This window comes from Lepisma saccharinum, chromosome 4 (genome assembly GCF_977018435.1).
Source record: "Lepisma saccharinum chromosome 4, izLepSacc3.1, whole genome shotgun sequence".
In the NCBI taxonomy this organism is placed as follows: Eukaryota; Metazoa; Arthropoda; class Insecta; order Zygentoma; family Lepismatidae; genus Lepisma; species Lepisma saccharinum.
In genome coordinates, this window is record NC_139232.1 from 74,609,282 (window position 1) to 74,681,370 (window position 72,089).

Genomic DNA, 72,089 nt, shown 5'->3' on the forward strand with positions numbered 1-72,089 from the left:
TTTTCTAAATATTCGATCTTCTGCTGAACCGTGCTCAACGTGTCTTGTATGCTCGTCAACGCACTTGCTTCAGCGTGAATATTTTTAATTTCTTCGTTGATCAACTCCAGAGACGCCTGAAGCGTAGCGATGGTGGTTTGAATGTGTTCGAAATCTTGATAAGCCTCCAATTGAATTTTTATGTTCGCGACGCTTTTGCCGATGACCTGCAGTTCGTCTGACGATGGTAGGTTCGTCATGGTATCTTCCAAAGTCTGTAACTTGGATTTAATTTCTTCCAACGTGCCGGCGAATTCTTCTTGTAATTTGGAAACAACAACATGCAAGCGTTCTACATCAATATCCTTCACGACGGTTTGAAGTTCAGAGAAATTCTTTTCGATTGCCGAAGTTCGTTCTTCGATTTCGAGTTTCAATTTTTCCAAATCTTCATTTTTCGATTGAAATTGCTGCAATTTGGCCAAATCATTTTGAAGCTTATCCACGCTCAACTGTATATTTTGAACGTTGTCGTAAGAAGGTACGTCGACATAATTTTTTATGAGCGTTTTCAGTTCGGAATCGATTTTCAGAATGGGGTCGAGACATTGCGTTTGGAGCGTAGCGATCTCCGACTCTAAACTTTTGTTTAAGGTCTCCTGCAAAGCGATCAAATCGCTCCTCAACTTTTTAATTCGGACGTCCAACATGAGAATCTCTTCTGCATGGTCTACACGCTTAGTGTTGCCGAAAATATCGTTAGGCATTTTGGTTAACGGTTATTTATAATAGGATAGACGATTCGTAATTCTACGAAGAGAGGAATGAGTTTGTCGTAATCTCCTAGGAGTTCCACGTATAAACAATCTCCTTCAGAAACATCGTACGTAATGTTAGAAAGCATCTTGTCGTGCTTGATTCGAAAAATGTTCTTGCCGGTAGATATTTTGATTTCACCTACGTTTTCCGGATTCACGGTGATTTGAAGTTTTCCATCGATCGGAATTTTGTAAAAATGTAAATTGTTGTTGAAGACGTAAAACATCTTGCCCACATCGTCATCCAATTTCGTCCAAATGCTGTTAAGGTGAACAATCAGTAGACCATTGAGTTTAGTTAACATGGAAGGTAGAAATTCATGATCTGTCGTCGCGCGGTGTACAGTCTCCATGTTGGTTTGTTTTCGGAAACCAAAAAGATTCATAGGTATGCTGGTTATTTAAAATACGGTCAAAGTTTTTTTTGTAATGACAGTCAGTGTTTTTTTTTTTTTTGTAATGACTAACAAAATGATTTTTTTTGTTTTTTTGTTTTGTTTTATGAATCTTCTGTTGAAGATGGGCATATGTTGCAGGTTTTGCTTTCTGCTAAGCGATAGTGCCCCCACGGCAGTGTGTGGATTCCACATTGGAGAACGCACCTCTTGTCGTCGTTGGGATCCAGGGCAATCTTCCTCACTTTGTTGGTGGTCAACACATGGTCGACGCTCTGGATGCGCTGTTCTGCTCTTAGAACCGACGACCTGGTCTTGAGGCAATCGACAAAGTTCTCGAATGTAAGATGCTCCCGAACCACCTGTCTGCCGACACCCTTGGCCTTCTTGGTAACGCTGCCCTCGGCTTTGATGGTATAGGCCTTGGCGCGAAGACCTGCAAACTCGAGAATCACGTCTCCGTCCTTCTCGTCTTTGAGTTTGCCAGGCACTTTCTTGTTGCGGGCCAGGATATCGTATCGGTTCGGCTGGGGATAGCCCGAGGTGTCGAAGAGTTTAACCAAAGATGGAATTGTGGCTATATCCCCGTATGCGTCAGCTGAGCGAACGTGGTACACCAAGCTGTCCGTGTCCGTGTAGAGAAGCGAGATGTTGTGACCGTAGTGTGGACGTAATATGTCGTAGTACGTCTCGAACATGTGGAGCTTGCTCAGATCCAGAACCGTGGCTCCGACGTAGATGGGTTTGTCGAGCCTCACCACACCTTGCTTCATGTGAATCAGAGCCAGCTGCTCGTTGTAGATTGTTCGAGACTTGAACAATGGACTCGCGACAAGCTGACGACATCGCTCTTTCCTCGTCACCAATTTTATGTCCACGCGATTCCGTACATTCTCCATGGTCTTGCCAAACACCGCATTATTCATGAGCTTGAAGAAATCCTTATCAAGCTCGGACGTGGCTGCGGTGCGGTGTTTGGTGTTGAGCTCGATGTATGGATGCAACCATGGAGAATGCTCGAACTTGAGGATGCGGTGAACTGCGTGGACTGTGACCCTTTGCTGCATCAACCACCGGAGATTCTGGTAGTGAAGGACGTAATTCTTCTTGGGTTCGAAATCCATGACGAGCTTCGTCTGGTTGGAATCGGGTGGACACTTGAACTCGGGTGCAGGGGGAAGATCGCAGAACAAATCCTGTAGCTTCTCGGAGAACTCAAGGTCCACCTCGGCGAAGAACCCATGTTTCGAATCGTTGAAGCTTTCGATGTCGAATTTGGTAGGATCAGCCCACTCGAACCCTCTAAAGGGGAGTGGCTCCATCATGGAGTGCCCGTACAAGTTATTCACATCCGTGTGCATGATGTAGCTCGACGGTTGGGTGGAGTCGTAGCCAGTAGCCATGTGATGGTTGTTGGCGCGCGCGTGCCGTTGCGACACCTGGACCATTCCACCCCGCACGGCACGTTCTACAAACAGCATCATGTCCACGTCCGAAAGAAGCTCCAGCTCGATTTTCGTCACCAGAAACATGGCTGACCACGCCAGTCCGGGGAGACTATAGAAGTAGGCGGGATCCAGGTGGTAGATCTTCATTGCGGTCGCCCGGAACGTCTGGAACACGTCGGCGAGGAGTGTCACATCAAGTTTGAGGTAGGCGTCGTGGTAGTCTCCGAGAGTTCGACAACCTAGCTCGTGCCACATGGACTGGGCATGGTGATATTCTTCGTCGGTGATGTTCGAGCCTCGTAGCTGACTGTAGAACTTTGCCTGGGGAGGTAGCGACGTCTCCGCAAACTTGGTAGAGTCGGTGACGTATTCGTAGGGGTAGACCCCCTTACGCCTGAAGAGACCGGCGTCCAAGTTTGGAAAATTCGCAGAGGTAATGAGCATTTGCTCGTTGCTGAGTTTTTTCGCCAGGGCATCGAGGCTGGCCGGGAGGAACCTCAGGGAGTCGAGGAAGCGAAGCTCGACGGTAGAGTCTGCTCCCGGGATTCGAACCCATTTGCTCACACTGATGTAACGCTCCTCGTTTTGTGCCAGGACGTTGATTTGCATGTTGTCGTACCCAAGATGTTTGATCAGGTGGTGAAAGTCGTACCCCGAGCCGTTGTGAAAAAACACAGGGATGAAGCGCGGGTCCCGGGCCCTGCGGTTGCAATCGTTGCACCAAGGACCAACGTACCTACCATTAAAGTGATCGTGGTGACGGACTTTATGATTGTTGGCGGTGTACTCCTTGACGCAGACAGGGCAAGCGATGGCCTCGTCGTGTCTGAGTTGATCGTCGGGGGACAGTGGGAGCATAGGCTTGGGGGTCAACAATACCTTCCCTATCTCGATGACCTCGACAACCATCCTCTCGAGGAAGTGTTTGGCTGCGTCGGGACCGCGGTACACATAGGGCTCGGGGGCGATGTGCTGGTCCCGACGCACCACAACGTATGCGAAACTGGATGCCTCGTGGAGTTGGTAAGGGGTGGTGGAAGAAACTGCGGGATCGGGATCGCAAGTGGACAAGGGTTTGAGGAAGGCCTCGAAATCCGCGATGATGATAGCAGGGTGCTCCACCATGGCACCGTGCATGTGGAAACGCTCCACAGTGCCAGGTTCGGGCAAGTCTGCCACCCCCGGTTCGTTGGCATTGCAGTAGAGCTTGTGGTTAGCGAGCTTCTCGGCAGCGATGTTGTGACCTCTAACGCGTTGATAATCCTGCTGTTCTCGATTACGAAATATAGACAAGCAGCTGCGACACACCTCGATGTGGTGACTATCACTGCTCCGTTGGCTCGAAACAAGCCGAGAGAGGGAACGGATGAGGGTGTAGTGATGGCGAGTTTCATCCTTGATGAGCAGAAGGTGAATTTCCTGCGCACCGTTGTCGTCTACGTCGCTCACCCGGATGGGGTACACCACATTTTCGTCAGTGAGGCCATAAACGTTGATGGCCAACCGAGGGTTGTGTGTACGGGCCTCGAACTTGCAAATGTCCGAGACCTCCACCGGGTAGTCAATCCCAGCAATGGCATCTTCCAGCTCTGGCTCGTAGGGTAGGTAGTGGTTAACTCGGTGTGGTTGTTTTTTCCTGTGAACAGGGTGCAACGCTGCAAGCACACACCATATGAAGCACTTGGCGTCACTGTTCTCAATGTTCAGGACGGCCATCTTTGCCGCGATGGCAGATGGTAAGGGGACGTAGCTGGAGGCGGAGAGAGGCACAAACTTGGAAAGTTTGACGCGTAGTTCGTGAGGCTTCCCACACAGCGAACCCCCCGAGCCCTTAGCTTCATGTTCTTCTTGCTTTGCCAGCAGCTCTTCGACAAACTTGATGTAAATATCCTCGAGGTTGTCGACATCCGCCAGATGCAGCGTCTTCGCCTTGGTGTTGTGGCAGAAGCTGTAAATTTCCTGCGCACCGTTGTCGTCTACGTCGCTCACCCGGATGGGGTACACCACATTTTCGTCAGTGAGGCCATAAACGTTGATGGCCAACCGAGGGTTGTGTGTACGGGCCTCGAACTTGCAAATGTCCGAGACCTCCACCGGGTAGTCAATCCCAGCAATGGCATCTTCCAGCTCTGGCTCGTAGGGTAGGTAGTGGTTAACTCGGTGTGGTTGTTTTTTCCTGTGAACAGGGTGCAACGCTGCAAGCACACACCATATGAAGCACTTGGCGTCACTGTTCTGAATGTTCAGGACGGCCATCTTTGCCGCGATGGCAGATGGTAAGGGGACGTAGCTGGAGGCGGAGAGAGGCACAAACTTGGAAAGTTTGACGCGTAGTTCGTGAGGCTTCCCACACAGCGAACCCCCCGAGCCCTTAGCTTCATGTTCTTCTTGCTTTGCCAGCAGCTCTTCGACAAACTTGATGTAAATATCCTCGAGGTTGTCGACATCCGCCAGATGCAGCGTCTTCGCCTTGGTGTTGTGGCAGAAGCTGTAAATTTCACCAGACGGCTTCTTGTACCAGCAACATAGCGAAGCGTAGAATTTAGTGGAGGAGTGCGTAGCCAGTGCATTACTAAGAATAGAAACTATCTCTGCTCGCTTCTCCTCTAAAAAGCTACAAACATCGCAAGAGCTATCCGACAATTGAACGTAATCTCCTAATATTCCACCGAAAGCAGACCGGTCTGCTTTCGGAGGCTTGACGCGTTTAGCAGGTGGCGTATTGATGGAGGTTGCTTCTGCCTTCCTTTTGGTGGAGGTCGAAGGCTGGGCCCCAGATGTATTTTTGCTTAGACAAGTAAGCTTATGCTTTTTGGCATACGCAATTGTAATGTGTTTATTGCATCCGGAACACAGTTCGGTGGCAGCCAAATGCTTGCCTGGCACGCAGGTGCGACAATGTCTTGCAAAATGTTTGCTTGATATAGTTTTTTTGCACACAGGGCAACTTTTCATGGAGCGCATTTTTTCGGGGTATGTTTATTTATATATGGGTAGTGTTGTTTTTCTCAAATATGTGTTTTAATCAACCCTATAAAAAAATTAAAAAAATATATAAGAAAAATATGATTGTAGATAGAAAAAAAAACACAATAAATATTGTATGCATGTGTAATTCTATTTAGCTTATTTTTGCTAGACACAAATCTTCTTCAGATTTTATTGCCCACTAATATATTTTTCTACCAATCTAATAGAGGTGTGAAACTATGAAAATATTCTTGTTTATATATATTTTTTTGTTTTGGCTGATATAATAGCAAATATATATATATAGTTATTTTGAAATTCTAAAATTTTCAGGTATACTTATTTTTTACATGCAAACATACATCATAAAAAATTACACAATCGTATTTTTTTTTCCATATACATATTTTTTTTAATTTTCAGAAAACAAAATTATTTTCGATCTCCATTTTTTTAAAAAATTTATTTGTGTTTATAGTATTTGTCGGGCAATAGCAGATAAAACAAGAATAGGTTTTCTACGACCCATACTTTACGAGTTACAAAACAACTTAGAAATTACATCTTGAAATTTTAATTTAAAATAACTCAAAAACAGTAAGCACTAATCATTATGTTTCCAATAGGTTCTAGAGTACCTTCAATTTTTTATCAAATATCATTAAAATTTTCGAATTAGAGTAAAAACTAAGCCGGCAAATCAAGTTTCTCAAAAAATAAAAAAATTGTCTGTATTTCCAAAACTTGAGGAGGTGGAATCGATTTTATTTGCTAGTCGAATAGTTTTCGTCGAATCCTATCCAACAAACCTAAAATCATCATCCTAGCTCAATTAGGAGCCGAGAAAATCAATGTCTTGGAAAACATCTTAAGATTTTTGTCTTAAGAAAATTTTCTTGACAGACCGGAAGTAACATCTTGAGATACCGGAAGTCGACTTTCTTAAAGATTAAGATATTTGTCTTAAGACATTTTCCAAGACATTGATTTTCTCGGCTCCTATGGGGCCTAGAACCATGTAACTTTGGTCTATGTATATACCAGTACTTGCCCGACCCTGTAGCCGAGTGGTTAGCACATCACGCTACGACGCCAAGGGTCCCGGGTTCAAATCCCGGTCAGGTATGGTTGTTTGTGAATATCCATTTTCATCAATTTCATCACTCATCCCCATCTTCGCAAATTAGCCAAGAGGCACAAAACACGAAGTTAAAATAAACTAAATCAATCAATCAATCAATCATTAAGTTCCGTGTTGCAATCATAAAATTAAATTTTAATTAACTTTTTTTTCTATCCATCTCTTAAATCTATATAGCCTGTTTATATTTGGCATGTCGACCATTTTGTTTACGTAGCAAAAAAAATCTCAAGCCATTTTTTGTGAATGTTCGTTGTAGCCATAAGTATATTTGGATATAATTGCCGGATTTTATTTAACTTTAGGTTTAAAAATCAATAAGCATACATAAAAAAAAACTAAATATTTTAAATAAATAAGATTCGAATAACTATGTACTTCCACTAGCCTTTGCGATAGCGCAACGGTAGCATTGTAATCAAAAAATCTCGGGTTCGATACCCGCACAAGTAGTTCTTGAAACTATAGGCCCAGTCCCGATTAGCCTTATTGTGCATAAAATAGACTTAAAACATCAAATCAATCAGTACTTCCACTAGCCTCTGCGATGGCACAGCAATAACCTTGTAATTAAAAGTTCGATACCCGCACAAATAGTTCTTGAAACTGTAGGTCCAGTCCCAATTAACCTTACTGTGCATTAAGTATACTTAAAACATCAAATCAATCAGTACTTCCACCAGCTTCTGTGATAGCACAGCAATAGCTTTGTAATTAAAGGTTCGATACCCGCACAAGTGGTTCTTGAAACTGTAGGTCCAGTCCCAATTAGCCTTACTGTGCATAAAATAAACTTAAAACATCAAATCAATCAGTACTTCCACCAGCTTCTGTGATGGCACAGCAATAGCTTTGTAATTAAAGGTTCGATGCCCGCACAAGTGGTTCTTGAAACTGTAGGTCCAGTCCCAATTAACCTTACTGTCCATTAAGTATACTTAAAACATCAAATCAATCAGTACTTCCACCAGCTTCTGTGATAGCACAGCAATAGCTTTGTAATTAAAAGTTCGATACCCGGCGAAGGTACAAGTGGTTCTTGAAACTGTAGGTCCAGTCCCAATTAACCTTACTGTGCATAAAATAAACTTAAAACATCAAATCAATCAGTACTTCCACTAGATAACAAAAACACACAACTCTCCTTCATTTTTTCTTGCCTTCCTCTAGCAATTTAACACATTTATTTTTTGAAGTATGTCCCGCACACATATTTCCTACCTACCAACAACGGTACACGGAAGAAAAAAAAAATATTCCAGCTACCAAGATGCATGCTTCAAATATACTTATAAACCAAAGCCAACTCATGCAAGCTAAAAAACAAAGTTACTTACTTTTGGAAAAATACTGCAGAAATACTCTTCACTAACTTTCAAAATAAAACAGAACTTTTTACACTAGTGCTTTAAATTTTATACAGTTTTCTAATGAGGTCAAAAGTGAAATGTTAGCCAACGCAACGTGGACCAATAGAAATCCGAGACAATCTTCTCTAGAACATTTTTTCCCCAGAGCTAATGTTAACAACCTGTTGTAACCTAAGCATCATGTGTATTGTATCCGGCGGAGCCACGTTAACGCCCAAGCAGCCTGCTATTATGTACCTGTACGCTCCGAATATGCTGTCAATCTTCCACCCCAGCTCGCTATTGTGTGCCTGTACGCTCCAGATATCTAATAATCTTCGGGGGCATCTCGCTCGCTCTGAAAAAAAATATAAACAAAACAAATTGTATACGCCCAAGCAGCCCGCTATTATGTACTTGCACGCTCTGTCAATTGTTGAGAAATAGTGACGTCAGTAGAGCAGGAAGTTAACTCCCATCGTCCCAAGGCCTATGTATTGTTGAATTTGTGTCATTGCACCAACATTGATAACCCACACAGAGAGGAGAGGGAACAAAATTGTAGTTTTTCTAGATGTGTTTGCGTTACAAAACAGAAATAAAGAGAAGTACATACGTATATATACATGTGCAGCACTTCGTTCTCGCAAGAGAGGTTTACAAAGGTCCCGATATACATTGGCGCCCGAGACTTGGAAATAATGCATATTCGCTCACCACTGTTGCCAGCTCTAGGTCTCTCTCTTCATCTTACAGCAATATTGGTTTCTCTATTTTTTTAGTTGCAGATGGGTTGCCAACACACTCTAGTTAATAATGCTACATATTATACACACACGCACACACATACTATATTACCATCCATCCATCCATCTCTCTCTCTTTTACGGCAGTATATATTTGTTACCGGCACTCCTTGCTAAATTGGCTAAACTCTTGCCAAGTAAAAAAAAGCTGTAGGTAGGTGTTGGCAGCATTGTCGGTTGTTTAACTCTTCTCTCTCTCTCTTTTTTTTTTTTTTTTTTTGTAAAAAGCTATGGCAAAAGTACCAGTAGGTTGGCAAATTGCTTTATGCAATTAATTAAGGCAAGCCTCAAGCAGTGTTGCCAGCTCCTTGCTTTAGGTTAGGTTAGACCAAAATAAAAAACCTTGGTAACTTTTCGAGTAAAATGTTGGCAATACTGCAAGACAAACCTCAAGCAGTGTTGCCAGCTCCTTGCTTTAGGTTAGGTTAGACCCAAAAATAAAAACCTTGGTGATTTTATCGAGTAAGATGTTGCCAACGCTGCAAGACAAGCCTCAAGCAGTATTGCCAGCTCCTTGCTTTAGGTTAGGTTAGACCAAATAAAAACCTTGGTGATTTTTCGAGTAAGATGTTGGCAATACTGCAGAACAAGCCTCAAGCAGTATTGCCAGCTCCTTGCTTTAGGTTAGGTTAGACCCAAAAATAAAAACCTTGGTGATTTTATCGAGTAAGATGTTGGCCACGCTGCAAGGCAGACCTCAAGCAGTGTTGCCAACTTCTTGCTTTAGGTTAGGTTATACCCAAAAACAAAAACCTTGGTGATTTTTTCGAGTGAGGAGTTGGCAACACTGCAAGAAAATAAGACTCATGCCTTACAAGAGCAAACCATTAAAACAAGCCTCAAGCAGTGTTGCCAGCTTCTTGCTTGAGGTTAGGTTATACCCAAAAACAAAAACCTTGGTGATTTTTTCGAGTGAGGAGTTGGCAACACTGCAAGAAAATAAGACTCATGCCTTACAAGAGCAAACCATTAAAACAAGCCTCAAGCAGTGTTGCCAGCTTCTTGCTTGAGGTTAGGTTATACCCAAAAACAAAAACCTTGGTGATTTTTTCGAGTGAGGAGTTGGCAACACTGCTTGAGGTCTGCCTTGCAGCGTTGCCAGCTTCTTGCTTGAGGTTAGGTTATACCCAAAAACAAAAACCTTAGTGATTTTTTCGGGTGAGGAGTTGGCAACACTGTGAGCCCCACGGAGCCCCATTTTCGGTTGCCGAACCGGGCCACCTGGAGAGGAAGACCCCTCTACGTACACACGACTGTGCTGAGTCTGGAGTTGATCTTTTTTTCATACCGCTTGTATCGTATCTACAGATTTCTATGTCATTCGGAAATCTATGGGAATAGAATGATACCTGACTCAATAAATTTGTTCCCGATAGAACTGTGCAGTGTGCAACCACAGATTACATGTGCCACAGCTGGCCCATCAGCGTAACCGGATGTTCGAGGAGAATCAGACGAGTGGCCATGCACTGATATAGCAACACTCTCAGGCAGTGTTTCTTTCAGGCACCTTTCCGGGGATGCGTCCCCGGACAAAATTGTAAAAAAAAACAAAGTATAAAACTTTTCCGCTGCCGTTGTTTCCCTCGCATCGGACCGCATTACTTTGTGTGGCGAATATTTTTGCCTTTATATTTCCCTCCTTAAATAACAACGCCCACACTTGTCCAATCTTACAGAAGAAGCAGAATAAAACTGGCAACCGCACTAATCTTGTCTCCTCTCTCCCATCTCGAATGTGCAGTAGTGCTTTCCACACCAAAAGCGCCGACTCGTTGTCATCAGAGTCGACGCGTATTTTCTTTGTAATTGATACAAAACAGTATATTTGTAATCGATAAGAAAATTGATTGTTTAATTAAAGGTGGACTGACTGAAAAGTGTTAAGTTACGTTGTAAAAATGAACCTTCTTGTTGACCTCAAGTCCTACAAATTTTTTGTCAAGTCGATCCTTGATAATGGAATACATACAGAAGCTGGCAATCCATTGTTGATAATCTTAGAAGCTGACTTGGGATATTGCGAGTTCAAAAAACTCTGTGAAGTTCTCCTTCTACCCATTCCCGTAACGACAGCCGGCGTAGAAAGGTCTTTCAGTGCTATGAATAGGATCAGTGACGTGCACTGAGGAGTAGCTAGTCTAGCAGAGATAGATCAATCAATCTCAAATCTCTAATTATTTTCAAATCACAATATTTATTGTTTTGTTGAAGCCACAGTTCATATGCAACACTTTTTTTTTCACTCGCTTCTCGTCCCTCGGTGCGTTCAGCGGCCTAGCTCGCTCTTTCTCCGCCTCACAGTTCCAGGTAGAAACGGGTTTTCGAAGGGAAAGGGACGATTTCTGCCTCTAACTCCCTTGCCCCCTCGGCCCCGCTCCAATGGTTGAAAGCCCGTGCTTTCAGGTCCTCCAGTCTATCTCCTATAGGACAGATAGGGGATTGGATTCCCTTCGCTTCCTAAAGAACTAAGGGGACATTTTTCTGCAGTACTTCTGTTCTCTGTATTTACAGTACTTTTTACACGTTGTACAATATGTATGTATAATATGGGATGTACTTTTATTATTTATGCAATTGGAACGTCTTATGTGCAGACAAAAATGTTAGGCTATGCTTTTTTAAAAATATGGAATATATAATGATTAATTAACAAATATTAGCTCACGCTCTCTCTTGTTCCCGTTTTAGTAGTGTTTAATTTAAATATACTAATCTCTTGGCCTCCAATAAAAAATTGGATAAGCTAAACAATCATAAATACGGATGTACTTATTTGGGCAAGTGAACGCGCGTTCTAATTCTTGTTGTTGGTTTGGTTTATTTTACTTCGCTTTTCTGCCACATTTGGTTATCGCGAAAATAAGGATGAGTGATGATATGATGAAACTGATGAACGGACCTCACAAAAAACAATTCAGGCCGGAATTCGTGACGAGCGTGCATTCTTGTTCTTATGTGTTGTACTCTGTCTGCAGTGAATATTGAAAAAATTAGAAATGAAAAATGTATCCCAGAACTCAAAAAGCCAAATGAATATCATTGAAGAAAGTAGAAAAAAGGTTTGTTTAAAGGTGTGATTTGTTACCCATCCCTTTTTTTGGCTGTATAGATTTAATCGGAATAAGTATCTAAGAGCTTGGAAAGTCGTGAGGGACAATCATAAACAGAGAATTCTAGGCTCCTGATTTCACAGTGCCCTGCAGATGCACTGGGAAGAAATTATTTGTATTTTCTTCTCTCATCCATCGCTTTACCTAATTTGTGCCATGACGATGAACGTTGATTAAATTAAACTGGTGAAGATTGGTTGCAAAGAAACACTCATGCACAGGCCAGGGCTTGAGCCCGGATCCTTCAGTAACGAGATCGTGAGATGGGGAAATTAGGGAAATCAAGCAATGCAAAATTTTTGAAAAAAAAAACGTTAATCATATATAAAGATGGTAGTTCAAAAATTCAATTGAAAATTACTACTCAGTAAAAATGCAGTTTGCTTTACCGATACCCACGTATCCGAATGGTTAGCGCCTTCCTCACATGTTTGTTGTCGGCCGACCTCCGTGGGGGAGTGCAAGTCGTCCCGGTTCTGTACCCGATGGAGGTATATAGTGGTTCGGATCCCACATTAAACTATAGGTCTAGTCCCGATTAGTCTTTCTGTGTATAAAATGGACTTAAAACGTAAAATCAACCAACCGGGGGGATGGGGGGGGGGGGGTGGAGGGATTACCACAACGCGCTACAACACCAGGAGTTCCGGGTTCGAACCCCTACCTGGACATGGGTGTTCTTTGTGTTTGTCTCTTCATTAATTTTATCGTATCATCTTCGCGATTAACCAAATGTGTCAAAAAAGCGAATCAAATCAAATCATTCATTGATTGATTGTTTGATTTGGTTTATTTTACTTCGCTTTCCGCCATTTTTGGCTAATCGCGAAGACGATACGATAGAATTGATGAAGGGACACACAAAGATCACCCAGTGCCAAGCCGAGATTCAAATCCGGCATCTCTGGCTCAGTAGTCAAATCAAATCGTGGGTGGAAGTTATGTGTACAACGTTTTTGTACTCATTCCTAACTTTGCAATTTTTCCTGTATTTGACGTTCTTCTTTGAGGAATACTGGGCCCTAAAAGGGGGGGCGTTATGACCCGTTGGGCACGCCACTCGTTGCTACCCCAAGTGTCGACGTCACCGCACGTCACTGAATAGGATACTAACTAGGACAAGAAGTAGAATGCTACCAGGAACTTCAATGCATTGCATGATAATAAGCATTAAGGGACCTAAGATTACAACTGATGATTTTCTGGAGAAAACAGTAGATTTATATGCCACGAAGAAAGTTTAATAATTGTAATATTTTTCCTTGTTCACCATCTAGGAATTTGTTCTGGATGATAAAATGTAAAAGTAGGTGATGTTTTGTAGTTTACTATTTACTACTGTAATGCTAATTGCTCAAAATAATATTTGTAAACGTTATACAACAGACTAATAAAAAGAAACAGACAAATATGAAGAAAAATCTATGTCTTTCCACATTGAATTACTAAGTATACTTAAGTCTCCGCGTCCTACTTTATTTTTGTTACTGTACGTCATTTCCCATCTGTAACGCTCAGCGTCAAGTTCCTTGACGAACCACGAACGACCACTGGTAATTCTCAATGTTAAACGCACATATGTTGTATTTCGCAGATGAGATTCACAACGCCCTCCCGGTTCTCTGGAATGCCCCCCGGAGCAAATTTTCTGAAAGAAACACTTCTCTCAGGTAGCAGGGCAGTAGCTTCACACTGTTGCTTCACCTTTAACACCACACCGTCAAAGAGAGAGAGAGAGAGAGAGCTTACATTTTCTTGCCATGAATCGGGTGGTAAATATTTTGCCTCGATGCATCGTAGAGTAGACACATGGAAAGCAGTGGCGTCGCCAAAATTTTTTCTTAGGGTGGGTTCAAGAGAAGATAAAATATTTTTAGATGAGCTTCGGTGGTCATGGCCAGGGCCGGCGCTAGGAATTCTTCAAGGTGAAGCGACGTTTCATCAACGTTGTGCTGTACTGGAGCATTCTTGTTCATGGTTCAAATTCATACTTATAATGAAACTATTATAAAAAAAAATTGTATGCAATTTTTATTAGTGTTAAAAATTTGGCACACAAATTTCCTGTATTTTGTAAAAAAGAAATGCATATAAAAATAAAGCGAAATAAGCTTTTATCGGTTAAAGAAAAGCTTCTCTAGGCTTTTACAAGATAAACGAAGTTTGTAACCGTTATAATGGAAAAATTATATTCAACTGATAACAGGTCCCGGGTTTGAATCCTGGCCTGTGGATGGATGTTTGTGAGTGTCCATTAATCAATTTCATCATATCATCCAAATCTTCGCAAATCAATCAAACATTCCAAAAATATTTAATTTACCAAGACTCACAGTTATCGGAATAGTAAAAAGAATTCTAGAATAATAATTTTGATCAAATTTATTCAATAATTGTCCCCTGTTTTTGACGGGTTACACATTGTTTTTGCATGTGTTAAAAGTTTAATTTGACCATTTTGGCGCACGTAATCATTTCTCGCACATTAATGAAAGGAAACCAGCCTACTGAAGAATCTTTGCGTTATCTAAATAATATATATAATGTATTCATTTTATTTTAGTGGGCAGACGGGTTGGCTGAGAGTATTTTAAGGTGGGATAGAGCCCACCTTCGCCCACACAGAGGCGACGCCCATGATCGAAAGAGTCGTTCTTACTGAAGTAGGAAAAGAAGAAAGATAGAAGGCATTATCCACTTTTGCGAGTCCACCGTCACCTTCGATTACCGTGAAGCGCTGGAAAAATGAGCGACGTGGAAGGGAAGAGATTTAGCACGTGAAGAAATCGTAAATACTTCTTTAATTCAGAAAGTAGGTCTTGTTATAAATTATGTAAAGCAATTAAACCATTTTTTTATCAGGTATGTTTTCATACATAAAAGAGTACTCAGAAAAAGATGTCTGACACTGTACGAATGTGTGTATACATCTTTGGATACAACATTATATAAGATAAAGTTCTAGTCATAATTATATAATGCAGCTTTCAAAATCTTCAGCATACAACAATTATTCCGTTTAGAACGTAAGGTGACATCAGCATTTAAGCTAGAAATGTGTAGTCCTATTTTCGAATTTCGTAAGGTAATTATTTGAGCTTAATGTACCAGCTGTACTTTTTCCTATGTTTCTATAGCCTAACGTATATTCCTAATCCGTACATGATGCAGATTTCTGGTTGGGCCTAACAAATAATGACATTTACATCTAAAATGAGGGGAAAAAGAGAGACCAACTCAAATGCATAGCAAAGCTACTTATTTTAAGCATGACGAATTTCAGAAGTAAGTGATCCTTACGAAAATGCCCTTTTCCACCCACAGAATTTCGGAATGAATTATGCGAAAATATAATGAAGACGTAGTACCTGTTTTGAACAACTTATACTGGATGAAGTCCTGGGTAACATTATCGTATGAGGGAAACGGATTCCTTCAAATTTACAGGAGAAAGTACTTACGGAAATCATTTTCTTTAGTGTTGTGGAAGTTCCTGAATGTAGATTTGATCCATTTTAATGTAAATGCGTGTTGTTTTCTGCGAACATCTCTGTCCGTCACGCTGTTTCTGCTCCCGCCATTTGCTTTCTGCACGAGAGTGCAATGTTCCGTGTGTTAAGATGATGCAACCCTGTAGCCAGTGTTTCAGAGTCACCGTGTTTTCACTAGAACATGACGTGTCTAGTATTTTTAATTTTTTTTTAACTATGCTTGCCTAACCTAACTTAATCTAACCTAACCTTACGGAAAATGGGGTAAATATGTGATATCGCCCGGACGGATTTCTTGAAATTTACAGGAGAAAGTACTTACTGAAATGAGTTTCTTTAGCATTCTGGACGTTCTTGGAGGTATTTTCTTTCACGGAAAGTAAAAACATCGTAGTTTAATGCTGCCGAACAAGAATTAATAACTTTTTACGTAAGAAATTGGCATTGCCTGCCACATTATGCCGTTGTTTCCATTGTGAGCGTGCAGATGGCGAGAGCGTTATGCGATCTCTGCAGTGTTTCCAAACGGGCCTTCTTTTTACGAAAATTTCTATTTTTAACTATGTTCGCCGCACTTTATTTTTTTCGATGAATTTAGGGGTGAAATGAGTGATAATGGAACCTAACCTAACAGGCCTAACCTAACCTTGTGTGAATGGTTTGTGGGGCTATCCGTGGATGGTTTTTGGGGCTAACGTCAATGGTTTCTGGGGCTAATGTGCATGGTTTGTGGAGGTAAACATGAAAAAAAAAATCGAAATAGTAAGTGATTTTCCGTCATGAAGGTTTGAAACACTTCTTGCACACTCAAAACCGACAAAACACAAGCTGGCGCGTCATGACGCGCGATGATCCATTACGAGTGCACGCCATATTGTCTATTACAGAAGCTGAACAAGTAAGACAAATAATCAATCGTAAAATGAAAAGTTGACAGTATTTTATGGAAAAAGGCATAACTTCACCTTAAAGAATGTTCCGCAAGGCACAATAGGTAAGTACCAGTGGTAAAATTAAGGAAATAAATGAGTGAAAGGTGTCCAGGCATTATCGCATATTTACCGAAAATGGTTTTTGGGGCTAACGTGAATGGTTTGTGGGGCTAACGTCAATGGTTTGTGAGGCTAACATCAATGGTTTGCGACGTATTAGCATAATTTCAAATCCGGGCACGAAAGTAGATATTTTCCGGTGAACGAGGTTGCAACACTGCATAAATCGGCAAAACACACTTAGAATGCCCCCTAAACCAGTACTATATCACGGCCATAATGTGTTACAGATTCGAAACAACAAGTAACAGTAAGTACTTGTAAATAGAAGAAATAGACATTATCTTAGTTAGAAATGCATTATTTCACCTTAAGAAATGTTCCACATTCGAAAATAACACGTTAGCAATGTAAAGATGTCCGAAATATATGATTCGTAGGTGTTTCCCTCATACGATAATAGTACCAAGTCCTGTTTGCAGGTGGTAGAATTTCTATCAAAAACCTAATATTTATACCAAGCATGATGTGCTGGTATTACTGCAGTAATTACTTTTGGTGATCAGTAGTGCTATAGCAGGTAAAGCTGAAGACTTGAACACATTGCCAGTTCGGCATCTTTGACACAACCCCAGAGGAAGCCGACCGGACCTGTACCTGGCTTCAAGCCACACCTGTTTTTCTGTAAAGCGATGTCACTTTTGCCTGCAGTGTTTATACATCCATTCATTCACTGTGACGTTATACACCCAAGGTATCCATATTGTATAAAAAAAATAGCACAACACAATAACACAACCTTGCAAAGATAAAGAACTGCAACCTCGCGTTCAGAAATCTCTAAAGAAACCAAATTAGCAACATCTCATTAACTCCATGTGGAGCTGACCAGAGCTGTCATTTCTTGGGCCAACTCTTGGTGGGAAAGGTTTCAGGGGATGATGTATTGGACTCCAGGTGGATCTGACAAGTGGTTGTTGGGGGGAAAACTGATTTTTCGGAACTTTCTTTGATATAAAGTGGTCATCCAAAGAGAACCAGGACTTTACAGCCTAGTTAAAAAATATGGGTACTCAAATTCTCCATCATATACGCCTATTCTTAATATTTTGTGCAATGTGAAGTTCTAAAATTGAAACAAAACTCTCAACAAGGCAGAGGCTACCCTCTACACCAGTGTTCCGCAACCTTTTTTTTACTCACGGCACACCCCAGACGGGCCTAGACTCAACACGGCACACCAAAATGTCGGTCCCCCCCAAAATCATATGAATCTTAATATAATTACGAAATATTACGGCGTTATGTAATCAATTATTATTATTATCATTGTTGTTGTTAATATTATTATTATAAAACATTAATAAAATTATGCATTTATTAAAAATTTATTAACTTTAATTCACTGTAGAAAATACACATTTCTAACACGAATTTTAAAGTAAATAACTCTACTCATACCTTCAATGTGATACTTGAGCCTGCTTAGCTGCACACAGACGGCTGATTCGTGGCGGAATCGTTGACAAAGCAAGCTTCATTTCTTCATCGATGAATTTGAGTCTCTCTGTCTTTGATGTTTTAATTGCAGTCAACGTCGAGAAGCCCAGTTCACACAAATAAGTAATTGAAAATGGTAATAACACATTAACTGCCATCTCGGAGATAGCCGGGTATTCACTGCTTATTGACAACCAAAATGTATCCAAAGGCACTTAAAAAATTTTATTTTCAATGTTCTGTCTGCTTTCAAATCTGCCAGTTCCTCTTGTTAGCGTAATTTTTTTGGAAGATATTTCGAATCCATACTGAATGGATCCAGTCAAAATCTTCAATGCGCTCTCCAAAATATTTTTTGAAAGTCTGCTGCAAGAGTACTAAATGTTCTTTAATTAAGTCCATCAACAGCTTGTTATCGTCAGCAAGGGGCCATACAGTTTGGAAAATCTCACACGGTCCATTTTTAATTGTCTGTATCCACAAGTTCAACTTATGGTAAATGTTTACTATCCTTCGGACACCTATAACTTCTGAGTTTCGTCAATTTTTGACATTTGTACTTAACCTATCTGCTTCGTGGATCATTTTTTAACGTGTATTCACGTTTATTTGATCATTTTTTTTTAAAAAAAAAGTGTTTTTGTAACTGAAGAACGTACGTTTCTGCAAATGGTTTGTGGGGCTGTGTGTCAATGGTTGGTGGGGCTATGCGAGAATGGTGTGTGGGGTTACGCATATTTTTTTCGAAACCAATTTTTAGCTATTGGAACCTATTGTGACCCTACCTAACCTAACCTTACCGGAAGTGGTTCGTGGGGCTATGCGTCAATGGTTGAATTTCCACTATGAAACATTCCCACATCACACAAAACACCTTCCAGATGTTACACAATACTACAGGAACTTATTACGGTAAGTAGTTTCTTCTGTAGAAATGAAGAAATCTGTCCGAAGGATAGTAAACTAGTACCTTTAGTTCATTCAAGTGAACGAAAATATCTGAAAGATATGCCAACTTAGATACCCATTCATCATCTGCAAATAAATCCGCATACTCATGCCCCTCAATAGTCAAAAATGAAAGTACATCCTCTTTAAGTTCAAACATTCGCGTTAACACTTTACCTCGAGATAACCATCGTACTTCTGTATGTAGCAGAAGTGTAGTGTGCTCTGATCCCATTTCATGACACAAAACGTTAAAAAGCCGCATATTTAGGGGCCGCGATTTGATGAAGTTCACGACCTTTACTACTTCAAAAATTTCAGAGGAGATGGCAAAGACTTAGCAGCAATGGCTTCGCGCTGAATGAGACAATGGTCGGTTCGTAAGTTAGGATTTACTTCGCATACTTTACCCACAAATCCTTTCACTCAGCCTGTCATAGAAGTGGCTCCGTCTGTACAAACACTAACGCAGTCCTCCCATGTTAATTCATTACGGACCACATATTCATTAGTCGTACGAAATATTTCTTCACCGGTTGCTCGCTCGGGTAGTTCTTTGCAAAAAAAATAAATTACTTTCAATTACATCCCCATCAATATACCTTATGTAGGAAAGAAGTTGTGTGTGACCGCCAATATCGGTGGACTCGTCGATCTGAAGTGAGAACTTTTGACTGCTCTTTATTTTCTCCTTCATAATGTCTTCGATGTCACTGGACATGTCACTAACTCGGCGGCTGATTGTGTCAGCAGAGAGAGGAATTTTTGAAATTTTAGTAGCAGCTTCTGAACCCAGGACTATTTTTACCATTTCTTTACACGCGGTCATTAATAACGTTTCTGCTATTGTGTGTGGTTTTTTGCCTGTACGATAAGTTCGGCTACCTTCCTGTACTTTTTGCGAAACACGTACCGACGTAGTCATGCGCGTCACTTGTTTTTTATTTTGTTCCCAACAACCGACGAAAATGATTCACATCTTTACTTAACAGAGAGGAATGTTTTGTTGACAAATGTCGTTTTAATTTACTGGGAACCATAGCAGCATTACTGAGTTTTTCACCACACACAACACACTCAGGGATTGGGCATGTTTTGTCACCACACCAAAAAAACCCGTAAGATAAATAGTTATCACTATATTGCCGGTGAACTACTTTCTGTTTCTTTTTTTCGGGCTCGATGGTTTCACAACTTGCACAGACCACTCCGTACAAGGAACTTATCCACATCGAAAAAAGAAAATAGTAAGACTGGTGTAGCAATCCGATATTCGCAGTACTACAGAGCTGTGATAGAACAGAACTGAAATACTGTAATTGTTATCTGACAATGTGTGGGTTCTTCAGTGAAGGAAAAGAGCAATAAAGTTTAAGAAGGGCCGACAAACAGGCACAAAACAGCCAGCCGTACACAAAAGATGCAGTGTTACAAACAAAGAACTTGCTTGAATAGCTCTATTGTATGATTGGTTCGGGCCACTAAAAGGCTTGCTAAAAGTCTTACGTGGCTTTCTTTGTGGTGAACACAAAGCTTGCCGCCTGTAACCCACCAAACCGGCCCAATATTACAAGCGAGAATACATATAAGATGAGCAAACTATAACAATATTGAGTAAATAAATTACATTTAATTTCTATGAAAATATAACAGTTATCAGCAAGAATAAACAAGCACCTTCTTACTTAAAATCGACAATTAATTTCTTACAATATTACAATAGTAGGTAAAAGTTCGCGTCACACCTTTTACCTTGTGACGGCACACTAGTGTGCCACGGCACACCGGTTGCGGAACACTGCTCTACACCACCAGTATAAATCCACCCTGTGTAAATGCATAGGATTTAAAATTAGCCCTGTCTAGTTCCCTGCATTTTTTGACACTTTGTGTAGTGCAGGTGTATTCCAGTGTCGGGGTGGTGCAAGGAAATGATGTTCAACCAAGTAGACTGAAAGTAATGTTCAAGTTCAGAAGATTCAATAAATGCCTGCCTGCTGCTTTAGACGGTCATTTGATTAGTTAGCACTCGCCACATGACCATACACCGCTCCGGAACATAGTGCAAACGATGCAGACACTAAATACATTACTTGACTCCAAATCAACGAACTAGACGACTCAGTGTTGCACTGTGTAACCAACTAGACGCTTCGGTGCAAAGAGAGTCAAGAAGTGCAGTGAATTAGATGGGGCTATTAAATTGATTGCAAATAGGGATGGACCATCAATGTCCATGTATCTCAAACATGAACACAAATGCTTTGTAATTAGTTGATTTTCTCTGATCTTAATTTGAGCCTAGTGGCAATCAATTTTTTAGCACTCGCTGGGGTCCTGCATGGGACGACTTTCGTTGGCTCATAATCATTTTAGCCCCTCCCCTGACCATGGGCTGCTCATAGTCGAATGATTGGCAGGTGTTGTTGCCATGAGCAAGGCTGTCCCTTATTACAGAGCCTAATAAGCAGCACTGCCAACCTAAAATCAAATCAATACATGGAACGAAACTACTACTTGCAATTACAATTCTAAATAATAAGTCTGTACATTATTATATAAGACCGAAATACGATATTGACCTGTTCAACATCATGTACATTATGATCTAATGAACGGAAAATAAATGAATGAATGAATTAATATTTATTAGAGTATGAAATATCTACAGTCAAGACATGAAATGGAACCACTGAATGCAGGTGCTGAGCAATGCACAGTGCAACAAAACCTGTACATCATTGTTGACAATGGAAAAGGATAATTGTATTCTGTGAAATTATAAGGTACAGCAATAACATAAAATCAAACATCATTTTAATGTGACAATAATCGTAGATACACATGCATAAATAAAATATCCACCTAGGTAGTTTCATCCCACAATCATCTATTTTATTTCCATACCACTGTGCATTAGTGAGATAGACTAAACTACATTTTAACATGGAGGTGAGTATGTTTGCTTACGTTTCTCTTTCACTGTGTTTTTTGCTTCACAAACCATATTTAAGGGTACATTACCACAGATAATGACATTTGTATGTGGTACTACCTGGCTTCGAGCGTATGGTGCTCGTTTTGCCTGGTATGCCGTGGTGAGTGAAGAGCTCTCAGTGTATTTGTGTCATCCATGTGAACTATTGAACACTCAAGTGAAATCCTTTTGCTGTAGCAATCTAGTTCATATTTCTGGTGAATAATGTCCTCATGATACATGCATGTTATCTACATGAATGGAATTCTGTGCATGTTTATAAGCACATAGTACTGACTTGGTTTTACTTATTACTTACTTTGTTTTTCTGCTGAACGATTTTTTTCCCAAGCTCCTCCTATATGCTTACATGAGTAGGTATGGTAAGTTGGGTTTGATGCCTCTAACATTATGCTTCTACTTGCTTATGGTGTCACTATTTGCATGTTTTTTTTTGTTTTGTTTTTTGTTTGATTGGCATAGTATTTCTGTACCTTTTTTATCTTGCGATTGAGGTTTGGTGAAACCATCTCATACATTTGTAGGTGCAGAAAGTGTTAATTTGACGAATTATGCTGTGAATTGTAGACTGTACAATGAGTCTTCTCTGTAATGTCACAGTTGTCTGATGCAAATTTTTCATGTGGTAATAAAATCTAACAACAAGGTTGCTACTCACCAGGAATTATACGTGCATTCTGCATGAATTTTTCTCCGTAGACGTGAAAAATTGCAAGTTTTATTAATCCAAATCCCATTGAATTTATATTCCTTTATAAATGCCCTGTGGCAAATTTTTACGTTTTAGCTTTAATTTTTATCTAGAAAGGAAAAGAAAGCTGCATGGAAAATAAACCAGAATTCTCTCAACCTCTTTACTTTGTTAGTGTCCTTTGCAGAACATAATCTATCTGACAGACGGAAGATTATTGCAAGATAAGATATCACGAAGTTGATTAGGTAAATTTGAGTTTGAAATTCTTATATCATTAAATTTTTCGTAGATTAGTATATCCCATTACATTTGTGACTTGCATTTTTAGACGTATTTCTAGTCTGTGAAATAGCATATGTAAACTCCACACCTTAAAATGAATAAATTAAATAAATATACAGTTTTTTTAAAAAATTGAATTAAAATTTTTGAATACATTGCAATCACATGTGGGTGTGAGAGACAGTAATACGTAAGGTTGAAATAGAGAAAACATCTGCGTGTACCCTTGAATTTTTAGAAAGTTCACCTCGAAAACAGGAATTATACTTGAATGTAATCATGAAGAACCATAAACCACTCAAAGGATATAAATATTACTATTTATGGAGGAGAGTAAGTATAATGCTCAGAGCATCAAAGCTGCTAACCTTATCCTACACAGTAAGTAATCAGAAAACCTTCAATAAGTGCTTAGAAGAATGCATAGAATTGATTCATGTGGAAAATGCATGATTATATCGGAATGAAAAAGTCCATTGTGTGCAACCCATTCATTAATATGGAGAAACATTAGTTTCCCATATTTTATTTTAAAAATATGACATGACTTTTCTTGGATGTTTTGTTTAGCGCTTAATTGACAGATTTCAGTGTTTAATGTAATATAACATTTATTTCAAGATGTGGAAACCACAAATTACCAAGATATTTAGCCCTAACATGTGACCAGAGTTCATCCAATTGTTTATAATGTTGTGTGGACACACACAAAGTTGAAAATCATGTTGAAATTCTAACCGTGTTAAATAGAACACTTCCAACCTTACAACATAAAACTGCTAACTGCATTAATCTAATATTTCTGACCAAATGAATAAACCAATCACATTTAAAAGAAAACTGTTACCAAAAATTATTCATACATTCCTTGAAAATGTGCATTTCCCGCTAAGTAGTTGCAAGGGGGAGAAAAGGGTATTTGCAAATGGGACAGTATCTGTGTGGCCAAGGATCATCCAATTCATCATATCCCAGAGCACTTTCACCATTTTTAGAAAACAAAATATTGTTACGCTAAATAGAACCACATCCGCATGCTAAAAACAAGAGAGAACATCATATGAAACAATCTTTACAAACAATGTAATAATTTTCCAGTTCCTAGTTTCTGTATGGAGTGGTCACCAGCACCAGACTGCTAGTAAGATTTACAGCATGACATTACTTCAATGTATATTTTGTCTATCATTGCACTTTGACACATGCAGAATTTCTGGGAAAGCTAGTGTTATTGGACAGAAACCACATACAGTAGACTCACGATTAACCGAGGCTCCGGGTTAACCAAGGGAGTTGTTGGAAAACATCGTGCTTCATAACGCTATCCCCTGTTTGTTTATGGAGTCAAGTCACTGTTGGCGCTGCACGTGTTCATTACATTGTCGCTGTATCCGATTGTTACGGTGGTGTTTAAGTCTGTGTAGGCCTATTCTAAGGGGAAAAGTAATTTTGTCATTTATGTTCTACTAGTAATAAATAATTACTATACAGTTTTAAGTGTTGTTTCGGCATTTACGACCTATTAGCACATTATCTCCGTATTATCTCAGTCCCAATTAGCTCGGATAATCGCGAGTCTACAGTATATAATATAATCTGAAATTGCATTTTGTTGTGATCTGAAGAGTGCCAGTTGTGGGGGGGAGGGGGCAAGGCACTTTCTGCCCCCCAATTCACGTAGAGAAACACATTTTATATACATATAAAATATTGGTCATACCAACCTTGCCCCCCCCCCCCAAATTTATCTTAAGTTGGCACCTCTGGCTAGTGGTATTCTTCTTTTCCTTTTTTATTTCAACTTATTTTCCCCTCGCTGCTAAGTGATACATTATGTTTGTGCAGTCACAAGTGCCGGCCCCATGGTGGAGTGGTTAGCACATCGCGCTATGAGTTCAGGGGTCCCGGATTCAAATCCCGGCCTGGGTATGGTTGTTTGCGAGTGTCAATTCATCATATCACTCATCCCCATCATCGCAAATTAGCCAAAAGTGGCACAAAAAGCGATCAATCAGTCAATCAAACACCAAGTTACAACGTGTGGTTACAGCATGATTAAAGTGGGTTCTGATTGACTGCTTCCAACATTGAGGAGAGAAGCCAGAAGTGAAATAGAACACATTCTAGTTGCCAAATCCAGCTTCTCATAAAGTAGGAAGGCATGAATATCTAGTCTGGTACCTATTGCAGCCACCAAAAGGCGATCTATTAGGAAATGTAGTTGCATGGTATACAGGCTTAAATAGGATAATTGCTTCAACACTTTTTAAATTTTCAATACATTATTACATAAATGTGCGTACAGTTGCAGACATTTTTGTTCGATAGGGTCATTACAACCCACAAGTATATCTGACTTACAATGCACATTTATCTTGCTGCTTTGGTACCAGTAGTTAAATTTTTATCAATTCAGTTATCTGAGCTTAACAGAGCATAAATTTACTGCCACCATTCGGAAAGTATTTGTTCATATGGTATACATTTTAGAACTTTTATTTTATTCACAATATTCTTAAAATGACTTGTATATTTTGTTAATTGAAACTGTGGAAATTAATATATAATTGGTAAAATACTTAAGAGTGCCATTAAATTATAGCAGATTTATGTCTCATATAAATAAAAATGTTTCTCTTAAAGGATATTGAAAATGATGCAGGGTTCAACTGAAGAATCTGGTTCTAAACGTAACATTGTTGTCCAGTCATGGAAGAGGTTTCAGCAGGTAAAGTAGTAATTTCTCTTTAAATTGTTCATGTTGTGTAAATGCACATCCACTGATCTCAAATTGACTTGAGAAAGTGTACTTGGATGTAACAACTCGCACAATTAGGAGCCAATTCATTGTTATGTCATTCATTGTTCCATCTATGAAGTGAAGCAGGCTCACAACTGCATGGGAAATTTCAAACCATTACACTGGGTGGGTGCTCAACAATTCCTGTGATGTAATCAAAATGGTGATACTTTCGAAACTACATTGCACCTATTGCACTCCACCAGTGTTGCAGAAATGAAATTCTAATTCATCAGAAAATAAGACTATTTTTTTTCCGTAATCCCTTTATGTCCTTTGACCATTTGGCATGAGAAGACTTCATTTTCTCTGTCAGCAATGCATTTTTTTTTGGATCACATGCAGTTTGGTCCATACTACTGAGTGAATATTCTAAACACACATACATACATAAAACAAATGTGACAAAATAAGTAAAAAATAAAAGAAAAAGAATTTATCATGTAGTACACGAGAATTGTACATTCAACATCATCCTTTGAAACATACTTGACATCATAATGCATTTCTTGTAGCAAAGTGTTGTTTTTACAAAATGAAATAAAATATCAGACCGATGCAAGTAAAATTACAGTTTGTGATTACCACGTACCTCAAGGTTTCTACATTTACTTTACAGAAAGTTTCTTTCCTGAAAATGTCAAAACATCCATTATCTTCTCATAATTGCTAAACAGTTGGTGTTGATTGGCAGCATGTTTGCAAGATATTTTACAGTATTCATGCACTGTCTGCAAAAATCAGGATCATGGTTGTCCTAATATTTGGCCATGTATGTGCTATTCTTGTAATACAAGTAAACTGAATAATAACAATTAAACAGTGATTTGGAAATTGTTTGCTGGCTGATTTAAAAAAACATGCTCTCTTGTACTTTAGTTGTTGTAACATTGTTGTCAGTTATCCTTTGTGATTGACATTAGGTTTCATTGCATTCTTAGTTCTTGAGAAAACTGTCGTTTTGTATCGAAAGGTTGAGCAAATGTAAAGAAGTATTTAGCCACTAGAGAAATGGAAGTTCTTATTTGTAATATTATTTATAATTTTGGTATGTTTATTACAGTGGCGGCGATTAGGGGGGCAGTTGCCCCCACACTATGCTAAACCTTATCTCCAACGGGAAATTACTGTTTTTGCCCCCCTCCGCAGTTTTGGAACCTTGCCCCCAACCCCCCCGGTTTTTTAACCCAATCGCCGCCACTGGTTTATTATGTTAATTAAAGTACAGGGTCTTCAAGAATGAATGGTGGGGTTTGATGAGGTTATTGTGAAGATACATTACACAGTATATTTTATTATTTTCAGCGACTCAAACCGTTTCTGTACAAGTAATGCACCATTCACAGGATGAGTCACAAGCCGGCGATTGTATATACAGGCTGGCTACTCATCGGGAATTCCTTGAAGTCTGGGAATTAAGTGTGAATTGTTGGCTCCATGAATTATACATGAATTCTGCATAAATTTTTCTCCATAGACGTGAAAATTTGCAACTTTTATTAATTAAAATCCCATTGAATTTATACATGTTTAATAATGCCCTGAGACAAGTTTTTCACAATTTAGCTTTCATTTTTCTCGAGGAAGGAAAAAAAGCAGCTTGGAAAATTCTCTCAATTTGTTTGCTTTGTTAGTGTCCTTTACAGAATAATCTAACTGACAGGGGGAAAATTATTGCAGGATAAGAAATCTTGAAGCTGATTAGGTAATTTTGAGTTTGAAATTCTTGTACATGTAACATTTTTTAGTACATTAATAAATATCATAACATTTGTGACTTGTGTTTGTTGATGTATTTCGAGTGAAATGGCAAATACAAACTCTGCACTTTAAATTAAAAATTTTGACTATACAGGGTGTCATTTTAATGGCGCCCACGGACCACGGAAACATATAGAGGACATCAAAATAAACAACTTTTCTCAGTAACATTTTTCTCGTTGGCACATCGTTTCGGCGCTACAGTCGTTCAAAAAAGCTCGTTTTGCCGCCTGAATGCTGGCAACCACACACAATATTTGATTGCATTTGTGACGTCATATCCCGTCGTGAAGCGATGCGTTCCAGGGTTGCCAGGAACACACATATTCTGTGAAAAATGACATAGCTACAATCAACCACATTATGTACTGTAAAACAAAATGAGAAAACACGTTCTGTAACCTAACAGGAAGTAAACAAATGATACGAAATATGGTAGAAAGAAAATAGATTTCAAGTGGAAGTAGTCATATCGAATTTTGTGTTAGCTTACATATCACATATTTGCAAATCTAGTTACCAAGTTGGTGTCTACAATTTACTCTATCCACTTCGTCCTTCTGATACTAGTTGTCTGTGACACTGAACAGATGACAAAATAGAAATGAAACAACTCAAAATTCCAAATGTAAGCAACACATAATATAATGCATATTCAGGGCATTATGAGGCAAGTGACAAAAATGGTTGAGAATACAGGGATATAAATAGTAGTAAAACAAACTTTCCGACGACTGTGTTTATCTACGCACAGGATACACATGTAATAGTTTGCAACTCTGAACAGGGCAGTATATTCGCTACTGATTCATCATTAGATTGTTACTGTGGTTGTACGTGTTTTAGCCGTAATGTAACAACGTGAACCTCAGATACTTCCGTTATCAGCACAAAAGTACCACAAGGCATCTGGACACAAACCTGTAGATATCAACCTTGCAACGAGATTTTGCAAATATAATTGACATGTAGCTGGGCGTAAACAGCCACATGTAAGTTGTAAGTACAATAAAATTTATTGTTGTTGATATTTGACATGTAGGCTGAGACAAAATCCGATAATGACACTTCATTTTGAATGCGTTTTTTACCATTTCGCATATCGTTGGTTCACTTCCCCCTTCCCCTGAGATGACTGCTGATCTTCTGGCTGGTAGGCTATGGTGTTCAATATACTAGGCGCGTTTCTCGCTTCGTTTTACAGCTATTAATGTGGTTGGTAGTTTGTCATTTTTCACAACATTTGTGTGTTCTTTGTAACACTGCCGTGTGCTGTTTCGCTGCAGGAAATGACATCACAGATACGATCAAATGTTGTGTTGGGTTGCCAGCATCAAAGCGGCAAAACGGTCTTTTTTGAACGGCTGTAGCATCGAATTGACGCACCAACGAGAAAAATGTTACTGAGAAAAATTGTTTGTTTTGATGTCCTCTACACGAATCTGTGGTCCGTGGGCGCCATTAAAATGACACCCTGTATATACCATTTAATTGAATTGAATTTGGATACATTGGAATCACACAGACCTTTTACATTGTTAATACATTTTGTGTGTGTCTGTGTGTGGGTGGTGAGAAGTGGTAATACATAATGTTGAAATAGAGGAAACTCTTATTTGTATCCTTGAATTTTTGGAAAGTTCGGCTTGAAAACCGGGAATTGTACTTGAATTTTATCTTAGTCTTTAAGTGGCCACCCTGATATACTATGTGAACAACTGCAGTTCGCATTGTTCACTACCAAGTACAAGGTGGCTACTCACCGGGAATTCCTGGAATTATGCATGATTTATCGTCTGGGAATTATGTGTGAATTCTATGTGAATTTTTCTCCGTAGACGTGAAAAGTTGCAAATTTTAGTGATCCATATGAATTCATACATTTACAAATGCCCCAAAGTAAGTTTTTCATAGTTTAGAAAAAAGAAGAAAAAAATAAAGCTGCATGTAAAATAAAACAGAATTCTGTCAATCTGTTTACTTTGTTAGTGTCCATTGCAGAACAATCTATCTGACAGGTGGAACGATCATTGCAAGATAAGATATCATGAAGTTTATTAGGTAAATTTGAGATTGAAATTCTTACACAATTAACAATTTTTCGTAGATTAGTATATACCGTAACATTTGGGACTTGTGTTTGTATTTCGAGTGAGTATGTGAAATGGCAAATTAAATTGAATATTTTAAATATATACTATTTAATTGAATTAAATTAGAATTTTTGAATACATTGGTATCACACAGACCCTTTATATACAGGGTTTGTCCAATAAGTATCGGAACTGAAGTCATAAAAGGAAATTTATTGAAGATATATGTACAGTGTGTTAATTTTCTTCAAAATATGACCCTCCTGCATCAATACACCGCTGCCAGCACTTTTTCCACTCTTCATACACCCCCTGGAAGTCGACAACCGCAAGGCTGTTTAGGCACCCCGTCGAAGCTGCTTCGACCGCCTCAATCATCCCAAACTATGTCCTTTCAGGCTTCTTTTGATCCGAGGAAACAAAAAGAAGTTGGGCGGAGCCATATCTGGACTGTAGGGTATTGTGCACAATGTTTGGCCAGTGCCTCCCTCACAATTAGCGACGTGTAACTGGGCACATTGTTGTGATGCAGCAGGCAGAAATCGGCGATCTCCCTTTGGATGCGGCGGACCCTAATCATCATCGGCCACAATTGAATGCACAGTGGATTTCAGTAAATTTAACTCCTGTGCTATCAAACAAACACTTAACCGGCGATCACTGTTCAGAAGTTCTTGCATTTTGGCCACATTTTTAGTATTACGGATCGATGTCTGACGTCCAGCACATTGTTCGTCTTCGACCTCTTCCCGGCCATTTTTTAATTTTTTTTATTCCACTCAAAAACGCACGTTCTGGACATGGCTTCATGCTTGTAAGCCTCACGGATCATATCAAAAGTCTCTGTAGCAGATTTGTTCAGTTTAACACAAAATTTGATAGCACAACGCTGCTTGATGGTTTGCTGCATCTTGATGCTTGACGCGAGCACTAAACATACTTTCACTTCAGGCACGACCTACACACTCCAAAGGCTCGGAGACAACTGAGCTGGGTCTCCTAGCTCACGTCATATCCCGCAACACCGATCCCACTCACAGAGACTGCCCTCCACCCCTTCCCATTGGCTGGACAAAATCAATCCCGATACTTAAAGTTCGCCTTGAAAATCTGGAATTATACTTGAATTTTATCATGGTACTAGAGTTGCCACCCGAAGTAGGAAGTTGCAATGTAAATGTGTGCAGTAGTCAACAATAGGCTGTTCTAGTCGACTGTGTATGCCTCCACAAGAAAGAGATTTATGTTAGTCTTGAAGCTTTCCTGGCGACGAATGATGAAAAGTTTCTCTTGAGCAATCCATCTGGTGGGGTTTCCAAGCTTTCGTGAGCTAATGGCACTCTCATCTTCACTTCTATCCTGAAGATGAGAGTAACATTAGGTCTCGAAAGCTTCAAAACCTTGTCAGATCTCACCTGGTCGATAGTTGATTGAGATTCAGGTTGCATACCTACAAGCATGAAACCAAGCCACAGGACAAACAAGAGAAGGGTTGAATTTGCTCTGAATACGCATCTACCATAAGAATGCTGTCTAGAATGTGTTTCAGGTCTTATATCAACTGCTATTACTTATAGAAACTGTTTGAGTCCCTGAACCCTGTAAACCAACTTTCACTGTGGAACATATCTTTCACAATAACCAATCATTCTTGGAAACCTTGTGTATTGAAATAACAAAACTTTAGAAAAGTGAAGTATATAAACATATTTTTTTTCTTTTGGTAGCCAGAAAAGTGAAATGTGGCATGTTGTTTTTTTACATTTATTTTCTTTCTCTCATTTGCAGATGTATCAGTCATATTTAGATTTGTGGACTCCTCATGCCATTTCAAGGTGGATAGTAACCGTAGTCCTTTTATTAATATTTGCACTTCGCATACTATTACAACAGGTATGTCTTACGCTGTTTTGATGTGATCAACTTTTATACCAAGTGTTTCAAAAGTATGCAACTCTTTCAGTGCTTATAACATGAAAAATGGGATATTCACAATGGGTTTGCAGCATTACAAAGCCTTGTCCATTGAGGTATTTTTAAATATTTTTTATTTACATCTTTGTTCCATGCAAGAAATTGTACAAGTTTGAGTATTTTTTATGAGAATGCTAATTGTAGGAGAGAGAAATGGATAAGGAATTATCAGAGATTCATAATTTGAAGTTACGTGATTTGTGCCATGCTAATCTGTGGTTTGCTGCCAAGTAATATGGTTCATATTTAAGAATAGCAATTATATAGGTGAAGAAAAAAAATGACATTTTGATTACATATAATCTTGCTTAGTAGCACTAGAGCCACAGGTTATATAAAGTACTATGTCACAAATTTACATCTGTAATTTATGCAAGCAAATGCATTTAAAATTGATGAAACAAAAAGGGAGGAGAAAAATCGTAAAAGTAAAGAAAAATGCAACAAAAACATTAAGAAATACTGATTAATGACCGAAGAGCCAAAATAGGCTGAAAAATGCAAAATAAAAGTAATATTTTCTGGAATTATTTTCAGAAGTTTCAGGAGAACACACGCTCCCTTCATCAGACATTTATTTTCATTTTGACTAAAGATACAGTTATAACAGTGGTTAGCAATTTTCTAAACAAAAAGAATCCATTATATGTGTTGTCAACATCCACAAAAAATAATAAAAAAATAATTCTACAATGCAAGCAATGCGTACATACAAGAAAAACTAATATTTTCTGGTTCTGGCTAAAGGGAAACAGACTGATATCAGGTTTAACTTTGTTTCGAAGGCTCAGAAAAGAAGATAATTTTTCATCAACTTCCGAGCCTCATCACATTCCTTGTTTGACCAAATACCTTCTGTTGCATTATGACAACACAATAATTTGGGTATTTTTCGATCCAAACTGATGAAACTTCCTATTGCTTTTTTCAAGAATATAATAAAGTAATTGCTTACAGTGAATGCTAATAATAATAATGAAGGATGTTATGCAAATAGTTTAAAACTAATTGCAGAATATTCACATCTAGAATAATAAGTATTCTAAAATAATATATTTTAAAAATACTAAACTTTTTTTACTTATGATTAGTGAGTATGTACTATTTCCAAACAACGTTTTAAGAAGCAACTGTTCCCTTCATCAGGTTCCTTCTTGACTAGCGAGATCACTTCATAGCCATGTCAAATTGAATTCGAAACAAGGATAAAGGATATTGGAATAACTATGGTAGAAAAGGAATTCTAGAAACTTGCCCAATCCGGTTAAAACTTCCATCCCCACTACCATCCTTTCGTAAAACCACATAAGTTAAAAGTCAATCTTAAAAGAACATTTCAACTTGAAAAGTTAAAAGATGCAAAGTTAATGCTGGCAATACTTAGTTCAATGCGCCTCATCAACAATACGTGTCGTCTGCCGCATTTTTCGTGCCTGCAACAATCGCCTCAGCTTTTAAATGCAAATTTTAGCATTATGCTTAAGTTTTGGACACTAGTGTACATTAATAATGAATCCGCGCATGCAAAGAGAACTAAAAGTAATGTTTTTCTAAACTTTTTCATAAGGGCAATAAGGTTATGTAACCATAAGGCTGATTTGAAAGAAGAGGAAAATTGGATCATAGGGGTGCGTAAAAAGAATGGATACAAGGAGTCCGAGTTGAGGAGGAACCTAAGTAGGGCACCCAAAATTTGCGAAAGAATAAGGAAAGAGATATGGAAGAGGGCGATTTGGAAGTGAAGGAAGAGGGAGTAAAGTTTATATATATAGGAATCCCATATTTCAAAGGGGTCTCCGAGAGGGTTGAAAAAGTGGCATAGGACTATGGAATTAAATGTGGGATGAGGGCTCGGAGAACAATTGAAAAACATATCACTGAGTACAAAAAGGGTGGAAAGGCTAGGGAAAAGGGGGGGGGAGAAAAAGGGGTATATAGTATCAGATGTGAGTGCAATAAGGAATATATTGGACAAACGGGTAGAAGTATGGATATAAGATGGGGTGAGCATGATAAAGATATCAGGGAGAGAGTTCTTAGAATGGGGCTGTCAGAACATATTATTGAGGAGGGACATAATATTAAGAAAAGGGAGGTTGCTCGGAAGGGAAAAAAACAAATTAGCAGGAATGTATACGAGGGTGCCTACATTTGCAAAGATAGGACTAATAAATTAAATAGGGATGATGGAAATGTTGATGAGATATGGATTAGGATGTTCAAAAGATGGGAAAAGCGTGAATACAAAACAATAGGCTTTCATGTTACCCTGGAAGTAATTCGAGAGGCTCAGGAAACCCGTGACGTAAGCGGGCAGGGGGAGTGGAGGGGAAATTTGTGGGCAGGGAGTGGTATCGGACAACTTCCTGCATTATGCAAGAAGGCAATTCGGATCCCTCATGGGTGAAAGTGAATGGACGTGCATCTTTCAACTTTTCAAGTTGAAATGTTCTTTTAAGATTGACTTTTTATCTTATGTGGTTTTACGAAAGGATGGAAGTTTTAACAGGATTGGGCAAGTTTTTAGAATTTCTTTTCTACCATAGTTATTCCTATATCCTTTTTCCTTGTTTTTAATTCAATTTGACGTGGCTATGAAGCGATCTCGCTAGTCAAGAAGGAACCTGATGAAGGGAACAGTTGATTCCTAAAACGTTGTTTGGAAATAGTACATACTCACTAATCGTAAGTAAAATAAGTTTAGTATTTTTTAAATATTTTTTAGAATACTTAATATTCTGTAATTGTGAGTAATTCGCACACCCACAAGATATGAATTCACATCTAGCATGCCTAGGTCAAGTTCGAAAGTTAGTGTTTTGAAATAAATCTCCAAAAAGAAGGGTAAAGCAAATAATTTGAGCAAATGGAAACATTTGTAAAATTAAACACTGATTTTATTATTGTGAATATTCTGAAACAAAATTATTAAACTTACTTGTAACTAATGGGACGTAAATTTTCCTGTTTTTGCCCAACTTCCCCCTGTTATAACTTTGTTATCCATGTTATATAAATCTCAAAATTTTTCTACAGGCACCTCTTCTAGAGTACTCTTTATGCTGTAAATATCAAAGTTTTATTAGGTGCCCCACCAGATATATTGGAGTCCAAATTTTGAAGAAAATGAAAAACAAGCATCCTGAAAAAGCTATAACTCAATGCGGAAATCAGTAACAGAGCTCATTATTTTCTGCTACACCTAAAACCATTTTGTCGTGTTAATAGACAATACGAAAAGTTTGTAAGTGATTTTATATCAGCTTGTGAATATTGTGAGAAATGTCTTACATAGATAAAAGAATCCGTGAGTGACTAGAAGACACAGATGATGTAGTTGATCCTCAGTTACCTTCTTAGTTTGAAGATATTTGATCTTCTAAGTTTGAAGATACTTGATAGATGCCAGGAAATCTCTTAAACAGTGATCCATGAGGAATCAGCCAGCTGGTGGTAAGGAGGAGAAATTTAAAGATTTTGGTAGTCTGCACGTACAGTATCTTAAATACCATTCACAGAATTGACGGAAAAGTCAAAATAAGTTAATAATCCACGAGGAGTCCGAGATATTGCAAAAGATGTAAAAAGTATACAGAGTTTTGTAAGTCCTGTCTCTGATCAAGTTATCGAAGAGATAACTCGCTACACTAATGCAAAGCTGAAGACTTTCAGAGAAAACTACAACAGAGAAGAGATGTTTTTGACACAAATCCAAATGAGATTCTAGCTGCCATACATAGGCCTTCTTTATTTAGCTGGAATGATGATGTCTGCTCACCAGTGTGCTGAATATTGTGGAACAGATATGGAACTGCACCACGGGTCTTCAAGGCAGTTTTGAGGACCTGTGTTTGTTGTTCACTCTGAGATCTCTTCACTTCGACAATGTATTACTCTATTTAAAACAAAAATGTCATAAATAAGAAAGGAAATAATAAACAGATCACTAGAAATACAAAAAATGTTAAAAATTAAAAGTAGTGAAATATGGCTGAAGAGCAAGAGAGTGCAATGTTCAACTGTGACCAATGACGTGACTCGAGTGAGCATGACCAATTTTGGGTTAATGTAATTTTTTTTAACATTGCAGAGTTGTATGTTTTTTCTAGCAGTGAACCCTATCTGAGGTACAATGAGTAATAGACTTTTTCTTTTGTAGGGATGGTACATAGTCACATATGCACTTGGGATCTACCACTTAAACCTCTTTATAGCATTTTTATCACCTAAAATTGACCCTGCACTTGCAGATTATGAAGGTGAGTTTTGTAATTTTTAAATTATTAATTTTGTATTTTTTTGTAGTGGACGTGCATTACAAATGTGTGATAGAAAAATATATGTCTCAATTTATTATAAATGCAGAGAAACTTAGTACTCACTTTTCTCAAAATCTGCTTTCCGTTGTTCTATTGATTTTGGTGGCCACTGCCACCATCCTTGTTGAAACTTGCTGCACTCTTGATTGGAAAAGTGAGTACTAAGTTTCTTTACATTTATTTACTACAGTTTCTCTCATTTCCCAAAATATGAATCAATTTTTGAGATGGCATATTTGCAGGCAGGAACTATCTTGAAAAACCATGTTACTAGGCCTGATTCTTGGTGTTCATGCTGTTGCTGCATAATCAAAGAGTCCCATGTTTGATTTCTGGTTCAGATCCTACTTTAAACTGTAGATCCAGTGCTGATTAGTAGATCTGACAATAAAGTGGACCTAAAAACAAAAGTAACTGTACATTTTAGCTAACAATATACCAGCTTTTTTAATAATGGGGAAGTCACTTTCCATTAGTTCTTATCTTAGGTGAAATATGAGCCTCAAATGTACAAAAAGCCTCTTTGATTTTTGTTATTTAGTATTGCATTTCTGCCAGTTTTGGCTAACCATGACAATGAGGAGGAATGTGAAGGATCCTATTCTCCAGTTAAGAAAATTCCCATAAAGCATCCCCCACCCACCTCATTTTCTCCATGATGATCCATACAAGCATTCCCCAACATTCCCCAAAGTAAGCAACCCCCCTCCTCCAAGCTAGGAAGTTCCACTTTGAGCACTGGAGGCAGAGTATGATTTCATATCTTGCCCTTCAGTCATAAAAACTCATGTTTTACCTTATTATTATTATTTTTTTACAAATTGGATAAACATACATAACGTTCTGCAAGAACATGGAATCGAACTGGGTTGATGTAGCTCACTGATCATTCATCCTTGATGGTAAAGCAACTCGCTGCTCATGGTGAGCTTGGTGGTAAGGTGCAAGAGGTTCTAATTACACACATATGAATGGCAAAACACAATACTCCAGTTTAAACCCCTACAGACTGGATTAGCATGGCGTATGGAATACCTGTCTCTCACCTGTGTGGAGGTGCTCCCTCGAGGTGTTGAACCACGAACTTGGTTATACATAGTGTCCGTTTGTAGTGCAAGTCTGGAAGCCCAGACTTCACTCCCTTTTCCTAGACTTTTGTTTGTACTTGTAAAAGTGTCCCCCCACTCCTTAATTTAGTTCCGGCCCTCTGACGTACTTCCTTGTAAAATCCTTTCCAATCTCTCCTTACACCTCACCCTGGGTGCCAAGCGAGCAGATTATATTAATAACGCCGGAATTGCAAAAGGGGGTTTCACATAACATTTATATTTTAAGTCCGTGGTTCGTTACACATGTACAGAAAGTGAAATATCTGCTTTAATATAGACAGTACTGAAGTTTTTGGAGTTAATTCGTTAAATCAGAACATTTGTAGTAGGATTATATGGGTTTATTATACGTTGCTATTATATACATATCACTTCCATGTGTGCATTTTACAAAACTAATCCAAATTCCTTAATTCAAGCAAAGGCGTACCTATGACCTAACCATTGATACTTTCATCAACACAGAGTTAGCCTAACTATCTCTGTGGCCTACCCTCGACTTAATTGATATTCCGACCAGTCTTGCGTTTCCTTACGCAGCATCCTTCTTCATCCCGCTAGGCATTATGATGCGACTCGGCAATATCTTACATATGCAAATCTTTGCTAATTGGGAAACTTGGGGATTTCAAACAGGGGTTGGCTTTACCAAATGCTACATATATTTTCCATCTTGAGTTTAGCCACCATAAGTGGACTAAACTTTCGAAGTAGGTTTCTTAGCCAAATGATACATTAATTTCAGTCGTCAGTCTAGCCACCCTAAGTGGACTAAACTCTTGAAGATGCTTCTTTGGCCAAGTATTACATTTACTACTCAATCATCAGTCTAGCCACCCTAAGTGGACAAGACTTTCGAAGGTTCTTGGTCATTGTGAAGGTAGTAAAAAACTGGTTTATTCTAAAGCCCAACTGGCCTTTTTTATAGTCTGGGTTGGAGTCCGTGGAAGTGGACCCTGTAGCACTGGAATTTTCCACTGCAATCTAATATACAGCAAAAATCACAATTCATTAAGCACATACACTTACAAAACATTAATTAACCCTAAACCTTGTAGCTGGTCAACAATTAATTAACATATTACCAAAACCAGTAATGGTCAATCCGACCATTACATACTTCTGCACACACTGACTGATAGCTTAGAACTGACCACTGACCTCTGTTCCTCCAGACATTTATTCCACTCGAATTTACTCAATAAAATGCAGACTTCGTTACCAGGGTCTCTTCCTTGATTGCCATTGTTTACACCTTTTTGCAATGATGGCGATCAAGGAGGCTCAGCAATGACTGACAAGACATTCCTTAGATGTTTCTAATTGTTTCCTGACTGGAAAGATGACAGCTGAATGTCTGGGATTCGGAGTTTTTTGTACTTGATATTTCAGAGATTCTACGGTTTGTTACGATACCTTGATGTTTGTTCTCAAGTTCCGACTTGAGTTCACTATTTAAACTGGGAGAACACCTGTGGCAACATTTTACGTGACTGGTCAAAATGACCTCGCTTGAATATTTAGGTCTATTGGGTTTGTTTCAACATATTTTTTAATTAGTTTTTGTATTTTTTCCCTTTTTTCTGTTATATATATATATTATTTTTTAATACAATATATAAAGCTGATATGAGTTTTCAAAAGTTTAATACACTTTTTAAAAAATGTTTTGCTCTTTGTGTTTGTAAGAATATAATAGGCAAACTTTTACGAAAAGTTTAATAGGTAATTGTTTTTGTTTTCATTCATTTTTATTATTTTAAGAATACAATATAATTATGAAACAAACAAAATTTTAAATAAGTTTATGCAAAGGTTTTTGAGAGAACAAAATGATAACACTAAAAGGTATTTACAATGGAAGTATATTTTCTGCATTTACTACCCCCAGTTTTTTTAAATTTATTTCACCTCTTTACTCCACATCCTCTTCATTGCCATCATGGCCAGCGTGGATAAGGGGGGGGTGAGCCAAATCAACAAGCATGCGCAAATAGGCAAGCAAAGAAAGAAATCTGCTGTCAATTCCCCACCCCATGCTTTCTCCCAGAAATACAAATTAGATTTGACTTGCTTCCTTTCAATAAACATGTATCACTCTGTTGATGAACAGTCTTTTTGTACTTTTTCGTGATGCACAGACACCATTTACTCTGCTGTCATCCATGTTTTCATGCTACAATTTCACCATTTGAATTATTTGAAGTTTTCCTGATATCTCAGGAGGGAAAGTGACCCTCTGGCCACCTCTGCGGATGCACTTACTACATAATATTTGTTCTTCTAATTTGTTGACTACAGTTAGTTGTTTTTGTTAAGGATGTCATATCCCTGTAGTAGTAGAAAGGTATGAATTACCTTAGTGCCGATGCACCCGATAAATTATTATCAATCCACAAATGTCTTTGTACTTTTGAGTATTTGCTAAGTTATAAAGTGATATTTGTCTTATCTTGTGAGGTATTTATTTCCATATTTATTTGCAGATGATGGACCAGAATTACCAACTAAGGCTAATGAAGAATTTAGACCTTTCATCAGGAGATTACCAGAATTTAAGTTCTGGTATTCTGTTACAAAAAGTACCGTTGTAGCCATGATTTGTACATTTTTTGATTGCTTCAACATCCCAGTTTTTTGGCCAATTTTAGTGATGTATTTCATTACATTGTTTTGTGTCACAATGAAAAGACAAATTAAGGTAAGCATAGTGTTTAGTCTTTGTATAAAAGCATGATTTTAAGCAGAAGTGCAAATTCTTTTTGCAATAATGGGTAATGACATTTTACAGGGCCGGACAGAATATATAGTAGGATTTGAGCAGTATGATGTAAGGAAAGGGTGAATTTATTGAAAAATAATCCTGGTTTGATAATGAAATTCAAATTCCCTTTTTAAAGACATTCCCAGCAACAAGGCCATAGGAGTAGTGCATTGCGAACCTCTTCAACATGTATCTGCTTTGATCTTGGATGACCAGTTTTTTTTGTCAGTCACTGCTTGATGGGACTTCCCCATGACATTATAACCTGAAGTGTGAACTGTATTTTTAAAATATGTTTCTACAGTAAATGCACTACCAATAATAATGCCATGGTTATTAATAGCACCCATACCTCAATCTGACCTGCATCAGTTTCCCACTCAAGTGCATTCATTGCTCCCATAACATGTGAATTAGATACTATAAAAAATTTGTCCAGCCCTGTAGTTGTTGGTTTATGTGTTATAGCTAGTGTGATTAAATGGTAAATTGCTAAGATTTTACCTTTAGTGGTCAAGTGGTAGCTACGAGCACATGAAGTTACCAAAGATCGAGTGGTAGTTATGTTTACCACCTCCACATGGCAGCAATTAACATCATTTCTTCAAAACTGCACATGATATTTCAGTTTTGCCTTTCTTGTTCATTTGTATACTTGTGAAGGAATGACATACTCGAATCACTAAACAATATATCCATTGTTACAATTAAGAAATGGAGTTTAAAAATGTTGATTTCCCCTCCCCTCAGGACATTATGGAATATAATTTATAAATGGGCTTATTTATATACTGTTTGAAATTTCCTGAAAATTACGGTTTTCTTCAATATTCCATTCCCCTTCCCCAAATTGGGGGATGGGCATTACATGTCCTCAAAGTGTTATCTTTTGTCATGCTTCCCTACAAATTTGGTCAATCCAATGTCCATAGGATTGATCCAAGAAACAATTTTCTGGAAATTTTTCCCATAACCTGGCAACACTGCTGCTCTTAATACATGGTTATTATTTCATCCCAAGAAGTATCAGCCTATTTTCAATGCAACTTTGCATGGTTGTAGGAATCTACCATTGCTACATATTACAAATTTTCATTCACATTGGTCTGGTCTATTGCGGTGGTGTCTGTGGCATGTCGATTATCAATTTTTCTTTGTAAAATTTTGATTTTCTTCTTCTACTTGCTTTAAGTTTCATTGGGGGCTACAGTGAATAAATTTCACCACCGCTAAAAGTCCTGTCATCCCCCCCACCAAAAAAACAACTGTTTTCATCTTTCGGCGACAATTACTTCTCTAGCTGATTTCTTGGTACATTTTACGGCAAGTTTGAAAAGTGCCCCCCCCCCACCTGGGCCTTTCCTTACTTCTAATCAAGAAATTCTAAGGTTCAGTTCTCAGTGCGTTTAAACAAACTTTTAAAATAAGATGGTGATGTTCTTTGACTGCACTGGTAAATATGAATAATGTATTTCACCACATAATCGTTGCCACTGCACAATAGTCACACCCTGTTGTTTGAGTCCAAAAATTAGTTTATAACCTTTAAAACTTAATTGTCCCTTCAGATGACGAAACCAATGATAGCGGCACAAAATCTTCAAACACAGAAGATTAAATTTTGTAACTCTGTACTTGGAATCACTGTAGTAAATTTTCTCAAGTATAATATTTGGCCTATAATGCACAAATCAATAACAACTAATGTGTTAACTTTTGGTTTTTGACCCCAAAAAATGTTTGCTAAAGTATCACAAGAAATTGTGTGCGTTAATTTGGACTGTTCAATTTTAACGTATGTTCACGAGTATTCCGTCCATCCTAATCTTGTACCAAAGACAGTACATAGTAATAAATAATCTTTTAAGTACCAGTAATACCAGCACCGTTTTCTTTTCTTCCAAATAAATTGGCATAAAATCTGCGACGATTATGCGGTGAATTATGGTAAGTAGAAATTCCATAGACTGGAATTCATGGAAAATTCAGCAATAGTGATACGTGAAGGTCAGAGACTGAACTAGATTTGAGCTACAGTCAACTCACAATACGACGACTTTTCACAGTTCCCAGAAAAGGGGTCACTATTTCAAAGGGGTCGTTATTGGAATTTGCACCAATTTTGAGTTTAAACGAAGCTCAAACAGACACAAAGATTCCTAGAAGACGGTAACACCATTTATCCTGTGTAGTTATACAACCTGTTATGCACAGGATGCATGTTGTGAGAAGAAAAATAGAACATGAAAACTTTTGCACAGATCTACGGAAAGGAAAACAATTTCTCGTTTATTGCAAGCAAAACTCGAAGAATCTTGACACCAGTCACACTGGCGCCAGCAAAAATCGGGAGATAATCTGGCAGAATGAATGTTGGATTTTATACTGGTCTACTAGAGCATTGTCTGTTACAGGATTAACTTGTAAGATCTCTCAGGAGACACAACACAACCTTTCTAGGTCCCAGAAAAAAAAAAAGCAGGGCTGTAAATTTAGTTTTGGTTCGGCTGTGTAAAATACATCGTAAAAAAGGTCACGAAAGTCACGTTTTCTTTGCTTCAGCCAACTTCATATTCAACCCCCTTCCCGATTCCAGGAAGCAGTCCAAACTCTTCCTCGACTTGTATTGTAATCTAGCCTGAAAGAGGAAACACACACTTTAAACTGTATATTTAGTCCCGATTAGCCCATCAGCATAAAATGAACTCAAAACAAGCTTTATGAAACCTGTTCGGTTTCAGATATCAAAATGGGAGATCGTTATTTACTCTCACGTTAATCGACGATTTAATGTTGGATTTAGGAGTATTCTCGATGTCAAACACCCGCTCCTCCAAATGTTTTCCCCTTGAATAACGTTTTTGTTTTTTAATCGGTCTCAGCTTCCATTTCTACAGAGCACTTTTTTTTTCTTTTTTCACATGAATGGTTCTGAAGAAGAGCGGCGATTATATTGTGTGCATTTCCTTCCAACATTGCTCCGAGTGTTCAATAAGTTCTTGTGTCAGATGTAAAATAAAATTTACAGTTTTGCTTATCAGAAGGTGCAGAACATGAAGTTGTTTTAACTCTTGTTTTTCTCTCTGGAGATTGAATTTTGTTATCTTCAAATCAAAATAGCTTTGCAAGATTCAAAACAGTGACTTTTCCTTTGCGCTGGATGAGTCATTGCTGTTATGACGCTTGACAAAACATTGGCGCCAGCTGCAGCATAAAAACAAGAAGACTGGCTGGAAGTTCGAGCAACAGGTGGTCGAAGAGAAAATCCTCCGCATTTTAAAGATTACGCAACTGTCCATGAGGGAACTTTTATCAGCAGTGTGAAGAAGAAAGAAACAATCCTTGATTAACGTTTTACCATGCAACAGACAATAATATGGGCAATATTTCCTATGCAGACAACAGCATACATACATATATATATATATATATATTAGGGATGGGACCGATTAATCGGTACTCTATCGGTATCTGCCGATATAGGCATATCGGTGTATCGGTAAAATTACCGATTATTTTACCGATCCGATATATCAATAAATATCTGATAATTAGTGCAAAATTCTGCCATTTTGTTGTAATTTTTATGGATAATCTCCATACCTACTTTCTAAAAAAGTAAATGTCTAAATATACAATTTCTTTTGTACTGCAGTCACTTCGAAACACACATTTATTAAGGAGGTCAATGAACCTTTCAGATTCTTCAAGGACCATTTCTAATTTTATATCGGATCGCTACGGTCAGTGTTGCCAGAAACAGTTTGATAGATGACGAGAAGTACTTTCACCAGTGTTTACTGTAAGGTGGGTGGGTAATTTTGGGGAGGAGAGGAAAGGGTTACTGGTTGGCTAGGTTGAGTCCGGGGGGTATAGTAGCGTGCATGCCTGTTATGTAGGCCCTTTCCCAGCGCCTGCGGAAAGATGTGTCAGAGCGGGGGGCTAAAAGATGGATGATGGCAACATGGAAGCAGTTATTGAAGGTGGTGTTATGGCTGTTGGTGTGGATGGCAACAGTGAAATTGGAGTTTTGGGTGGAGGAACGGTGATTATTAATCCTTAGGTTCAAGGGGGTGGAGGTTTCGCCTATGTATATATATTGCCCTGCACACCAGGGGTCTGCCTTGTTACACTTCACTTCTGCAACCTTGTGTTCTGACTTCAGACAAGGAATGCCTACGAGGTTAGGTTAGGTTCCACTAGCATAAATACAATGAAAAATTATTAGAACTAAACCTAGCTAGTCTAACCTAACAACGTAGGCATTTATCCTAAAATTAAAAAGCTTTTTTCCGTGACGTCAAAACACAGGGTTGCTCAAGTGTTGTGCGATAAGTGAGACCCGCACACCAGTGGCTGAGAATGAGCTGGGAAAAGGGGTTCACTTTTTTTCTTTGTCATTGTTCGGTTTCAAGAATGTGTCCAGAACTGGTTGCTCCATTTTAGAAAAAGGAAAGGAGGAGGGGTTCACTTCCACCCTCTCCTGTTATCAGCCCGTGTGCACACACGAGCATGAATATCGTGGCTGAAACAATGGACATCACCCCCCACACCTCACATTTGCCGACAGGAAAAGAGGGAGAAGTCACTCAGCCAACGGAACACTTTTTTTGGCAAATATTAGGACATCAGCACAGTTATGAAAACGTATGAAGTGGAAACGGGAGTTATGATGCACGTAAGATCTAAGTAAACTTTTGCGGAAACCTGGATGACAACGCATTAAGTGGGTTAATGATCTTTAGTTGGTCGATGTGGTTTTGCTTATCTCTAACAGTTTCGCTTTTTTATGGAGTGTTACAGGGAACGTGGAATATGTTTTGAATGAAGGCGGTTGCCGGAAGTTTTCGGCTACAAGGCCAAGAGTAGCTCACTCACGGGAACCTGCTGAACACCCCGTGCGAGTTGTCTGCAGCTCTTAGCTCAAAGAAACAAGTCAAGGTCGATTTAAAATAACATCCAAGCACATTCGATCTTCTCTTCTCGTGTATCCAAGAGCGAGCGAAATCACAATGGCAAAACAATCCTGGCACGATGGGTAGAGGCCACCGTCGGGTGTGGGGTATCATTGGCACGTTTTTGGGGAGGGCAGGGCAGAGGTCAAGTGCAATTGGATATCACTCAAGGGTGGTGTGGTGGTGACTATTTTTAGATCAGACTCACTTGCGAGTGGTAGAGCTCTCGTGAAGGGAATGAGTGTGAATAAAATGAGTGCAACAAATGTACTTTTCCGCAGATTTCCTTCAGTTTTTCAACTTTTTTCCAATTTTTTTCATGGTTACGGTGAAATTGGTTGTTATATCCGGGGTCGTAGAATTGAGAGCCGACTTATTTCATGCATGAAATTTTAGATCCAGTTTGCTTTGGGTTGCCACTTCTCTTTTCATGTTATCTGATTAAGTGCCTAGGAGATGAACCAGCAGCCATGTCAAAGTGAATTAAGTACGAGGGTCACTATTTATATTTTGAGCCTAACAATGAAAAACAGGAATTTGGCATTGAAAACTGCTTTATTGTTTTTCGAAGTATTCTCCTTTATGGTCAATACACTTTTGCATTCGTTCGAACCATTTGTCAAAGCAGTTTTTCCAATCTTCTTGAGACACCTCCATAATATGGTTTTTGAACGCATCAACGTCGTCTTCCGCCGACGAAAATCGTTGTCCATGCAATTTATTCTTGACATTCGGGAACAAGAAGAAGTCATTGGGTGCCAAATCAGGACTGTACAGCGGATGACCCATCAATTCAATTTTTTGACTGTTCATAAAGTCGGTTGTTAGACGAGATGTGTGACAGCTGGCATTGCCTTGATGAAGAATGATCCGACGGCGTTTGTTTGTTTTCCGTATTTGACCGAAGACCTCTGGCAAACAAATTGTTGTGTACCATTCAGAGTTGACCGTTGTACGTTCCTCTAAAGGCACAGTTGCCACATGACCAGTTTTCCCGAAAAAAGAGGCGACCATTTGTTTCGATGTGCTTCGAGCACGAACAACTTTTGTTGGATTGGGTTCATCTTGAAACACCCATACAGTCGACTGCTGTTTACGTTCCGGCTGATATGTATATATCCATGATTCGTCACCTGTTACAATCTTATATACGTCTTTTGAAGGACCACGATTGTATTTATTGAGCATTTGTTTGCACCAATTGACGCAAGCATCTTTTTGAGTTTTTGTCAAATTGTATGGGATCCAACGAGAACATAGCTTTCTCACAGCTAAATGATTATGTAATATTTTATATATGCTGGTGGAACCAATGCCTATGGTTGCCTCAATCTCACAGTATGTCACATGACGATCTTGCAGTATTAGGTTTTGCACAGCATCAATGTTTTCTTGAACAACAACTGATTTTGGACGAGCTTTGCGAATCTCGTCGGTGAGCGAATGGCGGCCACGATTAAATTTGATATACCAGCGTTTCACAGTGGCAAAGGATGGGGCTTCATTGCCAAATGTGGAAGTAAGTTGATCGATGCACTCTTGTCTTGATAATCCACGTCGAAAATCGTAAAAAATCATCGCACGAAAATGTTCACGAGTTGATTCCATTTTATTGTTGTCGCGCAATCTCCAAGGCAACATAAACAACACAAATGAAGCTATTGACAAAACATTTGAAGTACGTTATGGTCAATAATGCCAGACGATTCCGTGCAAACGTCAAATTGCGCCTAACTTCAATCAGTGTTGCCAAGGCTCAAAATATAAATAGTGACCCTCGTAGTTGTCTATCAGAAAAAGCAAAGAAAAAATATTCCTCTGCATGTCATGCCATAAAGGCATTATGGTCTTGGGTATAGTGGATGTGCCTAATCTCCCCATTATTTCAAGGTACCTATCAGTGAGACGCTGGTTGAGCCCCAGAACTGCTTATCACCAGAAAACTGCTGCCTGAAATCAACCATGCTGAGAATCAAACTTTGTCTGTTTTGTGTTGTTTTTGTACCATTTGTGTTACTCACGAATGTGAGGATGAATGATGAAATTTATGATAACATGATGATTCAACAATGCCTTAACCAAGGTTTGCACCTGGGACTTCTGGCTTCATAGTATGTTAAATTTACCATCATGGGTCAGTCGTTTATCGATATTCACTTTTTTTTGTTACCAGCATATAAATTACATGTAAGGCATTCTACTCTGGGTTGAATGCTTATAACAAAACTGGTAATGCACCACCCTTCACAGGAACAGATGTGATATATTACAATGTCATTTCACCGAGTTGTACCTTGCCAGTGACGGCACCACGGAAAAGTGACTGGGAGGGCAGAGGGGGGCGACAAAATATTGTTGGAGGGCAGTCACATTAAAATACCTGAAAACACTATATATACAGGTATTGGACATTGAAATTGAAACACCTGGTAGAAAGCCATAATTTTTATTTAATAAGGTGTTGGGGCACCTTTGGCGGCCAGTACAGCAGCAACACGACGTGGGAAGGATCGATGGAGGTCCTGCACCGTGTGCAGAGGGATTTGGAGCCATTCCTCCTGAACCACAGTGACAAGTTCAGCACGTGTACATGGTGGAAGGAAACGTTTCCGCACTCGATCCTCTCACAAACCCCATACAAGCTCAATAATGTTGAGATCCGGCGATTGAGCGGGCCATGGCAGATGTTCAACCTCACTGTCATGCTCATCGAACCACTCTGTGGTAAGTTTAGCAGTGTGAATAGGGCAGTTATCATCCTGAAACACAGCACCACTGTCCGGGAAGAGTGTTTGAACCGTAGGGTGTAAATTGTACCCCAGAATGGTCCTATAATCCTTGGCAGTGACACGACCCTCGATAACAATTAGTGGGTCCAAAGTCAGCCACGATATTGCACCCCACACCATCACGGATCCGTCTCCATGTTTGACTGTGGGTACCAAGCAGTCTGGGTTGTATGCATCAGAGGGACTTCTCCAGACGAACACTCTCCTTGTTGGGAACACTGTGTAGCTGGAGGACTCATCCGAGAATATGACACGTTTTAGGTCATCCAACTGGTGACAGCTTGTAGCTGGACGACTCATCCGAGAATATGACACGTTTTAGGTCATCCAACGTCCAGTTTTTATAAGTGGCACCACGGAACCTGCTTTGCAGCATTTGTGCTACTGATGAAAGGCTTTGGGATAGCAACCCTGCCATGAATGTTGGCCTTATGCAGGTATCGACGGACCGATTTCTTGCACACAGGTTATGTGAGGTGTGTATTCACTTCTGCGGTGGTTTTCCGTTTTCGTGCAACAATCCTAGTCAATGCCCTGACGTCCCTTTCCGACAACTTCCGTTGTCCCCTGCAGTTGCTCTTCCTGGATGTGGTTCGTCCTTTCTGTTCATATGCACACATCACCCTGGATACTGTAGCTCGTGAGACATCACAAAGTGTTGCAGTTTTCGACACAGATGCACCTGCTAGACGTGCCTCTACGATCTGCCCTCTTTTGAAGTCTGATATGTCCCCCATTATACCGCTCTCCACACACGATTTGACGTTCACTGACGAACCTCTTCTACTGGAGTGACTACAAAGGACCGCAAACGTGACTCATTGCCCATAAGTACGATTTCAACTACCAGATGGCTCTGGTGAGTCCCACGAACATCACAGGCTATTTGTGCAGGTGTTTCAGTTTCAATGCCCAATACCTGTAAATATAATACTTATAATAATAATAATAATAATAATTGTTATTATTATTCTGTTTGTCTTTATTTAGAATGGACATTTACTGCCTAAATGTTCTTAAATACGAGTTTATCTCCATAATTCTTCTTTTTTATTCGTGAGAACTGCCGCAAGTTGCGTTGTTTCTAGTGGCCTATTTCAGTATTGGAAGACATTTGTAATTCATCTTTGTTCTTGAGATGAAACTACTGATATAAATATTCAAGTTATAAGATAATAATATAAATGACAGAAAAAATGTTTTGAAGAGTTTAATTTTCTTGCAAGATAAACAGAGTTTAATTTTCTTGCAAGATAAACATGATGTTGGAAGAAAATAATCTTAAGTATTACAAACAACTAAAGTCACTTAGTGAAATGCAATTCTCCTGTAGGAGAATTCTGCTGTATGTGCTTTGGAGAACACATTGCCCACCTTCGGTACGTCCAGGACTTGACATTTCTTCTCAATAGCAAGGACAGCCAAATGAGGCAGCTGGCATCCAGCATCCTGTTTCGAGCAAAGCTTTTCAAAGGTATTTTCACACGCTGCATTGAAACTGGAATTGTCACAGAGAATACAACTAGAGTGTTAACATTATGTAATGTCAATTTATACTTTCCTAGGAAATACATTAAGTGGAGTACTTTCGTTCCATCTTCGTAACGCTGAAGAGTTTTTGGCAAAATCTGCATTTCACCTTACAGGAAAATGTTATCACAGGAATAAAAATCTGAAAAAGGTTACAGTTATCTCATAATTCAAGAAATATTCTGACCCTTGTGCAGCTCTCACTCTACCACTCCAACGAATGTTTGTGCTACACAATTACAGACAGCTATGCGAGTTCTTGGAAAGAAGTTCTTCGATTTTGATATGTACAAGAAAGAGCAAACCTGCATCTAATGATTGAAGATTTGCAAATCCTAACAAGCATTCTTCAGTGCAAATACTTTCACCTCTTTCACTTCCTGGCTTATTTTGCTGAGAATATGTGTGGATATTACGTATATTAATTTGTTTTGAATTGAATTTTGAGTGTAATTTGCATTTTAAGGTTCAAGTTCAGTACATTTGCGAATAATGTCGCCTCATTTTGAAATTAACTTCAAGAGTATCGAAGAAATTCTCTTTTGCGGTTTGCCTCAGACTCATCATCTCGAAAATCAAGTCCCTGGATAGTAAGAAACTGTGATGCATACGTAACAACTGACATGTAGTGTCGATTTTCTTGGATCACCTTCGGTCCCAGGTTTGATATCTGGTGGAGGCACTTTAAACTGTAGGCCCAGTCCTGATTAGCCTTACTGTGCATAAAGTGGACTTAAAACACCAAATCAACCAACCAACCTAATCTTGAATCACCTTTGAATGTATTTTATCAATTAGTGTTGTCACTAACGACCCACAATTAGAATAATTTGCCCGTACTACAGATGATGTTTTGTAGTCCTCAGAATGTTCGTGATCCACATTCAATGCTTTTTCCTGTTCTTAAAACTGGTTAAAACTTAGGTTAATTGCGACAATTACAGGACATAATGACAAATTGCCTATACCCAGGTCAGAGCTCGAATCTTGAACGAAAGTCACACACACACACATATATATATACTAAAACAAATTATTAACATTTGTTAGTCAAGTTGGTATTATAAGCAGTAAAAGTTATATTATCATGCAGAATACAACACTTAGAAAAGGTGAAAATCGTCAGAACTCTTAGAAATGAATTCTCTTATTATTCGATATTTCATTAACATCAGGTGGGGGGTGGACAGGGGGATCCCCCCCCCCTCTCTGGCATCATCACTGTACCTAGCAAACTGGCACATTGATTGCCAATGTGATATTTTTGCTTAATGTGGAGAGAGCAAAGGCATGTCAACTGTCTAGCAGTAAGAGTTTCAGAACACAGTCACAAGTAAATAGTTTGAGCAGACCACAAAATCTCATAGCTTCTTGGAGAAAGTTGGGTACCTGGAACTAAAATTTCAGTGATTAGAATGGCTACCATCTCTACAACTCAGAAGGCTATTCTGCAAATTGCTGTAAATTTGCACAGTTACCAGGTGCCAATCACTGAATGTTCATCTCTCACCTCTTTCAACTAAAATGTTGCAAGTCTAAAAACTTTTTACGTAAAATTTGCAAACAATTCCAGGAAGCATTCTTATTGTTACTAACTAATTGGATAGTACTAAAGGGTATGGTAATAATAATGCAAAGTTTTAACTTCGATTCATATTTCAGATAAATACATAGTGAATTTTGGAAAGCAAGGAAAATATTTTTACTCTTTGTTACTAAAAGCACCATTTTTTGTTTCAGATAAACTAAACTTATTCAAATTGTTAATGATCAATGTATACTGAAGAAAATTAATTTTTATCATAAATGTATGTAATTAATCAGTTTTTTAAAAGACATTTTGAAGTGTGAGTGAATTATGAACTGATAATTGATTTTTCTTTTGTAGCATATGGTCAAATATAAATATTTGCCATTTACCCACGGAAAACCAAAGTACCAAGGACATGAAGATACTGGAAAGGTGATTAGCACTAAGTGACATTACATTGAGAAACATAAGCTTTGTATGTAGTCTTGCAGGGTTACAACCATAATGCAACTGACAAGCATCAGAATGGATCTCTCTCATCATTCTTGCATTGTTCTAAAATAAAAGTTATATAACTGACCTGTCCATTAAAAGTTTTTATACCTTAAATTAAGTTACGTTGGAGATTGTTGAGTTCTCACAGAACTTTATATACAGGAAGAAAAATCTTATCCAAGACACGCTTGTCACTTTTGCATGTGTCAGTAATATAGTGAGCATTTGGACAGTGAAAGAGAGGTCAGCTTTTAGGTTGTGTGTGAGGCTAACTGTAATGCATGAAATGGTTTTAATCTCTAAAAGAAGTTGCCCTAGTTCATCCTTAATGTTTACAAAAAATGGTGAAAACAATATTAAGTAAACAAGTGGAAATTTTTTATATTGAACAGATGTGTGTATAATATTATTGTGGAAAAAAGAATGGCAGTTATTTTAGTTCTAGAAAGTTATTTTGCGAGTGAGCTTCAACCAAAAAAAAAGAGGGAAATTGGAAAAGCCTTGTCATGAATAAAGTATATTTACAAAGAAGGCACTGTATTAGATGCTTAGATTAGATAATTCTTTATTTTCAAGAAGCTAATTTATTTTCTGTGGAAATTGTGTTGCAGGAAGAGCAGGTTGTGGTTGTAAGTACCATCTAAACAACAAAAATTGGTTGTGGTATTTGTTGCAATCACAAAGAAAGAAGTCTTTTGGAGATATGCAGTTCATTCATATTACGTAAATCATTTTTCAAGCTGTAAATTGTTTACTTTTGTGAACTTACTTGTAACTTATTTGTATAGTAAAACAAATGTGAACATGGTAATTTGAATGCATATGAATAAATATTACATTTATTATGTCAGCATTTTCATTCTTCTTCAGTTTCCAAGTTGAATACAGAAATCAGTCAAGAGAGTAGATGATGTTTTTTGAATGGTTACTCTTATGTATCTGAATGGGTTTTCTGATAGTGGCTAACAGCCCCAGAGAAAATTTTTTGGTGAAGGTGTTATAATTTTCAAAAATGTGCATGCTTTATTTTCTGTAAGGAAGTTTGCAGACTGAAGTGAAAAGCTACAGGTCTCCAATGGAAGACATTCAAGCTGGAGTCATGCAAAACTGTGATTTGTTTCTGAGTTTTATAATAGATTAGCATGGATAATGCTTTTTCAGAAAGCATGTAGTGTGGTATTTTAGTGCATGAGTTCCCTGAAACAGAGCAGCTGCATATGTGAACCAAAACATGTGATGCTGATGAGTGAAATGTACAACACACTCAAAAATGTTCCACACCTCATGCCTTTTAACGTAACATTTTTAACATACAGATGAGCAGGCACCTGCTTGAAATATTGTGCAGAACATCAAGTTTTTTATACAAAAATATACCTATTTCTTTTATCAACCATAAAGTATTTTACATTGTGTGTAAATAGTACTGCCTTATGTCAGATGAGTGCAATATCTGTCTTTCGTGATACATAGCTCTTCTTCATTTCACCCATCATATAGTTGTTTGTTACTCAACTAAGTGGCCTTCCTGATGAAGAAGTGGTAACGGTGTCACCTTGTAATCAAGGGCTCCTGGTTCTAATCCTTAGTGGAGGCACATTTCACAGTGGTTCGGATTCCAGTTAAAACTGTAGGTCCATTCCCGATTAATGTATCTGAGGATAAAGTGAATTTAAAATAAACTTTGACTTCAATAAATCAACTCTTCTCAATTAAGGTCCTATGATCTTAATATTTTTAGTTCATGTTTTGTTGAGTTTTCACTTTTAATCTCGGGTGTAAGGCAGTGGTTCCCAAACTTTTTCATTTCACGGCACCCTTAGTGTTTCAAGATTTTCCCACGGCACCCAAGTCAGAATGTAGGCCTATCTAACACTTGCAACGCTCAGTTAGTGTGGTTAGGTTGCTTGCCTAAAGTTAAAAAGTAAAACACATTTCAAATTCGGAAAAATTTTACATGTTAAAAGTACTACAACCGTGTGTAGACTAACAAGTGCAGTTTTTGTGAAAATATTGGAACATTTCGTGGCACCCCTGTAGGCCAGTCACAGCACCCCAGGGGCCATGGTGCACACTTTGGAAACCACTGGTGTAAGGGATGACCTTACTTGAAGGCACCTAAAAGACTTCTCCACGCATTACACCCACGATAGAATGCCTACAAGGGGTATTGTGGAAAGCAGAGTTTAAATAAAAACCACCAACATGGGCCTATCTGCATTTTGTCATGTCTTCAAAAAATCTATACGTACTCGGAGAAAACAAAATACTGTTGAGATATTTAAGTACTGAAAGAATTTTCATCTTGCTTTATATAAAATAATAATTAACTTAACAACACTACTATGTCTGCAGAATATGTTAGCTTCTATGAGTCATAGCAAATCAAAGTGCCAAATCTGAATTTTCTTTTCAAAGAAATAATTAGCATAAAGTCAGCTGGACCTTTAACCTTCATAAGCAACTTGTTCTTTAAAAAATATTCCCTTACTGAAAAATTTTGAAAAAATAATCGGCTGTCAAATCTTTGTAGAGCATCCAGAACATTACTATTAGAGTAGTACCTCGATTTTTAATTTTTTATGGGATCAAGGTGAAAAAACTATAAAAGTGGGAAAATGTAAAATCTGGGAAATTTTTATAACATTTTGTCCATGAAAGAATGTATGATGTTAAAATATATAAAATTGGTATTTCACTGTATTCTGTATTATTTGCAGTAGGGTTACGGATTACTTTATATATTTCGTTTCTACTTTATTGTCTATGTAAAAACACGAAAAACAAGCTTTTGCTTTTGTGTGAACAGCACAAGTTGTTTGTGGGATTTCTGTAATACCCTAGAGGCACTAGCAGGGGCGGTGCCGGGGTGGTTTGAAGGGGTGCTTCCGCACCCCTTAGTTTTCAACATATATTCAACCGAAAACACTAACTCTTACAATCATAGAATTTATTGCAAAGGTTCAAAAAGTGTTCTTAAAGACGAGGAAATTTTTTGCAGATTAGGCACACACAGGAGATGTACTACGTAGAAATTTTCAGCGAAAAATGCAGACTCGAACCCAGGTCTCTGGCATACCGTGCACATAGTACATCTCCTGTGTTTGCGTAATCTACAATAATTAACATCTCTACGCCTGGAGGAACCAGGCAATGTCGAAGTCTAATGTGTTTCAAAGGCAACAGATCCCGTTGCGGTAACACTGGCCGAGATGATTCCATGCAGGTAAAACAGCGATAGCGAAAAATCAGGCGAGGCCTGGCTGGCTCGGTAGCTCAGTAGTTAGAGCAATGGCACGGTATGCCAGAGACCCGGGTTCAAGTCCTGGTGTAGCGTGCATTTTTCGCTGACCCAGGTTCAAGTCCTGGTCTACCCTGCATTTTTCGCTGAAAATTTCTACGAAGGAGAATTTTATTTTGTATTTCACTACATCGTTCAATAAGACTAACGGGTGTCTGAATGTTTACATTCCATGACCAATTTCTTGATGTGTAAGATGTAATACAGATGTCATCATGAGTGTCCAGAAGCACAGAAAAAAAAGGGGGGGCATGGCCTTCCCTGAAAAATGGATGTCAATCAAAATTTCACAGTAATTTATGTTAATTATTATAAGAGCGTTGCAGGAACATGATAATTTCGAATCGAAGGAGCGTTTTTTTTCCGACAGCAACACTATTAGGGGTAAAAATATACAACCTTTGACAGAAACGTTCCAGGACTGATTTTTTATTCTTTACCTATGATATTGAAAAACAAGAAATGGGTGCTATTCAGTTACCTGATATGTGTTCTGAATAAACATGGCCTTGGAAGTATTTCCATGTAAACTCACTAGGTGGCAGGGCTGTGCTTCGCAACCCACTGTTTGGCTCATTGGCACATTTAGTTGGGAGTTACTTGAGTGACGTGGATTCTGAGTAGAGAGTTAACATTAAGTTCTCTGTTAAGCTAGGAAAACCTCTAGTGAAACATGGAATATGATACAGCAAGGATATGTAACAAGGCATTATCAAGAAGCTGCGTCTTTGATTGGCACAAAAGGTTTTGGGAGGGCAGAGATTCAGTGCAAGATGATCCAAAGACAATGTTGATCACATTTTTAATGCTCAAGGTTTGATGCACCATGAATATCTGCCTGAAGGATAAACGATAAATCAAAACTTTTATATTGACGAGCTGAAACGTTTTTGTCAAGCAATTTGGTGGTGCTGTCCTGATTTGTCGGCATCTTGGCAGTGGTTCTTATTGCACGACAATGCAAGGCCCCATATTGCTTTATCAGTCCAGGAAAATCTGACCAAGCATCGTATCCCTGCTCTACCACATACCCCATATTCACCAGTGTGATTTTTTTTTGTTTCCCCCATATGAAAAAGCCGCTGAAAGGGCAGTGTCATGAAGATATTGTAGCAACCCAAACAGTTTTGCGACAGATGTGCTGAGAAGCATCCCGGATGAAGCTTTCTCTGCTTGCTTCCATGACCTACAGAAACGGTGGCAAATGTGCATAGGTAGCCCAGGGGACTATTTTGACAAGCCCTAGGACCATTAGTCCGCAAGTTGAATAAATAATTTTTTTACGAGCTCAGTCCTGGAACTTTTCTGACAAAGGTTGTACATCGTTTACCCCCATGGAAAAATAAATTGCTTGCCTCTTCCTGTAAAAAAAAACATATCTGGTCGTCCATGTATGTCATTGGCCTTTCTTGAACAAATTCCCAAACATGTGGTGGTGGTTTTAAAATCAAGCAAAAATGAAGCGAGTGTCTAGTATTCTTCATTTTCATTGGCATATTATCGTAGATTCCAACTAAAAGTTGATTGGTATTTTATTTAGTAGCCACAACATGCATACATGTTTTCTTTATTTTCAACATCACACCCCTTCAGCACCCCTAGATCATTAATCATGGTGACGCCGCTGGGCACTAGCACCCGAAACCAACTATTTCTTCTGTATGTGAAGATTTTCGTACTCTCTGTAAGAAATTAAAAAACAGATATATATATTTTTCAAAATGTTGTCTAGCTAATTTGTACGAGAAATATAATATTTGTATTTTGCACCCTCTTTTAATTTGGGTTGTTATTCATGCTGAATAACACTGAATTGTGAATTTAGCTACTGCTGTCTGCAATTTTTACTCGCAAGCATGTATAAATGCTAGTTGCACCATATCACACAATATTTCATGCACGTTGCAGAAGTGTGGTCAATGCTAGAAGACTGGAGAAAAGCTTCTGTTTTTGTTTAAACAGATTTCCAAGCAGAATTTGGTGGAAGACAATCTGGGTGGGGAATGAATGAATAAACACCATACAGTGAGAGAACTGCAACTTTATGAAACATGAACTTTTTATTTTTTTAGTTTTATTCACTTTATTTGCAAATTATAGGTAATTATTTCCTATGTAATTGGGACTACTCCATTTCAATCTCTAGCAAATTTATTATTATTAACAACCCCACATACTTTATTCATTAGCTGTGTTGCCTTTATGTGGCTGCAGAATAAATTGCTCATACATTGGAAGTGAATATATTAAATGTAGTTGTTTTGAATCTAATGTATGACATTACGTTTATATCTAAATTAGTCTCAATCAGACAGATTAGTTTAAACAATCTCATAATTTAAACAGTGTTATATTTGACTTATTTTTGGAAGTAGCCAAGCTAGGTGAATACCCAACATGGTATCTCCGAAAGTATTTTAAAATAAACGTTACAGAAACTTATTTAAAGTCCCTATCAGTAACAATATGAGCTTCCCATGCTGACGCTGTGACAGTCATAAAATCGTTCTGTAAATATTTGATAGCAGCTATTGAATAAATAGTCTCAATCCCAAAAGTAGCTGAAGCGAAAGCAAAAGGACTCCTTTTGCAGATGAGAACATTTCAATTTATACGTGGGTTAAGTCATGGCAACAATTTTTTTCTCCCGAACAGAGGACAACATGAGAAATCTAAGATTTGAAAGTGTATTAAATGTATTTTCGAAAAAAAAAAAAAATAGTTGCCATAACTTATGACTTAACCCTTGTCTCGTATGTTTAGAGATATTGACCCATATTTTCTGCCCAATTGCCATAGTTAGTAGGTCTTCACAGTCATCACAAATTGACCTGCTGTTGGCAATGGACAGGGTGAGACATCTTAAAGCCACTCTACAAAATCTACGTGAAGATAATGCACAGTATGAAACCATATTCACAAACACTATTGAAATATGCAATGATTGGATATAAAAATCCTCCAGTCAAGAGAAAAAAGTGTATCATCAACTTGATAATATGGGGAAAATTTAAGTCCAGTTCAAATCAAAAGAGGAAGAATTCAAAGTACAAACATTTTGTCCCCTGTTTGACTTCTCGTGAGCTGTTTCAGACAGGAAACTCTACCTGGTGAAGGCCGGGTTATTTACATGAAAACGTAATAAAGAAGAACTCATGCCTATTTGCGCTCACTTCAGTATCTCTGAGATTGAACTACATGCGGAAGTCTGATACAATAAAACAGTGAGATGAAATGAAGTATTTATTTTCATGAAACTTTTATCAAGGCTCCCCCCAATCAGAGGGTCTGTGCATGCCTATGATGTATAGTGATCTCAGCATCATTACTTTCACTCTTCGCCAAATGTTACCAGATAATTTCGGAAAGAGGAAACTGAATTCCAGGCTCTTACACTGTAATACCAGATATCACACTGCTCTTCGCCCAATAACAGAATCTCTTGTGTTACTTTGTCTCCTGCTCCTGATGACAATGCTGGAACCCACAGAGGAGTTAGTCCAAGTTTACCTAAAATATTATTTAAGAGGAAAAAAGAAAGGAAAAACATTTCATATGCACCAGTCAGAAAATTTTACAGTTAACTCAGCATGGGTTATATCTCCCCACTCTTGCTTAAGAAATTACTGGGTATGCCAGTACTGAAAGTCTGCATCCATGTGTTTTATGCGTATGATTGAAGTCAACATCGACTTTAACCTGGTATACGTGTAGGAATGGTGTGGTCCTATGGACCACCAAATTGAATTTACGATTTCCATGAGTTATCCAAACATTAGAAAACTTTTCACAAATTATCATGTATTTTGGACCTTTTATGAAATTATGACAAAATTTTACCAACTAGTTTCGTTATTGCCATTTTTATTACTCAATTTATCTAACGCTACAAAAATCTGTCACATAATCGTAAATGCTCTATAAATACATTGTCATATGACTGACTGTAAAATACAAAAAATGCCTTAGTTGTTCAATTACCACAGAACATACATGCAGTTACCCAAAGAAAAAAAACTTATCCACAATATCAAAATGAGTGAAAAACTCAATAATGATAGTGGAAATGGGTGCTTCAGTATCACTTTTAACAGACTCCAGATCTGATAATTCACTTCCAATTTCTTTAAATATGGCAAGTGTATATCCACTAAAAGACGGATTGTCAACTCAGATTCTTGCACCAGGTTCCGTACTGAAAGACTTACACAAAGGGCACCGCATGGTCCATGTTTGCCAAGAGTGTCTATTGCTCTGAAACTAAAATGCAGCAAGTGAAGTGGCACTGGCAGATCACGTGATATTCAAAAATATGAAGCTTCCAAAAAGGAGAGGGAAGTGCTGTTGTGCGATGGAAAACACATATAGTAACAAGATTAACTGAATTTATTAAGGAACTCACAAAACAACGTAACACTTTACATTATAACGAAACTACGTTCACCATTCCACGTCCTGTTTGCACAGACTCTTGTCTAGCAACAGTAGCTTGCTTCTTCTTCCTCTAGGAGGCAGCACTACATTCCTCCCAGAGTTACAAAAACAAATAATTAACAAGGGTATACCCGTATCTGTCAGGGGGTACCTTAATCCTTGTTGATCTTCTAGGCACATGAGGAGTGGATGTTGGTCGTGGAGCAGCGTCATCGTCTTGGGGTTCATGGTCATCAACGTCTGGTTGAGGTGGGGTAATTTTGAAATCTGAATTTCGATTCTCCGCCGCGCCTTCTGGTCCGGGTGGACTATCATCATCCCAGGTTTCTGGATGGTTTTGTTGTACAGAATCTGTCGTATTCTCGTCTAAAGGATAGTCTTTTGTCACACTACAAACCTGTAACTAATAAGTTTGTTGAACGATATAAGTTTCGACGTTGTGTGCAAGAGGAAGGTGAAACCTTTTCTGATTATTTCATAAGGCTGAAGCAACAAGCCATAAAATGTAACTACGGCAATTATCTGGACGAAGCTTTAGTTGAACAAATAGTATTGGGCATACGATCTGAAGTTACTAGAAGAAAGTTACTTTCAGTACAGTCATTAACCTTTCAACAATGTCAGGAACTGACATTACAAAATGAAATGTTAGAGAAAGAAACCCGATTGTTAATACGATCAGAAAGTGTAAAGCAAGAGTCAGCAGTTTCACGCACCTCAACCCAGTTTCCAAGAAGAACAGTGCAAGGGGACAAACATACAAGACAACATACTTATAGTTCACCTAATCCAACGATTCACGGAATGAAATATACTGATTACAGCTGTCCTAACTGTACGTACAAACATGATTCTAAAGACAACTGTCCAGCCAAGGATTCTGTTTGTTCATTCTGTAGGAAACGTGGTCACTGGCAAAAGCGGTGTAGGAAGAGAGAGAAGCTTAAACAGAAGCCCAATAGTAATAATAACGTAGGACAAACTATTGAAATCGAAAATTTGAAGATGTCAACTTCTCATACTTCACCTGGCGAGCAAACAACATGGTTACCTAGTGTCATCTCATACAGTTGTGACTCACACATCATCGGGTCACCTACGTCCAATTATTCTTTATCAAAGAATCCAATGTTAAAAGATTTACTTATTAACGGCAAGTTTATTCAATGTGAGCTCGATACAGGATCTGCCGTAACTCTGTTCCAAGCGGATTCATTCAGGAACTGGTTTCCAATGACTGATATTAACCATTCCTATATAAAAATATATGGCGTAGGGAAACATGCTCTTTCAGTGCAAGGACAGGCTGAACTGGAACTTACACACTCAGGATCGACTTACTCACTTCCTGTTATTTTGTGCAAGGAACATCTAAATTATCCACTCATAGGTCGTACCTGGTTAGATATCGTTACTCCGGACTGGAGAACGCTACTGTTACGCTCAGAGTCGGCAAGTTCTATGGTAGGGATATCTACAGAGATTGAGCAACTTCAACACTCGCAGTCGAATTCAGATCCAGTCATTTCTTCTAACACTGGTGTAGACGTAATGAAGCCGATGTCGAACACCATACACGTGCCGTTAAGTGAAGATGCTGCACATACATCGGATAGCGGATTATCTTTTAACAAGAAAGGATTAGTTGAAGAGGAAACTTGTCAATCATCAAGTCCGAAAGTCAAGAAAAGTTCAGGTAATAGGTGGCCGGAAGCTAGATACGTAGGACAAAGACTCCACGTACACCATTTCTTCTTGGCTGGGAGGAAGTTCCTGTTGCTTGTGGATGCTTACAGTCACTGGATAGATGTGTGGCCAGTATCGTCGATAGATACACCAGATACCATACGCTGGATTCTTCAGTCATGCTCGACTCTCGGAATTCCACAAACAATAGTTTCGGATAATGGTCCGGCATTTATTAGCCTAAAGTTCCGTTCCTTTTGCCAACAGTTCGGGATTGAACACATCACAATACCGCCGTACCACAGTCCTAGCAACGGGCTTGCTGAGAGGTACGTACGCACGGTGAAGACTGGCATGTTGAAGGTGTTGCATGAACATCCACATCTGACTTCTTTACAGTTCGATGCAAAGTTAGCGGAGTACCTGCTGTTTTTGAGGAATTCCCGGTTGGGAGAGGAACGTAGTCTTCCTGCAGCCTCAGTCCTCACCTTCAGTCCAAGAACATGGTGGAACTGTATACGTGGTGATCATAATAGAGATGCCGAGAGGACAGAAGCTCCTCCTTTCTTGAAACCTAGGATCAACCACAACAAACCATACAGGACATTTTCACCTACTGAAACCGTATGGATTCAATCACCGAAGCACTTGTCACCTAACTTCAAGGAGGCAGATATTGTAGAAAGGTTGGGTGGAACTCACCTATACAAAGTGCGCTTTGCCGATGGAACTCAAAGAGTGGTACATTCACGTTGGATTCGTCACAGGACACACAGACAACAAAACCATCCAGAAACCTGGGATGATGATAGTCCACCCGGACCAGAAGGCGCGGCGGAGAATCGAAATTCGGAATCCGAAACTACCCCACTTCAACCAGACGTTGATGTCCCATCAACCCCAAGACGCTGACGCTGCTCCACGACCAATATACGCTCCTCATGTGTCTAGAAGATCGGCCAGGATTAAGGTACCCCCTGACAGATACGGGTACCCTTGTTAATTATTTTTTTTTGTAACTCTGGGAGGAATGTAGTGCTGCCTCCTAGAGGAAGAAGAAACAAGCTACTGTTGCTAGACAAGAGTCTGTGCAAACAGAAGCTGGAATGGTGAACGTAGTTTCGATATAATGTAAAGTGTTACGTTGTTTGTGAGTTTGTGTAATAAATGCAGTTAATCTTGTTAACATATGTGTTTCCATCGCACAACAAGTGCATGTTATTGCTTCCAAGAACGAGAGCTTTGTTCTAGGCTGCAGGTCCCAGTGACCATGCCACAACCATTACGGGTTAACAATAATAATGTTGTTTGTGGGGATTTGTTAGAAAGTTATTTAAAACCAAAAACTCTCATCAAATAAGTCAGAGTAAGGATCAGTTTTATTGTAATGGAGCATTCAAATATTGGCCATATTGGTTGGTTTTGATATCAGCTGCGATGTTAGCTCGCATCCATTGGTTATATTTTCAAACACACACAGACAAATCATGATCATGGAGTTACATATTAATCATATCTTCCGCTGGTAGATCACAATTTCTCTGCAACATAATTCTAGTCTTCCAAACAAATATTTATGCTGTAAGCTTAGTGTGCTTCAAGATTCCATGAAAAGGCTAAGCAACATTGCTGAGTTTTTTCAGAGGGATAGTTCAGGGAATTGACATGGACACTGAAAATTATCCTCCAGGGCCAATTAAAAATACGTTACCTATTGCGTCTGTTGTTGAGAAGTTCCACTGTGCTTGTCACTCATTATGATGAATAAAGTACATTTGAAAAAAAAAAAAAGTTTGAAAATGACATATAAACACTGTCACCCTGCATATTTTGAATGACCAACAAGAGACATAGTTTTTATTATTTATTTACATGAAAATAAGTACAAACGAAGTACAAAATTATATTAGTATTCTTGCTATATCTAAGAGTTTACAGCTTTTCAATGTGTTTGATGTTGTTGTAGCTTGTGGTTTACAAAGGCATTGTAACTATCAAAGAGAAGGTCTTTTACTTTACTCTTTGCAATAGTAAAAATATTTTTAACAGCATTTGCATCTCTTTGTCTAATAGATCTACTAATAGAATCTTGCACCCCCATATCTAAGTTAACTAAACATTGATCAATATATTCATTTTTCACAGATTCTGCTTTAAGTAATGTGTCTTCACAGTTTAATACTGACTGGCACTCATTAAAAAAATCCAAGTGAATAATATCTTGTTCCATACATGTCACCTCTAGAAAATCCTTAAACTGCCTCTGCCCCTCGTTACTGGATAACAACTCATCAATGCTTGTTGTCCATCTTTTCAGTTCGCTTCCCTGGGAACCACATAAATTGACTCCAGCCATTGCATGGTCTTAAAAAAGAAACACATTACATGAGTTATGGTATTAGATTTACGGAAGGTGGGAAATGTGAAAATCCAATGCTCAAGATATGCTTCCATAGCTGGTCTAATTTGTCAATACAAGAATGGTTACTATTATATTTTGGTAACAGTTTCATACATCGGAAACACATTTCTTCAATTTTACGCAAGAAACTACTTACAGAAATGAGTTTCTCCAAGGTTTACAATGTTCGTTGAGGTATTTTCTGTCATCGTGGAATATATTTGACCGGGGAAATGATGTATTTTTCAAGAGAAATATCTCACCGACGCAAAATTGCCATTGCTTTCATTTGCTTACCCTACGACAACCGGATGCTGCATACGTTTGATGACGTAAGCCCCTGTCAGTGTTTGAAACCCCCCTTTTTTTTACTATGCTTACCTAACGTAACCAAACCAAACCTAACCTAATCGGAAATGGTTCGTGGGGCTATCGGTCAGCTACCGTGCATAATGGTTTGTGAGGCTATCCGTGAATGGTTTGTGGGGCTATCAATGTATGGTTCGTGGGGCTATCCGTCAGCTACCCGTGCATAATGTACAATTTGCACAAGTGACGAACACAATAGTACGTATTTTTTGGTCAAGGATGTTGGAAACACTGCATGCCCACTACGGTAGTCAAGATTTCCTACCATATTCTGTCAAAGAAATAACTATCTATGTGAAAAATTGTGTTGTTTTTTTTCGTGTAAAAAGCATAATGGCATCTTGAACTATGTTCCACAATACACAATTGGTAAGTACGAACCATGCGAAACACAAAATATCCGATTTTAATGTGTCTCCGATCTATGAAACTGGTACCTATATTATTTTTAAAATATATAAAAAGAATGTTTGTCCTTAATTGTACTGAAGAAAATGTGTCTCTTCATTGGTACGTTATCATGTATCCCCACAATGTGACAACAAAAAAATACAATTAAAAAAAAAAGAAGAAACTGACAAATTGCAGACCTCACATGAAAAACTTATTTTCACTGCCATTAATGACCAATTTCTTCCACCCCTGCAAAGGCAATTTCAAAACCTTGCACCAGAAAAACCACCAAGACAAATAACTTCCAAAACACCTGTTCTAAATTAATCAATGATATGGCATGTTGCTTACCTTATGTTCTAAGAAAGTTAGCAATTTAACCAAGTTTACTTTCTTTGTAACATAACTTGACATTTAAACAAATCTGTAAAACATTTGCATCTACATGTTCTAAATAATATTACAATAATTGATATTGCTCCTTCCATAAAAAGGTACTGCCCTAAATGTGTTATTTTTGTTATATTTGTACTACAGATAATATACCACAATAACTGACCCCTAAACTGAAATTCTTTTGTTTTCCTGCATAAATATACAGAGCATGTTTGAGAGTTGATACTGTGAGTTTCTAGACACAATGTATAGTGTGTTTCATAAGTCCCTGAGGAATTTTTGAAATCGGTAGCTCAGGGGCTTCCTATACAACAAACCTTTGCTAGTGTGTGGCTAATATGTTGTGATCTATGATGTAACACATTGTATTGCATGCAATCAAAGTCTATGAAGTCTTTCTCGTAAGGCATTGATCAGGACAGTTCCCCATAGAGCTCCTCACGTTTCTTTCCTTTTTTAAAGCATTGGCATACTCTGAAAATTTGACCTAGTATACCATAACAATGGTTATTTATTGTATATATTCATTACATATTAATTAGATATAACAGAAATTAAATACCAATGCAGGCATCCAAGTAAAACAAAAACTGAAGTATAAGGATGAGGAAGACATTTAGAGTATGGGAAATGAGTGTAGGAGTAAATTTGAATTTTGAAGAAATACAAATAAATATACTTTTAATGACTATACTCTGCACACAAGTATCATTCGTCTTTTCTCTGGATGTCAGTGTGATCAAGACATAAGTGTGAAATTTCGGGTAAATCGAGGATGCACGAATCTGCCATGGTAGCAGACTCGAAACTTACTCCAAACACACATACTCACACTGTAACCATGGACGTCCGCAGGATTTTTTCCAAGGAGGGGCAAGGAAGGTATTTTTTTCCAGGGGGGGCCAAAAAGTCACATTTTCCCCCAAAAGAGTGTTGTTCCCTAAAAAAACATTGCTTAAATTTGAATTTATGGTGTTCATGCAATAATTAACACATATTATTGTGGCTAAAATGAAATTTTATGTGTGAAATACATAATTTTTGGTTGACTTTCATTTTCCAGGGGAGGGCCACAGTCCCCCCTTGCCCCCCCCCCCCCCTTCTGGATGCCCATGACTAACAGTTTCATAGATCGGAGACACATTAAAATCGGATATTTTGTGTTTCGCGTGGTTCGTACTTACCAATTGTGTATTGCGGAACATAGTTCAAGGTGGCATTATGCTTTTTACACAAAAACAAACACAATTTTTCACATTCTGAGTGCTTTTTTTATTCCTTTCTTCGCTTCCGGAACACACAATATGGGCACATCTTCACTCACGTTGTGGGTATGCAGTGTTTCAACCTTCTGCACTGAAAAATACCTACTATCGTGTTCGTCACTTGTGCAAATTAAACATTATGCACGGGTAGCTGACGGATAGCCCCACGAACCATTATGCACGGTAGCTGACCGATAGCCCCATGAACCATTTCCAATAAGGTTAGGTTAGATTTGGTTACGTTAGGCAAGCATAGTAAAAAAAAAAAAAAAAAAAGGGGGTTGAACTGACAGGGGTTTACGTCATCAAACGTACACAGCATCCAGATTGTCGTAGGGCAAGCAAATGAAAGCAATGGCAATCTTGCGTCAGTGAGATATTTCTCTTGAAAAATACATCATTTCCCGGTCAAATATATTCCACGTTGAAAGAAAATACCTCGACGAACGTTGTAAACCTTGGAGAAACTCATTTCCGGGTAACACTTTACTATACCGGAGACGGATTTCTTCAAATTTACAGGAGAAAGTACTTACGCAAATAATTTTCTGTAGCGTTGTTGATGTTCGGGAATGTAGTTTTTAGTTTTTTAATGCGAATGCATGTGGTTTTCTACGAAAATCTATTTCCGACACGCTATTGCTGCTGCCGCCATTTGCTTTCTGCACGAGAGCACAATACGTGCTATTGCTGCTGCTATAAGATGACGTGTCGAGGATGCATCGTGAAGTTGTTGCCGGGTGTGGAAGATGATGTAGGAATTTGTAATTTCGATGTTTGTCCATATATGCTAAATTCAATGAAAGTAGTGCTAATGGAACCTAACCTAACAGGCCTAACCTAACCTAGTAGGCATACCTCATCCCCGTGATGGTTCGTGGGGCTATCGTGAATTTTTGGGCTAACGTGAATGGTTTTTGGGGCTACCTGTGGATGGTTTTGGGAAATAAAGAACAACAGTAATGTTAATGTAAGAAACATACATTATTTTCGTTAGAAATTCATTATTTCACCTAGAGAAATGTTCTGCAATGCAGAATAGTACATTAGCAATGTAAAAAATTGCAAAATAAATCATTGATAGGTGTCTCCGGTATAGTAAAGTAGTACCCATTTCCGTAAGTAGTTTCTTGTGTAAAATTGAAGAAATGTGTCTCCGATGTATGAAACTGTTACCGGAAAGGGTAATGAGTGTAGGAGTAAATTTGAATTTTGAAGAAATACAAATAAATATACTTTTAACGACTATACTCTGCACACCAGTATCATTCGTCTTTGCTCTGGATGGCAGTGTGATCAAGACATAAGTGTGAAATTTCGGGTAAATCGAGGGTGGACCAATGTGCCACGGTAGCAGACTCGAAACTTGCTCCAAACACACACACATACTCACACTACACATATATCAAAGGAAATAAATTTAGGCACTTTACTGGCTCAACATATTTAACACCACAGGCTGCAATTATTATTCGGATCTCGAAGCAAAAACCTTCATTTTATGAGAATTACTACAAGCAAGTGCACATCATAAATTGAAGTCAAGGTCGAAATGCGACTATTCGTTTACATAACGATTACGAAATTACTCGTGTTAATACACTACATAAAAACAGACTGAAAAATTGCTGAATAGAAAAATTCTAGAATCGACTGTAAAACGCTTGAAACTATTCTAGTTAGTGATAAACATTTACTTTTTTTTTTAACGTTAATACATCAGGCAACAATACGTTTCACATTGAAATCTTATGTATATTTTAAATTATGTCTTGACTTTCTGGTGAATATATACTAACCTGTGTATGAAGTTTTCTGTTATGCCTAACAGCAAAACAAGAAAACATTATGAAGATAGATCAGAGTGATAGATCGTCGTTGAGATTCTTGTTTTGGTTACCACTCTAGCAGACGACATATTAAAGATATCAAATAACTTCGCGTTAACACCAGACATATAAAATTATTATATTTTACACAGTTAATCTGTTTTCAATGTTCTTCCTTTGGAAGGCCGAAAACCTAGTATATTTGGTAACTTAATTATTGCAAATTGTTGGGAGCATGATGACGATCCTCTTGATTCACAGTTATATTTACCAATGAAACCAGAGCCAAAAAATTCCCATTACAATCACCATGAAAGACGAAAAATTCCCACACCATGAAAGACTAAAAATTCCCTTCACCCAGTATTTCCCTCTGCAATGGGTGGATTAAAGGGGAACCTGGGGCGACCTACCCCCCGAGGTATCTAAGAAAACTTCATTAATTTCCCTTTATTAAAGGGCGAGGTTCCGCCTGTGGCCGAATGGTGGAATAAGCGATATTTTGATACAAATAATATTGCTTTCTATGTTTTATTGGCTGCAGCTACGGCAATTACTGGGAATGTCCAACAAAATAACGAGAGAACGTGTTCTTCAGAGGATAAGCGTAACACAGTAATTATTGTGATTTCGCAAATGCACTGGCGTACGCAGAGGGTTGGGCTGAAAGCGCTACAGCCCCCCAGAAACGTTTAGAAAATTCAAAATTCATATGAAGGCAGTAATGAGTCGGAAATACACTTAAAATGATCCAACGATAACCATTTTTGTGTTCGAATACATTTTAAAACTAAGGTTTAAAATGGTAATTGGAGCTCATATCTCATGAAAATAAAACACCAACAACCGAAATTGATTTACGGCGATGCATTCTATGATCCTAGCAAATATTTAATCTCACTGATCAGTAAAGGTTAGATTCATGGCACTAAACCCTCCTTCACATTCAGCTGTACCAATGCCAATGCCAATGCTTTATTAACAGGTTTTTTGTAAGTATCGGGACCATTGTGCCCTTGACTTACTATCATGTTCTTACAAAGTAGTGTATATACAACATTTCTCTTGCTATAAACCGGATCGACTGTTGCCAGGGATTTGGACAATAGTTCATCTGTATTATTTCACTAATTTGACATTGTTGAGTTCCTTGTTATAATTTTGCATTGACAGAGGAAGGAATTAATCACTATTATTTTTCAAACCATACAATAGTTCGGTGCACTGATGAAAAGTTCTAATCACAAGCTACATTTTGCACATCACTTTAAGACACAAAACATAAATAACCACATAGAATAATAATAATGATAACGATATATAAGTAACAGAGAAACAACAAAATCACAATATGTGCTTTTATAGCTGCACTGTCAAGGAACACTAATTCGCTCCATTGAAAACAGTACTTTGAAGTACTCATAAACAGGGAGAATATGTAGCACATAACATAATAATACAATAGCTTTTTTGAATTTAGATTTGTTCAAAATTTCGGGGCATGGAGTGGGACATTCGGACCTGTGGTCGAGTTCCAATGCCCCGAACCGCTGGATTTGGATGCTGTTGGATCTGGCTCCAGAAGTTGTAACACATGGCATATATAGCAGATTGAACATAATCTAGTTCAAGGTCCTCATGGATTTGTGAGATACGAGTATCTCGGCTATGACCAGTAATAAGTCGAGCAACATTATTCTGTATAATCTGCAATTTCTTTATGACTGAAGGTCGGAGATGACCCCAAGCTGGTGCTGCATACAGGAGTGTGGGACGTACCATCATCTTATACACATGCAAACGAGTCGTCAGTCTCAAGGTAGGATTTCGGAAAACTAAAACTGGGTACAATTGTCCAACTCGAGTTTGTGCTTTTGCTGTCACAGTTGAGATGTGTTTATGGAAATTTAATCTTCGGTCCAAAATCACTCCTAGATATGTGGTAAAAGGTTTGTCCGGTATAGAAGATCCCTGGAGTCGTAGAATCTTTGGTAGTATGTCGACGTGTAAATAAAATCGCAGCACTTTTCAGTGAATTATACTTCATGCACCAGCGAGTAGACCAATCTTCCAACTCTAATAGTTGTTGTCTCATCCTGCTATAGCATAGTTCTTGTAAAGGGCTATTTGTAAAGATGGCAACATCATCTGTATAGGTAGCTAACATGCATCTATGAGTAGCAGGGATATCACTGGTATATAAAGCAAACAGAAGTGAAGATAAAACAGCTCCCTGAGGGACACCAGCATGTATGATCTTAACGGTAGATCGAGCACTTAAAAATTGCACCTGAAATTGTCTCTTTTGTAAATACTGATCCAATAATTGCACCAAATAAATAGGAACTCGCAATTCCGATAGTTTCACAATTAATCCAGAATGCCAAATTCGATCAAAGGTTTTTTCGGAGTCGAGAAATACTGAGATTAAAGTTTCCTGTAACATACTCCACTACTCGGACCAGTTGCGTAGTTGTACTTTGCTGTTGATGAAATCCGAATTGACGATACGGTAGCAAACCTTTTTCATCCACCACAGCTTGTAATCGTCTGAGTAGTATATGTTCAAAGATTTTGCTAACATGGCTCAGAAGACTTATAGGTCTATAATTCTGTGGTAGAAGAATGTTCTTTCCTGGTTTTGGCAAGAGGATTATTTTTGCTAGTTTCCAACTTGATGGATAATAGCCGGTAAGGAATATAGCATTGAAGACTTTTGCTAGAAAAACTAACAATTTTCTGGAGCCGTTCTTCAGTTGTAATGTAGTAATAGTATCAAAGCCAGGTGCCTTACCAGGTCGAAGAAGATTTGTAAAACCTTTGACCTCCTGAGGGGTTGTGAGAAGTGGATAAGCTGTGAGTGGTTCATGACGTAATTGTTCCAGTCGATATTGAATCTTCTGGATATAATTTCCATTATGCGGTTGATCTGGTGTGTGGAATTGGTCCTCCAGATGTGTGGAGAACACTTCAGCCTTCTCCTCTGGTGTGTACACCATGCCATTTGGACCCTGGAGAGGGTAGGCAGCAGATTGTGGATTCTTTCGCAGATAATTTCTTAATAATTGCCAGAATCTACTATCCTGCATTGATATCCCGGAGAATTCGGTGTCCCAATCTGCCTGTCGCTGCCGAATGAGATATCGGCGAAATCGATAGTGAAATTGATTATAAAACTGTTTGTAGCGATGGTTATAAGTTTGTTGCCATTTCCGTCGGAAATATTTTTTACAGTTCAGGAGCATCATACCCTCACGGGATAGACAGCCATAGTTATTGTATAACTGAGGGGTTCTGATAGTCGAGTGAAGATAAGAAGTTTGTATGCCTGCTGTAAGGTTTTGTAAAGCCGAATCAATTTCGGCTGGTGTTTTTAAAGCTAAATGCAAGTCAATAATATGCAATAATTGTCGAGTGTAAGCATCCCAGTCTGTTGTAACGTGATATTTTGGAGGAGGAGGCTTCAATAAATTATGATGAACAATTTCAAAGAGTATTGGTTGATGGTCCGAGTCTAGATCATGAATAATATAGGGACCAGTCATAATATTTACACTTTGATATATCAAGATATCCAACACATCCTCGTGGATAATGAGTGGGTTCTCTTGGGGCAAGAATGGGCAAGTTCAATTGTTGGACACTTTGGAGAAGAGAGGCACCTCCACGGTTCACTACACGCGAATTCCATGCAGGGTTTTTACAATTTAGATCACCAGCTAAAATCACTTTGCGGCCCAAGCGAAAAACAGTCTCTAGTTCTTGTATAGGAATAAGCTGTTCTGGAACGTTATATCCTGCTATCAAAATTAGTGGGTCGGTGGTAGTTAATAGTTAAATTATTGTGATTTCTAAAGCTTCTAGAGCTGGATTTGGAAGTTGACGTGCAAATAGCGAAGATTTCACAACTACAGCCGTACTTCCTTTCCGTCCCGGGAACCGATCGTTTCTATAGATAGTATAATTTGCAATTTTCCATTTATTACGGGGTTTCAAGTGCATTTCATTCACCAGGGATATATCAACATTATATTCATGTAAAAATTGTTTGAAAGTCAGGAATTGAGTACGAACTCCATCAGCATTCCACTGAAAACACGTCAATGTTCTACTTATCGGAGTACCTTTACGGGCCATTTCCGAAAAGGTTATCCAAAACATCCATGGCAACACTGAACTTATCTACGATTGTCTTGGCATGACTAATTCGCTGTAGACCAGATTCAATTTTGTGAAGAAAACCCCTGAAATCGAAAATTTCTTTTATGCTAGTCCAAATGTCCTTAAATTCCTGGCCTCTTGTATTAGTTTTTGTATTTGCAGCAGTAACATAACTCCTAGTGTTTGGTAGTGGAGGGAAAGTTGTCTGGTCTTGTAAGGAAGGAGGTGATTGCTTAGGAGTGTCGGAAGAAGACTGTACACCATTTTTGCAGAGTTCATGCACTCGTTGTACACGTTGGAAAATTGGACAACCGCGAAAGTTAGCATGGTGGTCACCTACACAGTTTACACATTTAGCAGGTGATGTACGGTCTTTTTTTAGGGCATTTCCGTGTATCATGTAATTGAGCACATTTGACACAACTGGCTATGGCATTACAGTTCTGTTGGGCATGTCGAAGTCTCTGACATTTAAAAACACTGTATAAATTGTCGTGGGTGGTACTCCTCTATCACCACACGGTGTTGTTCAAAATATGGTTCTTTATAGATTTCTTTAGCAAATTCAGTATTTTTAATGGTCAGCAGAAAAAGAGCTAATGGCATGAGTTTATGGGTATTTAGATCCTTCTGTTTCAACTGAGGTACCTTGAGCACATCATAACCTAAGGTGCGTTGCAAAATGATAAGAACGAATCAAAAAGTAAGTGTGACACGTTTACTAAGTTACAGGTACAGGCACACAGAACATTACAATGCTCACCTAATGTACAGAAAGAGAAAACGTGTTGACCAGAAGTCATGTGCAGG

At 38.5% G+C, this 72,089-nt stretch overlaps 1 protein-coding gene across 2 annotated transcripts; it reads left to right on the top strand.

Annotated features, from left to right (window-relative positions):
• The first annotated feature begins 14,730 nt into the window (after positions 1–14,730).
• LOC145987210 (protein RER1) lies at positions 14,731–51,889 on the top strand. Of its 2 annotated transcripts, XM_083121726.1 has the most exons (7): positions 14,731–14,831; positions 25,568–25,652; positions 31,367–31,471; positions 35,712–35,811; positions 39,467–39,681; positions 50,907–50,981; positions 51,656–51,889. In XM_083121726.1, the coding sequence occupies exons 2-7, from the start codon at positions 25,578–25,580 to the stop codon at positions 51,686–51,688; spliced, it is 603 nt and encodes a 200-aa protein (XP_082977852.1). In that variant the 5' UTR covers positions 14,731–14,831; positions 25,568–25,577; the 3' UTR covers positions 51,689–51,889. The 2 variants fall into 2 exon arrangements, with proteins under 2 accessions (XP_082977852.1, XP_082977853.1); XM_083121727.1 differs by having other exon boundaries at positions 50,907–51,889.
• Positions 51,890–72,089: the final 20,200 nt, after the last annotated feature.

Bases quoted from the DNA above. Each gene is read 5' to 3' on its own strand.
- LOC145987210 (XM_083121726.1), top strand. From the start codon at position 25,578: ATGATGCAGGGTTCAACTGAAGAATCTGGTTCTAAACGTAACATTGTT. The intron at 31,472-35,711 runs GTATGTCTTACG...TTTCTTTTGTAG, and splicing joins TTCGCATACTATTACAACAG to GGATGGTACATAGTCACATA. The intron at 39,682-50,906 runs GTAAGCATAGTG...TTTCTTTTGTAG, and splicing joins CAATGAAAAGACAAATTAAG to CATATGGTCAAATATAAATA.